The sequence below is a fragment of the Neolamprologus brichardi genome, chromosome 14 (assembly GCF_056152115.1).
Source record: "Neolamprologus brichardi isolate AB-2024 chromosome 14, ASM5615211v1, whole genome shotgun sequence".
NCBI classification, from domain to species: Eukaryota; Metazoa; Chordata; class Actinopteri; order Cichliformes; family Cichlidae; genus Neolamprologus; species Neolamprologus brichardi.
Window position 1 is genome coordinate 29,282,767 of NC_142117.1, and position 58,444 is coordinate 29,341,210.

At 41.9% G+C, this 58,444-nt stretch overlaps 7 pseudogenes; 1 reads left to right on the top strand and 6 right to left on the bottom strand.

Annotated features, from left to right (window-relative positions):
* Positions 1 to 1,720: 1,720 nt before the first annotated feature.
* Positions 1,721 to 2,842, bottom strand: LOC148098959 (odorant receptor 131-2 pseudogene; annotated as a pseudogene).
* Positions 2,843 to 3,255: 413 nt separating this feature from the next.
* Positions 3,256 to 4,181, bottom strand: LOC148098960 (odorant receptor 131-2 pseudogene; annotated as a pseudogene).
* A 16,075-nt stretch (positions 4,182 to 20,256) lies between these two features.
* On the top strand, positions 20,257 to 21,667 carry LOC148098961 (uncharacterized; annotated as a pseudogene).
* Positions 21,668 to 27,648: 5,981 nt separating this feature from the next.
* Positions 27,649 to 28,639, bottom strand: LOC148098962 (odorant receptor 131-2 pseudogene; annotated as a pseudogene).
* A 530-nt stretch (positions 28,640 to 29,169) lies between these two features.
* On the bottom strand, positions 29,170 to 30,092 carry LOC102791247 (odorant receptor 131-2 pseudogene; annotated as a pseudogene).
* Positions 30,093 to 39,173: 9,081 nt separating this feature from the next.
* LOC102791809 (odorant receptor 131-2 pseudogene) lies at positions 39,174 to 40,804 on the bottom strand (annotated as a pseudogene).
* A 432-nt stretch (positions 40,805 to 41,236) lies between these two features.
* LOC148098963 (odorant receptor 131-2 pseudogene) lies at positions 41,237 to 42,169 on the bottom strand (annotated as a pseudogene).
* Positions 42,170 to 58,444: the final 16,275 nt, after the last annotated feature.

Sequence of the window (58,444 nt, forward strand, 5' to 3'; positions counted from 1 at the left end):
AGTCATATTTCGGGGGGTTTAATAAATTTGTCCATATTTCTAGAAATGAGAGCTGCTCCATCCAAAGTGGGATGGATGCCGTCTCTCCTAACAAGACCAGGTTTCCTCCAGTTAGTGTGGTGATACCTGAAGCTGTTCTAAGCTGTTGGGAAGAATAAACCTTCCTGTTGTGAAACTGACATCAGCTCAACGTGTGTCCCTTTTTCTATTCTTTATCACATCACCACACATTATTGAACAGGAAACCAGTTGCCCCTCTGGTCATCATCTTAGAGAGGCAACACTGCCAACAGAGAACTGAAACACACAGGTATATTTTGATGGTACAACGCGACACCGAGCAAGAGCAAACACGGGGCTAATATACACAAGGAAGTAATCAGGGAATGGAAAACAGGAGGGAGACACAGCTGGGAGAGATAAGGGCTAACGAGACAGGGGGAGCAAAGATGGACACACTGACATAAGACACAATCCTTCAAAATAAAAAAGGAAACAATACACAAGGACGCAGACTAAGAAACAGACTTTACACGGGCAGAACTAAACCTAAACCAGAATAAGCTGGAATATACTAAATAATCATCATCATCTTCATCATACCATAGATCAAGAAAATAACCAAAAATACAAAATCAAACCAAAACGTCCATCCATCCATCCATCCATCCATCTTCATCCGCTTTATCCGAGGCCGGGTCGCGGGGGCAGCAGCCTAAGCAGAGAGGCCCAGACCTCCCTCTCCCCAGCCACCTCCTCCAGCTTATCCGGGGGAACACCAAGGTGTTCCCAGGCCAGCTGAGAGATATAATCTCTCCAGCATGTCCTGGGTCTGCCCCAGGGCCTCCTCCCAGGCCTCCTCCCGGTGGGACATGCCCGCACCACCTCACCCAGGAGGCATCCTTGTCAGATGCCCAAACCATCACATCTTTCGATTTGGAGCAGCAGCGGCTCTACTCTGAGCCCCTCCCGGATGGCCGAACTTCTCACCCTATCTCTAAGGGAGAGGCCAGCCACCCTTCGGAGGAAGTTCATTTCTGCCGCGTGCTAACCACCGTGCCACCATGCTGCCTTCAGTCAAAACCAAAATCAGTTTTATTTTATTTTTAAACTCAGGTTATTACATACCACAAGTAAATAAATACTTTACTGAATAATTAATGAAAAACATAAATGATAATTGGTTAATTAATAAAAAAGCTGGCTTAAGGGAAAGAACCACCACAGAGGCTATAGCTATCTGAGCATCTAATCGCAGTTTTGAACATATTGAGCGATAAATCTGATTTTCCTTTCTGTAACTGAAAATCAATAATTATATGATAAAATGGTAAATTAAAAGATAAATATTTATTTTAAAAACTGTGCATTGTTATGAACATAGATCTGGGCATTGTGTGTTACTGATTCAACTGGAATATGGCTATATAGTTAGAAAAGACTACCAGATCACATCCTTATTTAGATAGTTTTAAATTCATTCATTTATTTAAAAGGGTAAATTGTCCCTGACAAATAGTTTCTGATTGAAAAGTCAAATGCATAAAGGTTTCCTCTTGTTACAGTAAAACAACACATGACATACACAACAGCTAAACACAAAACCACCTCTTCAAATAGTGGAAGGATAAAGACTAATAAATAATCAATATAATGAAAATGAATGAATGCTTTGCTTAACAATGAATGTCAACATTATAATTATAATTGATATAGCATGTCAAATTAGGTTTCTTTTGAACATGATGAAGTAAGCAAAAGATTTTAAGTGCAAAAAAGAATTTTTCATCCCTGAGTCCATAAATGAGAGGACACCTTGGAACAATACTAAATAATAAATAATTAAAATATCTGAAATTTCAAAATAAATTAAAATGAATCTGAAGGACTGTGTTTTCTATAAATGGGGTAGGCAGCTAGATGAGACAGAGGAGCAGCTAGAAAGTATGAAGGACCACTGTTTTGAGGCCTTTGTGTAATGACTTCTTATCCTCTCCTGATGCAGCTTTGGCCACTTTCATTATTTGAACGTATGAGAAAATAATAATAATCCTCATAATCAAGAAATAAAACTGATGTATTGCTGATTGAACATGATCCTCCCACCTGTAAAGAATAAACAACTCAACAGTGCAAATCACATATTTTCTGTAGAAGTTAAGTGAGAGAGTAGCAAAGAACATGGACGGAATAATTATGCATGGTCCAGAGCTGAGAACATGAATGATCAGGATACAGTACATAGTGCTGCGTGTGGAGCACAGCTGTCCATGACGCAAGGGCATACAAATGGCCACATAGCGCTCCAGATTCATTGCTGTCAGAGTAACTGGTGTGACAATAGTATACAGAAGCGTAAAAATAGTGATGATTATACACAACCACACTTGTATTGCAAAATGAAAATAGGTTAAGATTACCAGGATATAACTCACAAATAACAAAATGCTGTCCAACAGAAATGTTATAGAAAATAATATGTAGATGTGTGAAAAGATTCTTATTTTTTTTTTATAAAAGTCAGGATGAGCAACATGTTGATACAAACACAAATTATTAGCAGAATCTGCACAAAGTTTTTGCGAGATCTCGCAAAAAGATCTTGCAAAAGTTCATCTTAGTTTTTTTTTCTCCCATGTCCCTTGTGGGGCTCCGTAGGATTATGATCAGTACCAAAGAAGTTTTTCAAATTAACGTTATTCCATCTTCATCATTCTTCCCCATTCACATAACAGCAATAAAATAAAAGTAGTATTTGTTTTCATATATCATTTGTTTGTCACATAATCCTGACTTTCAATGATATTTTTTAGGTCTTGTCATGTTGCACATACTCAATCATTTGGAAATTTCAGTTAAATTATGTTGCAACAATTCATAACAGATAAAGCTAAATCAATCAAGCTGCAACATCATAAAAACTCTACAATTCATTCTGAGAAAGTGAATCATCTTCTATCAGGAAAAAAAATCCCTGGGACAAATTGTGTAGATACACTTAACATTTATTTAAATTTTATTTTCTCATTTTAAATGTATGTGTAAACTGCACCTGAAAAGTGACATGTAACTGCAGAGTTTTGTTTAAATGCATAACAATATAGCATCACTGAACATATACAGGAAAGCAAGTTGCAAAACTACTAATAATTTAAAATTAATTATTTACATGAAATTATTCTTGCATATTTAACCAGTCATTTCCTGTATGGTCTGAGGAAATATGAATGGCAACATTTACATTTCTGATGTAACTCAAATTATGTTTATTTTGAACAGGAGGAAGTAGGCATAAGACTTTTTAGTATAAGAAAAAAATTTTCATCCCTGAGGCCATAGATAAGAGGACTCAGGCATCTTGGAGCAATACTAAACATAATGTAGTTAGAATATCTGACATCTATAAATAACCTGAAATCAATCTGAAGTACTGCAGTGTCAATGAATGGGGTCCACAGCTGAATGAGACAGAGCAACAACTGGAAAGCATGAAGGATCACTGTTTTGAGTCCTTTATGTGTCAACTTCTTTTTATCTCCTGATGCAGCTTTGGCCACTTTCATTATTTGAACATATGAGTATGCAATAGTGGTGCCCATAATCAAGAAATAAAATTGAAACACAGCTGATCGAACATGATCCTGCCATCTGTAAAGAGTAAATGTCACTACACTACATATCATGGATTGCTTGTAGAACTTAAGTGAGGCAGAAGCAAAGAACATGGACAGAATAATTATACAAGGGGCAGAGCTGACACCATGAATGATCAGGATACAGTACATAGTGCTGTGTGTGGAGCAGAGCTGTCCATGACGCAGGGGCATACAAATGGCCACATAGCGCTCCAGAGTCATTGCTGTCAGAGTAACTGGTGTGACAAAAGTATACATAAGCACAAAAATAGTGATGATTATACACAACCACACTTGTATTGTAATTTCAAAATAGGTCAATATAAGCAAAACATCTGACAGCAATAACAAAACACTGTCTGACAGCAGTGTTACAAAAAACAAGATGTAACGTGCAGATGTGTGAAAGGATTCCTTTTTAACAAAGATCACAATGAGCAACATGTTGATGCAAAGAAAAATTATTACCAGGATCTGTACAATAATGACCCGGTCATTAACTGGTCGTTGCAAAAAAACATCATTCACTGAGTTGTTACCTGCCATAGAGAAGAAACATGTGTTTGAAGTACTTCTAAGAGTTAAATAAAGTTTTGTTAATAAATGTAAGATCTTCCTTTTAAAAATCAAAGTTCAAAATCAAATCCAGTGGAGAAACCTTCCATTCTGTTCCAGAGCCAAACGTCTTCTCCTGCGTTCCCTGCAGTTTTCTGAAAAATGACTGTGCATCATTAATTTGAAGCTTACAGCAACTAAGAATAATAATTACACATGTAACTTCCTTCTACTGTGTTGTCATCATCCCCTAGCACCCATTCTCCTCAGCATCGATGCTTCTAAATAGGTAATTGATGGTATACTCAGGAGACTTTGTAGTAAACTCAACATAACTGACCTAAAAGAATTGAAAAGTTGTTGTTTGCTGAGGAGGTAATCACCTGTAGTTAGTGCAACAAGTGAGACTACATCCCATTATTTTGGCTCTATGTCTTAAAACCTAAAGTGATGTGACTGTGACAGGTACTAGGTCTGTTTGTGAGGTATTCAGTTAAGTGAAAACTGTCCTTTCTGTACGAAGCATTGTCTCTTAATTTTCCATAAATGACAAAGTTTAAAATAGCAGAGTTTTGTATATTTTTCTGCCTTTGATTATATTAAACTGTATAGAGACAAGTGCATAACACATGTAAGAAAGACTTGAAAAACATCAGACATTTATATCCTAAAACTGATGACACATAAATTGACCAGTTGGTAGGTTTACTGATGCTAGGTGTATTTTAAAGATATGTGGCTACTTCAGCTCATCTGTAACCCACCCAGCAGAGACTTCATGGTCCCATTTGTGGATAATATAGGTAAAAGAATTTGCTAATACCTTACAATTCAAAACGGAGAAGACAAGTCAGATGCAAAATGTATTGTTTTTTCTTCAGGCATTTTTCCTCACTATTCCCTCTTTTAAGTGCACATATCAATTTTTGTTGTATTTTGTCTTGCTAAAGCAGTTAATGAAAAGTGGATAACTGTTACAGCTGGAAGCCAGAATGTGGAGTGGACCCAAAAACAAATTCAAACCAAGAAACAGAACTTTGACGTGAACAAGGGTTTTATTTACAGTGGCATGAAGGTACAAGAGGATAAGAACATGAACTGTGAAATACAGTGAATGTGAACTAAGAGCAAACTGTGACATACTAGGAAATATGAATGAAGTGGAGACTAGGAAGACAAGCTTTGAGTAAACTGTGAGATGCTATGAACTAGCATGGTGTTACTGGGGTTATTAAATATGTGTATATGGAGATAGATAGATAGATAGTTGTAGATTGTTTTGCTTTGTTTGTCTGTCTCTTTTTTATTTCAATGTGGTTGTATTTTTTCAACATGTTCAAAATAAGATTCAATTCAATTCAATTTAACTATGAACTAAGAAGGTGACGTGAAACACTATGTACTTGAGCTCAGGGACTTTAAACTAGATCGTCCAGAATATGAATGGTGGTTGACAGGACTTGGCGAGGGGAACAGTGGTACAGAAGACAGAGTCAGGTTGGCCCTTGGGGAAATGACTGAATTAATCCAAAATAGATGGGGACCGACTGACCAGATTCAGCATAGATCCAGTTCACCTCTGTTTTTTTTGTCAGCTCATCCCACCGGAACAAATTTTGGATGCATCTGTAGTGGCTCATTTTTTCTTAACACAATATGTATTCCGTGTTTTAAATATCTAAAATGTAGCTACATAGAACTATGAAAGCATTTGCCTCTGATCACATGCCTTAAATTTTTTTTTTTTTTTTGCCTGTCCCGTTTGGCTCTTTTGCCATCAGAATTATTGTCAAAAAGCAAATAAAGATGCCCAACGGATTTACTTTACCAAATCGACCAACCCAGCCTTGCCGTATTGATCTATTTGATTAGCCTTTTATTGTTTATTTTATTTTAACCTGCTAAAAACGGGACAGACTTGACTGGGGAAAAGAAAGGGGAGAAAGAAATAGGGAAAGAAAAACAGTGGGGAAGAGGAATTGTGATAAAGGGCAAAAAAAACAAAAACCAACAAAATAAGCAGACAAAAAATACATATATCTATCACCTGTTGAGAAAGAAAAAAGATAAAACAAGCAGAACAAAAAAGAGCAATATAATAAACAACATCATGACGATGATCTATGGGAATATAACAGTAAATACTAAATATTAAATGTTATTGTGCAGCACGTAAGATCGACAGCACACAGTGTGCTTTGAGGTAGAAGTCAAAAAGGGTGTAGTTTGTAGCTGTGTCCCAATTCAGGGTCTGCACGCTTGAAGTACGCATTTTAAGTGTGATTACGTCACCACCACGCAACGACGGCTGTCCCAATTCGAAGTGTACTTGAAATGCATACTCCAAATGCGCTGTCGATTTCCCCAAATATCAAGCGTGGTCCGGTGCACGCTTCGTGGTCCCATATATCCCATAATTCATAGCGCGGCGGCAGTAGAGGTTTTAGATACGGGCGACACGGGCGGTTGCCCAGGGCGGCATCTCGGTGGGGGGCGGTATCACGGGCATCGGCAAAAAAAATAAAAAATGCTCGTACTCATGCTGCCCCGACGTCATGCCAGCGCATATTGGGAATGTCACAGGCACCGATCGGCTTTCTATCGCCCATTTGCTGGGAGTAAGGACGCCCTTCGTTTGCGAGGTGCGCCTGCTGCTTGCGGCGCAGAGAGGAGAGGGCGGGGCGGCGGGGGATTCTCTGACCGGCTGGAGCAGCATCTAATAACCAACTCGCAAAGTAAAACAAAATAAAAACAAACCAATAAACACGAAAACACCAGACATTATAATACAGACTTATAATTTGCACCGATGTTTTTTCGAAATTCTATACACGAAAAGTGAGCGCGAGAGCCCTCGGTGCGCCTGCTCGCTGCTGAAGTCAAAGTAAACTTTGTCATCTCCGCTACATACAGTCCAGTATATAGAGAGACGAGACGACGAGGCTCCAGTTAAGCAGTGCAAATAAACAAACAATAAATATAAGAAGAGTAAGAAAATAAATATACACTTTAGGACTCGGGGTAAAGGGATCAATAACAATTTAAAATTTATAATTTACAGTTTGATGATTTAAAGTCTCACACACAACCCGTCAAAAGCAGGAGGCCCCTGCTGCTTCCAAATAGAGCACATTTCATTCATAATGTTGTAAATCCAAGCCCATTATGTATTCATGATTTGAATCCAGGGTTGTGTGAAATCCCAGAAATAAACCCTAGACAAAGTGATTCTGTGAACTAAGGTGTAGGTCTGTTAGGTTATGTTGTGCTGATCCTCGGGTTGGGGGATTTGTGTTCATACTGGAGTGCAACATTAAAACCAATGGAAGATGGACAAGAAAAGTTCAAAGCCATCAGGTCCTCAGTTTAGAAAAAAGAGAAAAGAAGAGGAGGAGAAACGAGCAAAAGATACAGGTAAGCAGATGTGTGATTGGATAATGGCAGGTCATCCTGAAACAATCAGAATCAGAATACTTTATTAATCCCTAACAAAATTATGTGGGTTACAGTTGCTCCAAGAAGAAATGGTAAAAGTAGTAACAGACTAAACTCCAAACAATACATTATGTTACAGATTTTAATATTAATTAGTCATTGTCAATTGTTGATTTGTCCTGTTCTCATTGTATGACGAATTATGATGGCTGTTTGGTAGCCGTTTGCATACAATGCATACTCTCTCTCTCTTCGTGTGTGTGTGTGTGTACAACAGTTTTATGTTAATGTACAATCCTTAATATGTTTTGTGTGTGTGTTTGTGTGTGGGGGGGGGCGCCAGAGGGAGTGTTCGCCCAGGGCGCCAAACAGGCTAGGACCGCCACTGCGCGGCGGTGGGTGTGGATAATTTTGCCACAAAATACGGCAGAAGGGAGCGGCCGAAGAGTGAACTGTCAAAAGTACATACTGAATATGACTTCACTTATTTATGTGCGAATGTTTAATAACGAAGAACAATAAAACATTGCTGTTGGCCACATGCCGGCAAAGTTGTGTGACATTAGTGATGTTTGTACTTTCAGCGTTAACTTAGTTTAAAGCCATATATATATATATATATCTCATAATAATCTGACAATAACTATAATATTGGCCATATTATATTTACATTACCACAGTGAGATGATTTTAGTCTCATGAACAACATGAGCTAATTGTTATTTACTAACTACTCTTGAAATAACTGTTTGGTACAGAAATGAAGCCCAACAATCATGTTTTACAGTCCTGTGGTCTCAGCCTCAGATACTCAACTAATCAAAGTGATGTCATGACAAAAATGAATGACCAACAAAACATTTTTCTCCTTCATTTCTGTCAAACAAAGCTGTATGTAACGTTTCTCGCGATAGTATCATGGTTGCATGATACTGTGCAACCATGATACTAACCATGACAGTGCCCCCCCTCTAAGGGCTGACTCCCGACAGCCCTAAACAAAAAAAGCACAAAGCACCAGGCCAGGGTGGGCGGAGAGGGTCCAGGACAAGGGATAGAGACCAAACAAAAAACAGGGAGCACCAGAGTCCAAATACGCAGGAAAGCACATCGAAAACAAAATGAAACCAGAGCTCAAGAGTCCATGAAAAGTTAAGGGGGCCGACGGGCAATCAGTTCTGGGGGCCGACCGTGCATACGGCAACGGCGCAGGCAAAACCAATCAGGAGGCCGACCACTTGGAAGGCAGTGGCGGCCACTGAGCAGGTCCGGAGGTCGGCCGCGACGCCAGCGGCAGCGACGAACTCTTTCTGGGGGCCGTCCCCGAAGGCCATGATGCCAACTTAGAGGCCTGGAAAACGGCCGGCAGAGGCGAACAGGTCAAGCTGGCTCTGACGGCAGTGTGGCAACCGCAGGACCAGACGAGGCAGGACCAGACGAAGGCGGAGACGAGGCAGGACCAGACGAAGGCGGAGACGAGGCAGGACCAGACGAAGACGACGTCACGGAGGCTGGCCCAGGCGGCAGCGGGATGGCTGCGGAACCTGACGGCGGCGATGCTGCAGGCGGCGTGGATGTTGAGGTTGCAGGCGGTGGAGCCAGTGGTGGCTGAACGGTCTCACCAGAACCATCAGCAGACATGAGGATGTGCTGGCTGGGTCCTCCCGGACCCCCAGCTGAAGAGGCAAGAGGCTGGTTGGGTCCTCCCGGACCCCCAGCTGAAGAGGCAAGAGGCTGGACGGGCCCCTCGGACCCTCCAGCGGAGACAGGAGGCTGGACGGGCGACTCGGGCCCTCCAGCTGGAGCAGATGCAGGGCCAGAGGCAATTGGGGCCCCCGACTGAGGGTGAAGATGAGTGGCTGACTGAGCAGATGACAAAGCTAATGATTCTTCTACTAACTGGGCTATGGACTGTAACAAGGTTTGCAGAAAGTCTGGTTGTGGTAGTGACAGATCTATGGGTAGCGGGGGTGAAGACTGAGCTACGGGTGACTGAATTTGAGATGAAAGTGGCGGTGGAGTTGGTGACTGGGCGGCTAACTGGGCTACAGGCGGCTGCTGAGCAGGAAACACTGGACACTGAGCTACAGGCAGCTGCTGAGCAGGAAACACTGGACACTGGGCTACAGGCGGCTGCTGAGCAGGAAACACTGGACACTGGGCTACAGGCGGCTGCTGGGCAGGAAACACTGGACTACAGGCGGCTGCTGGGCAGCTAACTGAACTGAAGGTGGCTGCTGGGCAGCTAACTGAACTGAAGGTGGCTGCTGGGCAGCTAACTGAGCTGAAGGTGTGGAAATGAAAACTGCACCAGTCCGTACTACAGGAGAGAATGGAAGTGTGGTTGGGTGATGATGGCGAGGGTTGCATTTCTTCTTCAAGGATGGATCAAACGATTTGGCGATAAACCTTGGCAAAAAATGCTGCTGTCGTTGAGAGTACCAAGTGGCGAGGGCCTCCAGACCCTCCAACAGTAATCCCAAAGGAGCGCGAGATTCTCTCCCTCAGAGGCGAAGCGTGAGTCCGCTGGATCCATTACTGGTCGCGTCGTTCTGTCAGGGCTCTGTGTGCGGGCAGGCGGAGAGGAGGATCCAAACACAGAATTCAGACACCAACTTGAAACTCAAAAACCTCAGCTTTATTGCTGGTACGAAAACAAAACAGGACGTGAACACTGAATGCGGAGAACAGAAACACACAGACATAATCTGATGGTACGACGCGACACCGAGCACGGGAAAACACAGGGTAGTAATGAGGGAATGGGCAACAGGAGGGAGACACAGCTGGGAGAGATCAGGGCTAACGAGACAGGGGGAACAAAGCTGCACACACTAACTTAAGACAAAGACTTTCACAATAAAACAGGAAACATGAAACACTAAAAGACACGGACTCGACACAGAGGGGCGGACAGAAAATAATACATGAAACCACAATTCCTAAAACATGGATAAACAGAAACATGAAACTCTAATAATAAACATCATCACAACAAGAGAATGAGAAAACAATCCAAAACACCAAGATAACTGAAACACAAAGTACCAGAGAAAGATAAAGAATAATCCAAATCCAAAAGTAAACCAAAACATAATAAACTCAAATTACTGGGTCCAACGGACTTCTGCTTATCCTTTTTCAATTCAATTCAATTTTATTTATATAGTGCCAAATCACAACAAAGTACAATAATAGATACAGAGAAAAACCCAACAATCATATGACCCCCTATGAGCAAGCACTTTGGCGACAGTGGGAAGGAAGAAACCTCCGGCAGAACCAGGCTCAGGGAGGGCCGGCCATCTGCCGCGACTGGTTGGGGTGAGAGAAGGAAGACAGGATAAAGACATGATGTGGAAGAGAGACAGAGATTAATAACAGGTATGATTCAATGCAGAGAGGTCTATTAACACTGAAGGCTTTTCAGGGAGGTTTTAGGACATCCTGATAAAAATGAATTACAGTAGTCCAGCCTGGAAGTAATAAATGCATCAACTAGTTTTTCAGCATCACTCTGAGACTGTCACGATTGGGGCAGCAGCCGTGTGATGTGTGGAAGGAGGACTCAAATGCAGCACTTATTCAGATGTGAGGGTGATTTATTAAGAATACCAAACATAAAGTGGGGACGGCAAAACAGAACTACGGATGAACTAAACTGGGAGAAACTAAACCAAAGAGTAGCAAACCTGAACATGAAGGGAGGACAGCAGGGAGAGCACGCAGGGGATTCACAGAGTAATACAGAGTAATGCGGAGTACGCAGGGTAACACAGAGGATGAACACAGACGACGCGACGAGGAGCACAGGCAGACACGCAGTATAAATACACACACACCAGGTAATTAGGAAATGGCAGACAGGCGGGGACACAGCTGGAACTAATGGACATAACAAGACACAAACCTACAAAGTAAATATAGGAAACTCACAGACTGTTTTACACTACCAACTGGGGACACGAACAGAACACAGAGGGGAGGCACAGGTAGGGATGATAGAAACACACAACTCAAACCCTAGGAATAAGTACAAAATCAGAATAAACTAGAAAAATGATAATAAACTTAAAGCGCTGGGTCACCGACCCAGGACCATGACAGTACCCCCGCCCCCTCAAGGGCTGGCTCCCGAAAGCCCCACCAAGCCCAGGACGGAGGGTTCGGACCAGGACCAAAATGGAGGCCCCAGAGTCCCAAACAAAAGGTCCCAAACCTTCATAGGGGAGCAGAGTCCAAAACATAGTTCAGGGGGCCGGCCCGGGGGCCGAAAGCACAGAAGGCCGGGCTGAGACAGTTCGGGAGGCCGGCCACGAAGAAGGTGGTGGCGGCGCGCAAACAGTTCAGGAGACCGTCCACAAAGGAGGCGGTGGCGGCGCACAAACAGTTCAGGAGGCTGTCCACGAAGAAGGCCGTGGCGGCGCGCAAACAGTTCAGGAGGCCATCCACGCGGAAGGCGGTGGCGGCGACAACCTCGTTTCAGGAGGGCGTCCACGATGGCGATGACGACCAGCCAGCGGCGTAGAAAACGGCCGGTGATGATGAAGTGCTAGACGTGGACCGGCTGGCGGCGTGCCAGCAGCAAAACCAGGCAAGGATGAGGAGAAGGATGAGGCAGAAGCTGCTGCTGAAGCCCAACCAGGCGGGGCTGGAGCTGGAGCTGATGCAGAGGCCGGGCCAGGCGAAGCTGAAGCAGAGGCCGGGTCAGGCTGGACCAGACGAGGATGCAAACACGGAGGCTGGACCAGACGTGGATGCAAACACGGAGGCTGGACCAGACGTGGATGAAGCTGATGCCGACGCTGGACCAGGCGTAGATGAAACTGAAGCTGAAGCTGGACCGGGCGAAGCTGAGGCTGAAGCTGGACCAGGCGAGGCTGTCGCTGCGGGCGGCGGCGTGGAAGCCGCAGATGGTGGTGGTGCATGCGATGGCGACAGCTGGATGGGCTCCTCGGTCCCCCCAGCGAAAGCAGCAGGCCGAAGCGGTTCCTGAGACCCCTCAGCAGAAGCTGCTGACGATGGCGAAGGCTGGACGAGCCCCTCGGCCCCCCAGCAAAAACAGGCTCAAAACCAATAGGCATGGGCGCCTCTGGCACACATAAAACAAAACCAGCAGGCTCGTGGGCCTCTGGCACACACGAGGAGGGCTGTAGCTGCACAGAGCCCCAACCCTGCTCAGGCAGTGACAGCCAGGTGCAGTCCATAGCTGGCATCTTGGCCTCCAGGGGACCAGAGTAAGCTGAGGGCTGTAACCCAGCCTCTGGGGAAGCCCTGGAGTGAGTAGTAGTCTCTAATGTTGCCAGCTTTTGAGGAACAGGTCCATTGTGAAACAGTTTGTCTCCCTGCTCAGAAACAGCGGTGGAAAAACAGTCCTTTAAGGGGTGTATGGGCATAGCTTCCTGTAGAGGGGCGAATGAAAATTGTGACTCAGCCATTAACTGAACCATTGTAGTGATGCTAGTGGTGATGGTGGCTGAGTGGCTGACTGAAGTGGTGGCAGAACAGGTAATTGTGCTCCTAGGGAGGCAAACGGTTGAGCTACACACTGGGAAGCCAGTGGCTGGACACAAAACTGAGCCGGTGAATGGCGATCAAGTCCTGGCTCGGAAGGAGCGGCAGAGACACAGTCTTTCGGTTTTGCAGAGGGTTTATAGATACCCACTTGGGAAGGGTCCGTTACCACGAAGGTAGGTAAGTTACCCATACTGTCTCTCATCCCACTCTGAATAGCCCCAGAAAACAAAGTCCCGGAATCTGGGGAAGCCAAAGTATCCCGCTCACTCACCGCATCTGGCTACTCGAAAGTGAATGCAGATGGGGGGTGAAGTCCAAGATCAAAAAGGAGAAATTCCTGCTCCCACGGATATAGCGAGCCCAGAAGCCATGGGAGACCGGTCACCAGACGCTGTAGCTGCCTCTCTATAGCGCGCTGGGACTTGTCATCCGGGTTTTCCAGCCACAGGTCAATGAGCTCTTGTGTGGCATCGATGAGATTCTCCCGTAGCTCCTTAGACGGATTAAGTGCTGCTGGGTCCATCTTGTGGTCGCGTCGTACTGTCACGACTGGGGCAGCAGCCGTGTAATGTGTGGAAGGAGGACTCAAATGCAGCACTTATTCAGATGTGAGGTGATTTATTAAGAATACCAAACAAAGTGGGGATGGCAAAACAGAACTACGGATGAACTAAACTGGGAGAAACTAAACCAAAGAGTAGCAAACCTGAACATGAAGGGAGGACAGCAGGGAGAGCACGCAGGGGATTCACAGAGTAATGCGGAGTATGCAGGGTAACACAGAGGATGAACACAGACGACGCGACGAGGAGCACAGGCAGACACGCAGTATAAATACACACACCAGGTAATTAGGAAATGGCAGACAGGCGGGGACACAGCTGGAACTAATGGACATAACGAGACAAACCTACAAAATAAAACAGGAAACTCAGACTGTTTTACACTACCAACTGGGGACACGAACAGAACACAGAGGGGAGGCACAGGTAGGGATGATAGAAACACACAACTCAAACCCTAAGAACAAATACAAAATCAGAATAAAGTAGAAAAATGATAATGTCAGGAGATTTTTATTATTAAGACATTTTATTAATCATTATTGCTGAAATACTAAAGCTAAAAGTGTTCATATTTCTGTTTGCACTCAACCAGCTGCACAACTAACTGTCTACACTTTGCCTTAAAAAGACTTGTTTGCTCTCACATTATCTAACTTTAACAGGAAACCGCCACCCAAGAGTAAGAAACGACCTTTTAAGAACATGACCTTTTAAGAACATAACGAGAAGTCGCACCTGCCTGTTTGACTAGATAAGAATGTTACTTCCTTTCTTGTATGCTTCATGCTGTGTATAAATAAAAGGCAGAGAGCTGCTGCAGGGGTGTGAGTCTCCTTTGAGCTCTCACCCGTGCACGTTGAACTGTTACAAGTGTCTGAGTGTTATTTCATTATACCTGATTGCTTGTTAAAGAATATCTCTAACATTGTTAATGGTCCTTCGAGCCGGATTGGACATTGATTTTTTTTTTTCATGCTCCAATAGGAAACCTTCATCAAGTCCTGACGTCGTGAGAAGCCCGCGCTGAAGTCTGTCGACAGCTCCTCTCCAGGCAGAGGAAAAAGCCCAAAAACGCTATAATTCGGGTTCTGGCCAGCGTTCTTATAAAATGGTCCACAACGTTGGGGGTTGATGGAGCAGACCTAAACAACCACGAAATAAATCAGGTGAATATTTAACACTCACCCACATCTTGCGAAAAATTCGAATAAGAGTTGACGCTATTCCTACATGTAACTGCTCGTCCTAAGAGAGGACTGGTAGCTATTATAGGAAACTCTAAAAGTAAATGCTCGCCTGAAAGAGGGTTGGTAGCTATTTTAGAGGGAAAGTGTCATAATAAAAACCTTTAAATGCGCAAAATATTTCTGTTTTATTGTTTTGTTGGTGGAATAAGTTACATTTACAGCACAATAGGGAGGCTGAACTATTCCACCGTATTGTTTGCCGACTGGTTGCTCACGTACTGGTGGGACGAGGAAAAGGTTGTGCTTCATCACATAAAATTAACACCGCTTTCAAGGATAGCTTGAAAGTAGAAGGCTGTGTTAATAACCTCCCTCATCCCTCGTGCCAGAGAAAGCACCACGGCTGTCTGTGTGTGTAAAAGTTAAAAAGCTGTAATTTTCAAGGTACCTAAACATAAAACATTTAAAACAAATTAGTGAAAATGGGTAATAAATCAACAAAACTCACTGCTGACGAGCAGTGGCTAGAGAAAAAATGTCCAGGCGCCGGACAAATTAGTGCAAACAGATGGAGGAATCCAAAAAAGTTTAAATGCCCTGCGTGGGAGGGAAAATGTAATCCCTCTGCAGTGACAACTTTAAAAGAGACCCTCCAAGCAGAATTAAACAATGTAAAAAGTCCTAAAAAGAAAGCTAAACGTACTCAAGAGTTAAAATATTTCAAAGCATGGAAAGAGGAGGAAGACAGACGTAGTGAAAATAGACAAAAAGGAAATAACATTACAAAGCCTACAGCCGCCACTTTATGTATCAACACCGTCAGCACCAGAGCCACAATCAAAAAATCCCTTCACTAGTCGACCTAATCCTAATCCTTATGCCCAAGCCCGAAGTGCATTAAACTGTATGACAACAAAGCCACAGGAAGACATAGGGAAAGACCCGTCAGGCAGGGACATGGGAGGTATTGTAGATCCTCCAGGACCCCCCGGAATTTTTCCAATGATAGCTGCACCTAATCCCAGATATGGACAGTTGATAGGTGGTGAGAACGAAGAAAGAGATATAAACCCATTTGTGTATGCTTTTAGACCATGGACCCAAGCCGACAGACAAAATGTAGAAAAGGATGTTCCACCTTTAAATGAAGGCTTCCAACAGTGGAGAGACGCAGTGGAGCTAATTAGAACTCAATGGGGCCTAAACGGTCATGAAATGCTTCAAGTAGTACAAGACCTGTTAGGATTGAGAATGGGGACAGTGAAAGACGGTTTTACAGGTGCAGATGACAAAGACCGACCTCTTGGCCCAGATTCCCTAGATTTAGTGAACACTTTGACAGACTTATATGAACGAATTAGGGTTCGTTTAGCCCCCAGAGCAGATTATTCCAAAATAGGAGAAGTAAAACAAAAGGAAGCCGAAACAGCATCAGACTTCCTCGATCGGCTACGCCCGGTTTTCCGACAACATTCAGGCCTAGATTATGAAGACCGCCCAGAAAGACCTTACCAACAGCAGTTAAAAAATGCATTTCTAAATGGTCTACGTCCCGCAGTCAGAGCCCATGTCGAAAAGCACTGGGTGACAATAAACACAGGAAATCTAGCAGATGCCCTACAATATGCAGAGCACGCAACTAGAGTGCTAAAAAAGAAGGAAAAAGGAGGTGTTTTCACTGTACACAGGTGACACACAGGTGTCATAGCATTTTCTGGTGGATACAGAGGACAGAGACAAAATCAACACAGAGGAAAGGGACAGAAAAGCGGAGGTTACAAAGGTAACAGGAAGCAAAGAAATGAAAGAGACAACCGTTGTTATAATTGCGGAAAAGAAGGACATTTTGCACGAGACTGCAGAAACAAAAAAGAGAATCATAGTGACAGAGAAAGTATGTGACTAGAGCAAAATACTGAAGCTGAACAAAACACTGAGGATGAAACTGAAATCTATAACATACAACAATTACTTTTAGGCTCTGAACATAAACCCACAGTAATTATTCATGTAAACGACCAACCCATGAATATGCTGTGCGACACCGGAGCATGCAAAACGGTGTTAAATCAAAAACCACCGAATCTGAAATACTCCAGTAACACCATGATAGTGAAATCAGCATCAGGGCACACCAGCATTAAGTCTTTAACAGAGAGCCTACTGTTAGTACATACAGACAGTGGACGCAGCTGCAAAAATCCATGTATATATGACCCATCCTGCCCAGTTAACCTTCTAGGGAGAGACTCCTTAGGAAAACTGCAAATAGGTGTATTGCCAGGGCCAGAAGGCATGTATGCTAAGCTAATGTTGAATGAAGAGCAAAACCTCACTGACTGTCAGATTAATGTATGTGAAGGACAGGGAGAGCCCCACTACTACTGGACATTAGACCTGCCCTCACTAGAACCTTTGCAACACATAGCAAATCGATATCTGCCAACCCACTCAACACGGCAGGGCTACACAGAGTATCACAACACACTGAGGTTCAAACAAAGCCCAGGTCATGACCCCATGTATGACTTACAGGTGCATAAACTAGGCCCACAAATGCTCACATTGCAGCACCTATATGTCACTCAAAGTGGTAATGCAGTCTGCTCTGTACTTCAGCCAGAAATAGTGCAACGAGTGAACAGGATGCCAAAACCACATGTATCAGTAGCACACAATGACAGCACTGAGTGGAAAGATTTAGGCCGCGTTCTCGTTCAAGTTGAAAGGGACAGATATGAAAAAACTGAAGAAACACATGAGGGGTGGCTTCAAGGTCACAGAACAGGATGCATGAGATACACATTAGGGTGGGTACTGACTACCCACCCAGCCACCCACATGATTGACAGCACTGATGTACACGTGCAGGAAGATAGTGAGAACTGACATGAACTCTCATTAGAGTTACACCCAGAACTGCAACAACTGCCCACAAAGCTGTGGTCCACAGGATCGACAGATGTAGGATTAATTAAAGGAGCAGATCCCGTTGTAGTAAAAACCACCACAACCTACAGGCCAGTCAAACCACAATATCCCTTAACAGCAGAAGCAAAGGCAGGTATCAGGCCAGTAATTGCAGATATGGAGAAAGCAGGCATTTCAGTAAAAACAACCGAAGTGACCTGTAACACTCCAATCTTTCCAGTGAAAAAAGCAAACACAGGAAAGTATCGCCTAGTACATGACCTCAGAGCAATAAATGACGTAACAGAACAAATCCCACCTGTGGTAGCAAATCCACACACAATCCTAAATCAAGTAACACCAAAAGAGCAATGGTTTTCGGTTATAGACCTATCAAATGCATTCTTCTCTGTACCGCTACATTCTGACTCACAGGCTCTGTTCGGTTTCACCTTTGATAATCAGAAGTACACATATACAAGGTTACCCTCGGAGTTTCCAGAACAGCCCCACCCTGTATGCAGAAGCTTTAAGGAAATCCATGTCACTTTGCACTCTCCCTGCCCCAGGACAGTTTCTCCTGTATGTAGATGACATACTGATCACGGGAAACACACAGGCAGACTGCAAAGTGAACACAATGACAGTATTACAACATTTAGCTGAGCAGGGCCACAAAGTCTCACAGCACAAATTACAACTGTGGAGCTCAGAGGTCACATACCTTGGACACAAGCTCACAGGGGAAGGGAGAACACTGTTAGACAGCAGAAAACTAGCAGTACAGAATGCTCCAAAACCGCTCACAAAACAACAAATGATAAGTTATTTATTTAGGTCTCTGCAACTTTTGCAGATGCTGGATACCTGAATATGCTCTGTTAGCTCAACCTTTGCAAAACTTAATTTATGGAAAAAATCTAGCACTGAAAGATGAAATAGAATGGACACCAGAAGCAGAAAAAGCATTTAATGATTTGAAACGTGCCCTACAAACATGCACAGTCTTAGCCTTGCCAGACTATGACAAACTATTTTATTTGCATGTAGACGGAGGAGCAGGCTATATGAAGGCCGTACTCACTCAGGCTTTCGGGGAAAAACAACGGCCACTCGCCTTTTACTCATGTAAATTAGATTCTGTAGCCTCGGGACTGCCCACGTGCGTACAGGCCTGCGCAGCAGCTGCAGAAGCAGTAAAAAAGTCTGCAGACATTGTTCTAGGACACACATTGATTGTCAAAGTTCCCCATGCTGTAACCTCCATCTTACTGCAAGCAAACTTGTCTTATCTCACACATGCAAGACAGCTCTCATATGTAGGCATTCTGCTATCACAGTCACACATTACAATTGAGAAGTGTGGACAGCTAAACCCAAGCACACTTCTCCCCACTTCAGCAGACGGAGAAAAACACTGTTGCATGCAAAAATTAGATGAGGAAACGAAACCACGAGCTGACATTCATAGCACACCGCAACTGACCTTCACTGACATTTTTGTAGATGGCTCAGCATCCAAAAATAGTCTGGGGAGAAACTGTGTGGGCTATGCAGTAACCACAGCTGACAAGGTTTTAGAAGCTAAACCACTAACTTCCTCACACTCTGCTCAGAGCGCAGAACTGACTGCTGTCATCAGAGCCTGTCAACTGCATGAGGGACAAAAAATAAACATACACACAGACAGCCAATATATTTTTGCAGCAGTACATCATTTTGCAAAAATCTGGCAAAACAGAGGTATGGTTACTTCTACCGGTAACCCTGTGCAACACGGAAATCTTTTAAAACAACTATTGGAAGTGATAACACTGCCAAAACAGCTGGCGTTGTGTGTGACTAGTGGAAAGAACTAACGGTACAATAAAACAAAGATTAAGAAAATGCATGGAAGAAACAGGAAGGCCATGGCCCGAGTGTGTAGGCCTAGTAAAAATGTGGATGAGATTAACACAAAATTCTCAAAAACCTCACACCTTTTGAAATCATCCATGGTAGACCATTTCCACTACCAATCACGAGTGAACCCATAGATAAATCAGTAAGGGAAACCACCCTAGCTGAATGGATGACTAAACTGCTTGAAAACAAAGAGATTGTGCTAAACAACCAACTGCCGAGTGATATCTCTCCAGTGTTTTGCAGGTTGAAACCAGGTGATTGGATCCTGATCAAAGTACTCCAAAGGAAAAATTGGAGTTCACCAAGGTGGGAGGGCCCTTACCAAGTCCTTCTTACCACACCTACCGCCTGCAAAATAGCAGAGAGACCCTCGTGGATCCACCAAAGCCACTGTAAAAAGGTACAGGACGCATCAGGCTAAGACGCCAGCTCCCTAGAATCTCACCGGTGCTCTAGTGGTGGAGAGAGGGCCGATTGGGCAAAAAGCCCGCCCTTGTTCTTCTCGCCCTAGTCTACGCACCTGAGGTTTTAGTGTGCTTGGTCACCATGAAGACACTGTTCCTGCTATCAGCGATCCTCCTATCACTGGTGGCTCTCTATGCAATATTCACACTGCAAGGCAGCTACAAAAGAAATCTGCAAAAAAAAAAAAGAGCATGGTCACATGACAATTCACATTTAACTGACATAACGCAAGATCACATCCACCCATGGATGAACAACGCATGGTACTGGTATGTTCATGACGTCACCAAGGCAGGTGACAAGGACGGTGAATGCTACATCTGTTCCCACATGCCCACAACAACACAACATGCTACACTGCATGGTAAACCTATGAACATGACTCAAGTAAAATGTGCAGCAAGCTTCGCTAGTATTGGCCACCAATATTCTGGAATTATCCTAAACCACAGCAACCCCCTTGCCATAGGACTCCGCAAAGGCACATGTGACAAGCTGTTTTGGATCAACTTCAATGTCACAAACAAGAGCGCCTCAATGCATTTCCCTGTGTTCTTGGACAACCCAACAAAGTGGAACCATAACATTTGCTATCAACAGACAAACGGAACCAGAGCCCTTGGAACCACCAAACTGTGAAGGGACAGTTACACACGGAGACGGAGCTCCCGTAAAAAACAACTGTCCGTCTAACGGCACATACTGGGTACAAGGAATGGCCTGGTTATGTGGACAACGCGCATATTTCGTACTACCACCTGGCTGGACAGGTACGTGCGCTCCTATATTTAATTTCAGACCACACCTTCAAGATCACAGCAGAGACACACGCACGCACATCAAGAGCAAAGCATGAAGTCGCTGAAGTGTTGCCACATGACTCAATTTATGGATCAGATGTGCCTAAGAACTTCAAGTTATGGACCACCGGTCAAAAAGTTCTCCACTCCCTGTTCCCTTGGGTGGGAACTGGAAAAAACATGCTCAGGATTGAGACACTTGACTACCGATTTGGATTGTTCCTAAATGCCTAAGTAAAGATCAACAAGGCACAAAATGAAGAAATCGACGCAATACGCATTGTAGTGATGCAACACAGAGTCGCACTGGACATGATTTTAGCTGAAAAAGGAGGAGGTTTGTGTGTACTGTTTAACACCACATGCTGTACATACATCCCAGACAATGTGCATTCACAAAACATGACCGACGCTCTGAATGCCTTGAGAAAGATTAAGGACGCTCAGCAACAAGACTGTCACAAGCACTGAAGATTAGCTCACATGGTTGCTAAGTGGTTCTTGGAAGTCCCTACTGATTAAAGGACTTGTTTTTATTGGAATTTTACTTTTGTGTTTTCACAACATGTGTAATACCCTGTCTGAAGAAAATGGTATCAAACATGGTGATGACCTCTATCAACGCTTATGTAACACTGCCTCAAATGGAAGATGTTTTGGAAAATGATTCATGTGATAATGTTGAAGTTTAATTCAAACTCAAGACTGTTAAAAATGACGTTCAAACCGAAAATGCTTAGACAAGAGGTTATGAATTGAAAAATATAGCAGTATTGTTATTATGGAAATCTGAACAACAGGAGGGAATGTCAGGAGATTTTTATTATTAAGACATTTTATTAATCATTATTGCTGAAATACTAAAGCTAAAAGTGTTCATATTTCTGTTTGCACTCAACCAGCTGCACAACTAACTGTCTACACTTTGCCTTAAAAAGACTTGTTTGCTCTCACATTATCTAACTTTAACAGGAAACCGCCACCCAAGAGTAAGAAACGACCTTTTAAGAACATGACCTTTTAAGAACATAACGAGAAGTCGCACCTGCCTGTTTGACTAGATAAGAATGTTACTTCCTTTCTTGTATGTTTCATGCTGTGTATAAATAAAGGCAGAAAGCTGCTGCAGGGGTGTGAGTCTCCTTTGAGCTCTCACCCGTGCACGTTGAACTGTTACAAGTGTCTGAGTGTTATTTCATTATACCTGATTGCTTGTTAAAGAATATCTCTAACAGATAATAAACTTAAAGCGCTGGGTCACCGACCCAGGACCATGACAGAGACAGGATATTTCTAATTTTAGAGATGTTGTGCAGATGGGAGAAAGCAGTCTTACATGTTTGTTTAATATGTGCATTGAAGGACATGTCCTGGTCAAAAATTGCTCCAAGGTTCCTCACATTGTGTTACTGGAGGCCAAGGTAATGCCATCCAGAGTAAGAATTTGGTTAGATACCATAATTCTAAAGGTTTTCAGGGCTGAGTACAATAACCTCAGTTTTATCTGAATTAAGAAGCAGAAAGTTAGCGGCAATCCAGGTCTTTATGTCTTTAAGACATTCCTGCAGTTTATCTAATCTGTGTTATCTGGCTTCATGGACAGATAGAGCTGGGTGTCATCTGCATAGCAGTGAAAATGTATGCTTTGTCTTTTAATGATACTGCCTAAGGGAAGCATGTATAATGTAAACAGAATTGGTCCTAGCACTGAACCCTGTGGAACTCCATAATTAACCTCAGTGTGTGAAGAGGACTCTCCATTTACATGCACAAATTGGAGTCTATTAGATTGATATGATACAAACCACTGCAGCGCAGTACCTGAAATACCTACAGCATGTTCTAATCACGCTAATAGAATATTATGGCCAACAGTATCGAACGCTGCACTAAGGTCTAGCAGGACAAGCACACAAATAAGTACACTGTCAGAGGCCATAAGAAGATCATTTGTAACCTTCACTAAAGCTGTTTCTGTGCTGTAATGAGCTCTGAAACCTGACTGAAACTCTTCAATTAAGCCATTCCTCTGCAGATGATCTGTTAGCTGTTTAACAGCTACCCTTTCAAGGATTTTTGATATGAAAGGAAGGTTGGAGATTGGCCTATAATTGGTGATGGGAATCGTTTAGGTTTTATCAGATACCAGTGCCAAACGGGTACTTTTGAAACGGTGCCGGTGCTTAAACGGTGCTTGAACCGGTGCTTAAAGAATGGAGAACACAAAATTGGTCCAAAAACCTCTCATTTTCAGCTGTTTTTTTTTGTAAAAAGATAACAGTGTTAGTCTTTTCTGCAGATATAGGGGATTTATGGTATCACTCTTGGCTGGAAGCAGTGCTTAAACAATGGAAAAAATAAACTTTGTCTAAAAACCTCTCATGTTTAGCTGTTTTCCATTTTTTCTTTGGTCATTTTAGCCTTTTTGGCCAGGGTGAAGGGAGTACCTGCCATCAAACAAGAAGACAGCCGCATATAACTTCAACTGTGTTTACTAGTTCACCTTACATGCATTAATGTAATAACGTGGTTAGCCTACTCAACATAAATTACACATGAACAACATTAGGCTACTCACGCAGAGAAGAACGGCTGCTGCTGCCATCATCATCCGTCATCATTTCTGCTACACTGGTAGGGCTAGGGGCCAGGACTCTTCTTCGGGCTTTGGGGGGGATGTTGCTAACTCCGGGTCATATAACAGGCACCACACCCGCAGTAGATATGCACGATGTGAGGTCTTGCAGCAAGCTATTAAATACGGCGCATTTCTCGGCTTTTAACAAAATGCTATACATCGTCAGGTGTTTCATCAGATTCGAGGAGTTACCTCCTTTGCACAGTATCACCTTAAAGCACTTGTTACAGGCTGCTGAGTTTGCATCTTTTGCTGTGAAGTAAAGCCAGACTTTTGACCACTTCGCCTTGGGCATTTTTAATCTGTAGCTTTGCTCTAAAAGAACGTACATACCTGGGCCCGCCTACTACACTCGCAAAGGTAAAATGATTGGCTGAAATCCAAAGTGTATGACATCTCAGGGAGGAAAAAAGCACCGAAATGTGCGCTGCTTTTCGGTCTGGTTACTACCGTTTATGTCAGAACGGCACCGGATACCGGTACCCATCCCTACCTATAATTAGCTGAGACAATTAAGTCAAGACATGGCTTTTTAGGCAACGGCTTAACTACTGCCAGCTTGAAGGCCTGTGTTACATAGCTGATTATTAGAGATAAGTTGATCATATGGTAAATGGCCTGTATTTGTATAGCACTTTACTAGTCCCTAGGGACCCCAAAGCGCTTTACACATCCAGTCACACACACACACACACACACACACACACACACACACACACACACACACACACACACACACACACACACACACACACACACACACACACACACACACCAACAACAAGCAGGCTCGTGGGCCTCTGGGCTACATTGTAGCCACAGCCACCCTGGGGCGCACTGACAGAGGCGAGGCTGCCGGACACTGGCGCCACCGGGCCTTCTGACCACCACCAGTAGGCAACGGGTGAAGTGTCTTGCCCAAGGACACAACGACCGAGACTGTCCAAGCCGGGGCTTGAACCCCGTTAATGGTTTGGCGGAAGCAGTTACTGAAGTTAAGTAAATAAAACTTTATTTATATAGCACCTTTCTAGATAAAACATCACAAGGTGCTGGAGGAAGTAATTATTGAAGTTAACTCAGAAAGATCAATTGGAGAAAAAGAGTCTAAAGGAATATCAATGGTACTGAAAGCAGCTGTAGATAATGTTACATCTGTGGGATGATTATTGGTAATTTTTTCTCTAATGATTAAAATTTTATCTGTCAAGACGTTCATGAAGTCATTACTAGTTAACGTTAAAGGGATGGTTGGCTCAACAGCAGACGTTTTGTCAGCGTGGCTACAGTGCTGAAGAGAAACCTAGGGTTCTTATTTTCTTCAGTGATGAATAGTAAGATGTTCTGGCTTTGCGGGGGACTTTCTTAAAAATCAGCAAACTATTTCTCCAGGCTAAATGATGATCTTCTAAATTTGTGACACGCGATTTCCTCTTCAGCTTACAAGTTATCTGGTTTAAGCTGTGTGTCTGAGAATTAGACCACGGAGTCAGGTACTTCTGATTTCAGGCCTTTGTTTTCACCGGAGCTACAGTAACCAGAGTCGTACGTAGTGAGGAGAAAAAATTATTAACAAGATGGTCAACCTCTGTTGGCGTAGCGTTCAGGTAGGTGCTCTGCTCTGTGTTGGTACAGGGCATTGAAGATGATAACAGTGGGTGGATTATATTCTTAAACTTAGTTACAGCGTTTTCAGAAAGACATCTACTGTGATGAAGTCTACTCCCCACTGCTGTGTAATCAATTATCGTAAATGTTATTAGGAAATGATCACACAGGAGAGGGTTTTCAGGAAATATTGTTGAATGTTCAGTTTCTATGCCATCTGTTAAAACAAGATCAAGAGTGTGATTAAAGTGATGGGTGGGTTCTTTTACATTTTGAGAGAAGCCAATGAGTCTAATAACAGATTAAATGCCATGTTGATGCTGTCATTTTTTGCATCTACATGGATGTTAAAATCACCAACAATAATTATTTTATCTGAGCTGAGAACTAAATCAGATAAAAAGTCTGAGAAATCAGACAGAAACTCTGTGTAAGGCCCAGGTGGACGATAGATGATAACAAATAAGACTGGGTTTTGAGTTTTACATCTGGGGTGGGCAAGGCTAAGCATCAGGCTTTCAAATGAAGTCTGTCTTGGTCTTTCGTTGATTAATAGGCTGGTGTGAAAAAAAAATTGCTGCCACACTGCCCCCTCGGCCTGTGCTTCAAGATTTCTGGTAGTTAGAATGACTTGGGGGTGTTGATTCATTTAAACTAACATAATCATCCTGCTGCAACCAGGTTTCTGTAAGGCAGAGTAAATCAATTTGTTGATCAATTGTTAAGTGATGTACTAACAGAGACCTGGAGGAGAGAAACCTAATATTTAATAATCCACATTTCACTGTTTTACTCTTTGGTTCAGATGTGGATACTGTATTGTTCTTTCTTTGTGATTTTTTATGTTGTTTAAGTTGTTTGTTGCTGGTTTTTAGTTTATTTTGTGTCTGTTTGGGAGCTGACACATTCTCTATGGAGATGGGGGGTTTTTTTTCTTTTGGAGGGGGGGGGGGGGGGGGGGGGGTAACAGGAGGAGAGAAGCTGCAGAGAGGCTTGTAACACCGCAACTCTGCTTCCTGGTCCCAACTCTACATAGTCATATTTCGGGGGGGTTTAATAAATTTGTCCATATTTCTAGAAATGACAGCTGCTCCATCCAAAGTGGGATGGATGCCGTCTCTCCTAACAAGACCAGGTTTCCTCCAGTTAGTGTGGTGATACCTGAAGCTGTTCTAAGCTGTTGGGAAGAATAAACCTTCCTGTTGTGAAACTGACATCAGCTCAATGTGTGTCCCTTTTTCTATTCTTTATCACATCACCACACATTGTTGAACAGGAAACCAGTTGCCCCTCTGGTCATCATCTTAGAGAGGCAACACTGCAAACAGAGAACTGAAACACACAGGCATATTTTTTGATGGTACAACGCGACACTGAGCAAGGGTAAACACGGGGCTAATATACACAGGAAAGTAATCAGGGAATGGAAAACAGGAGGGAGACACAGCTGGGAGAGATAAAGGCTAACGAGACAGGGGGAGCAAAGATGGACACACTGACATAAGACACAATCCTTCAAAATAAAAAAGGGAACAATACACAAGGACGCAGTCTAAGAAACAGACTTTACACGGGCAGAACTAAACCTAAACCAGAATAAGCTGGAAAATACTAAATAATGATAATCATCATCATCATACCATAGATCAAGAAAATAACCAAAAACACAAAATCAAACCAAAGCGTGAGAACTGAAAATACTGGGTCAAACTGACCCAGAACCGTGATACTTCTTGCTGTGAGGCGACAGTGCTAACCACCATGCCACCATGCTGCCTTCAGTCAAAACCAAAATCAGTTTTCTTTTATTTTTAAACTCAGGTTAATACATACCACAAGCAAACTAATACTTTACTGAATAATTAATGAAAAACATAAATGATAATTGGTTAATTAATAAAAAAAAGCTGGCTTAAGGGAAAGAACCACCACAGAGGCTATAGCTATCTGAGCATCTAATCGCAGTTGTGAACATATTGAGCGATAAATCTGATTTTCCTTTCTGTAACTGAAAATTAATAATTATATCATAAAATGGTAAATTAAAAGATAAATATTTATTTTAAAAAGTGTGCATTGTTATGAACATAGATGTGGGCATTGTGTGTTACCGATTCAACTGGAATATGGCTATATAGTTAGAAAAGACTACCAGATCACATCCTTATTTAGATAGTTTTAAATTCATTCATTTATTTAAAAGGGTAAATTGTCCCTGACAAATAGTTTCTGATTGAAAAGTCAAATGCATAAAGGTTTCCTCTTTTTACAGTAAAACAACACATGACATACACAACAGCTAAACACAAAACCAACTCTTCAAATAGTGGAAAGATAAAGACTAATAAATAATCAATATGATGAAAATGAATGAATGCTTTGCTTAACAATGAATGTCAACATTATAATAATAATTTATATATCATGTCAAATTAGGTTTCTTTTGAACATGCTCAAGTAAGCAAAAGATTTTTAAGTGCAAAAAAGAATTTTTCATCCCTGAGTCCATAAATGAGAGGACACCTTGGAACAATACTAAATAATAAATAATTAAAATATCTGAAATTTCAAAATAAATTAAAATGAATCTGAAGGACTGTGTTTTCTATAAATGGGTTAGGCAGCTAGATGAGACAGAGGAGCAGCTAGAAAATATGAAGGACCACTGTTTTGAGGCCTTTGTGTATTGACTTCTTATCCTCTCCTGATGCAGCTTTGGCCACTTTCATTATTTGAACGTATGAGAAAATAATAATAATCCTCATAATCAAGAAATAAAATTGATGTATTGCTGATTGAACATGATCCTGCCACCTGTAAAGAATAAACAACTCAACAGTGCAAATCACATGTTTTCTGTAGAACTTAAGTGAGGCAAAAGCAAAGAACATGGACAGAATAATTATACAAGGACCAGAGCTGACACCATGAATGATCAGGATACAGTACATAGTGCTGCGTGTGGAGCACAGCTGTCCATGACGCAGGGGCATACAAATGGCGACATAGCGCTCCAGAGTCATTGTTGTCAGAGTAACTGGTGTGACAAAATTATACATAACCACAAAAATAGTGATGATTATACACAACCACACTTGTATTGCAAAATGAAAATAGGTTAAGATTAACAGGATATCACTCACAAATAACAAAATGCTGTCTGACAGTAACGTTATAGAAAATAAGATGTAGCGTGCAGATGTGTGAAAGGATTCTTTTTTTTTTTTTTATAAAAGTCAGGATGAGCAACATGTTGATACAAAGACAAATTATTAGCACAAAGTTTTTGCGAGATCTTGCAAAAGTTCATCTTAGTTTTTTTTTCTCCCATGTTCCTTGTGGGTCTCCGTAGGATTATGATCAGTACCAAAGAAGTTTTTCAAATTAACATTATTCCATCTTCATCATTCTTCCCCATTCACATAACAGCAATAAAATAAAAGTAGTATTTGTTTTCATATATCATTTGTTTGTCACATAATCCTGACTTTCAATGATATTTTTTAGGTCTTGTCATGTTGCACATACTCAATCATTTGGAAATTTCAGTTAAATTATGTTGCAACAATTCATAACAGATAAAGCTAAATCAATCAAGCTGCAACATCATAAAAACTCTACAATTCATTCTGAGAAAGTGAACAATCTTCTATCAGGAAAAAAATCCCTGGGACAAATTGTGTAGATACACTTAACATTTAGTTAAATTTTATTTTCTCATTTTAAACGTATGTGTAAACTGCACCTGAAAAGTGACATGTAACTGCAGAGTTTTGTTTAAATGCATAACAATATAGCATCACTGAACATATACAGGAAAGCAAGTTGCAAAACTACTAATAATTTAAAATTAATTATTTACATGAAATTACTCTTGCATATTTAAACAGTCATTTCCTGTATGGTCTGAGGAAATATGAATGGCAGCATTTATATTTCTGATGTAACTCAAATTATGTGTATTTTGAACAGGATGAAGTAGGCATAAGACTTTTCAATACAAGAAAAAAATTTTCATCCCTGAGGCCATAGATCAGAGGACTCAGGCACCTTGGAGCAATATTAAACATAATGTAGTTAGAATATCTGACATCTATAAATAACCTGAAATCAATCTGAAGCACTGCAGTTTCAATGAATGGGCACCACAGCTGAATGAGACAGAGCAACAACTGGAAAGCATGAAGGATCACTGTTTTGAGTCCTTTATGTGTCAACTTCTTTTTCTCTCCTGATGCAGCTTTGGCCACTTTCATTATTTGAACATATGAGTATGCAATAGTGATGCCCATAATCAAGAAATAAAATTGAAACACAGCTGATCGAACATGATCCTGCCATCTGTAAAGAGCAAATGCCTCTACACTACATATCATGGATTGCTTGTAGAACTTAAGTGAGGCAAAAGCAAAGAACATGGACAGAATAATTATACAAGGACCAGAGCTGACACCATGAATGATCAGGATACAGTACATAGTGCTGCGTGCGGAGCACAGCTGTCCATGACGCAGGGGCATACAAATGGCCACATAGCGCTCCAGAGTCATTGCTGTCAGAGTAACTGGTGTGACAAAATTATACATAACCACAAAAATAGTGATGATTATACACAACCACACTTGTATTGTAAATTGAAAATAGGTTAAGATTACCAGGATATCACTCACAAATAACAAAATGCTGTCCGACAGTAATGTTACAGAAAATAAGATGTAGCGTGCAGATGTGTGAAACGATTCTTTTTTTATAAAAGTCAGGATGAGCAACATGTTAATACAAAGAAATATTATTACCAGAATCTGCACAATAATCATCCGGTCATTAGGTCGCTGCAAAAAAACATTATTCACTGAGTTGTTATCTGCCATATAGAACTGAAGCACTTCTCAGAGTTGAGAAAGTCTCATTATTAAATGAATTAAAAAAAAAACAAAAATTAAGTGCAGTAAAGAAATCTTCTACTGTCTTCTGTAGCCAAATATCTTCTGCTGGACTGCTGAAGTTATCTGACAGATGACTGTGCATCATTATTTTAAAGGTTGCAGCCTTCGAGAATAACGATCACACAAAACCTTGCTACGCAGTCTCGTCATCTTCCTTTTACACCCATTCCCCTCGACGCCACAAAACTATTGATAGATGGAGAGTTTTTTTTCTTGTTGCCTGTCCCGTTCCATACTTTAGCAATCAGAATTGTTTTCTGAAGGCCAGGAAAGATGCCCGACGGATTTATTTTTTCAAGTGGAGAAAATATGGCAATGCCATATTGGTCCACTTGATTGATCTATATTATTATTTTATATTATTATTGTTTATTTTCTTTTATGTTATTACAAATTGGACAGACATTTAGACAGTAAAGGAGAAAGAGAAAGAAAGAAAGGGAGAAAGAAAAACGGGTGGAAAGCGGGACCGTAGGAGAAGACTGAGAAAATCTGTTGTATCACCTGTTAAAAGAAGAAAAAAGAAAACAAACAACCAGAGAACAACACAATACCGAGATCAAAGCAACAACCTAGATACATGTAAGTAACACTAAATACTAAATATTAAATGTTAGTGAGCAGCATGCAAGACTGACAGCGCACAGTATGCGCACGACATGCTAGCAGTGTCCAAGAATGCTTGGACACTGCTAGCATAATGAACATGTTTTTGGACTGGGCTCCCACACAAACACAAAGCAGAGGTTGAAGTATCGCCAAATATGCTTCCAAACAAACTTTCTTGCCAGCCAAAAACTAGAACACATAATGAAGCATATCTTGCCTTTGGCTTCACCTGCACAACATCTGTTGTGCCAAGGTTTGTATCCCCGACACGATTAGTTTCCTCTTTGTCCTTGGAAAAAACAAAGGGGGGCGTAGCAACAAAATTTTGGGAACCACTGTGCTAGAAAGCGTAGGGAGCCATCTCCCTGCACCCCAGAGCATGAAGCAGACATGGAGGAGACCCAGGACCGGACATCCACAGGCCCCCCAGAGTGCGAAAGCCTAAGGAGGACCACCGGAGAGGCAACCGCGCCACCTTCCCGGAAAGAGCTGAGGAGAGCACCAGATGTGGGGTCACCCTGCAGCCACAGTGCAGAAGCCACAGGGATCTATGGTGATGAGCCCACAGGCTCTGCCAGCAGCCAGTCGTGCCAGAGCGGACCGAACCCCGGTCCCAGAGGCACTAGGTCTGAGGGTATCCAACCTCCTGGAAGGGGCCCGACCCAGCCACGGGTGCCAGGCCCCGCCAAGCTGCCACCGGGAGTGCATCAAGTACATACCTGAGCGCGCAGCCCCGGACACTGAGAACCACCAACATACCGATAGCTGAGGATATCAGCCACCAGTAGGGAGTGTGGTGGGTGGAGACAGGCCTCCACACCTAGGGGGGCCTGAGATGTTCCCAGAGAGGCGGCGTCATGATGCTGCTTGCTGTTCTAAAGTGCATTTAAAACACGCGAGGGGCATGGTGCTTCCTGCCAGAAAGCAGTAGGTGTCAGCACGTCCCCTCCCGAGAACCCTAAATTTCTACATGTATTTAAAATTTCGAAGTGGGCACCGGCCCCAGAGGTTAGGTTGGATATACAAACCGTACTCTGGATACCGTACTCCCAAAGCCCTATATGTATGTGTTATGAGACTATGAGTAATGTGGATGTCTAAGTTGCGCAATAAAATGAGGCACAGGTGTCCAGAAGAGGACAGAGGAGGAATGCCTCCCCTGTACCTCAGTGACACGCCTGTACCACAAGGCCCTGCATGTGTGTGTGGGTGTGATGGAGCGGAAGAGGTAGGCAGATGAGGATGGTGTCAGCCGGTGATCAGCTGATCACCAGCTGATCACGGGGCCGGGTTTAATAGAGAGACGCCACCCACCTTTTCGCCACTCAGACATCGTTCTCTTTATGTCAGAAGCTCCGAAACTTTGCCGACGTCAGTTTCCGTCTGATTCAGCAACCGTGAGTGTTTTTCCTCTCGATTCTTTCTCTCATCCCGGCTCCGCTCGCTCTCCGTCTGTAACGCCAGTTCCGAAGCCACGCTTCGTGCACTGATCGTTACTAGAATAACTGCGTGTCTGTTCCAACCCATCGCTAGCCTTCGCCGTGTTTGAGTCTAGCCAGCACGCCACACGGGCACGCCGAATTACCGTGTGTAATTCGCCCGATCGTGACAGGATGTCTGAGCCGCATATAGACCCAGCGGAATTCGAACGGCTGAAAGCCGAAGTAATATATCTTCGCGGTGTGGTAGATCGGATGAGCACAAAAATGGAGTTCCTCACCGAAACTGTCCTCCAACTTTCCACTTCCGTCACCTCGCTGCAACGTCAGCCAGCGCCGGTGAGCGCGGAGCCCCGGATCGGACTACCAGATAAGTGGAACAGAGTTGATGGCCGGCCTGATGGGTTGCTTGCCACTTTAGACATGCTGTTTGAATGTCAGCCCACTAAATACGCCACCGCCCATGCAAAAGTTGCAATGTTGACCTCTCTCTTGTCTGGCCAGGCTCAGGAATGGGCCGCGGCCCTCTACAACAATAAATCCGCAGCTTGCAATGACTATGCCCTGTTCGTGGAGGAATTAAAAAAGACATTTGTTCCCCCGAGCAGTGAAGTGGAAGTGGAGTCACAGCTGCTTCATTTACGCCAAGGCAGTCGACCCGTCTGTCACTTTGCCTCCCAATTCCGTACCCTGGCCGCTAAGCTGAAGTGGGGAGATGCTTCTCTTCGCTCCATTTTTCTGGAGGGACTGGCTGGTTACATCCGAGATGAGATGACCGGCTGTGAGGCCCCCAAGACTCTGGATGAGGCCGTGGACCTCACCCTGAAGATCGACCAACGAGTGATGTCGTGGCCTCGCCACACCCCTCGGGCCTTTAAACCCTTCCAGCCTCAGAGGGCCACGTCTTCGCAGCCTCCTTCCCCCTCTGAAGGAGCCGCTGCTAGCCCAAGCAGTGCATCCAGCGAGGAGCCCATGCAGCTGGGTAGACTCTCTAAGGAGGAGAGAGAGAGAGACGCTGGCGTGAGGGCCTCTGCGCCTACTGTGGATCAGCTCGACACCGTTGTCAACAGTGCCCGCTACGTCCGGGAAACGACGACGCCAGCTAGACTGCAGTCCCACCTGGCCCTTCACACTTCTCTGACCCCTCTCGTTTTCTGTCACCAGTAATATTCCACCTGAAACACCGACAGTTCTCTTCTTAAGCCCTCCTGGACACCGGAGCCGCTGAGAACTTCATCGACCAAACACTAGCCTCCCGACTTTGCATTCCGTTAACTCCTGTTGATCGATTTCTCCCGGTGACCTCAGTAGATGGGCGACCCCTCCAACCCTACCCGATCCAGTTCCAGACCCAGCCGGTTCGCATGTCTATTGGGGATCATCAGGAGGAGATCCGGTTTCTTGTAGTCTCGGCCACTACCTCTCCTCTCATCCTTGGATACCCCTGGTTCCGTCAACACGACCCCCACATCTCCTGGGCTGGCTACGGTCCTGAGGAGCGCTCCTGGGTGCCGTCCCGCTTCGTCTTGGATCCCTCCCTCATCTCGGATTTCCGTCGCCGCCGTCCTGGACCGTCGGGTGCCGGTCTTCGGGGGGGGGTCCTGTCAGCCGGTGATCAGCTGAACACCAGCTGATCACGGGGCCGGGTTTAAAAGAGAGACGCCACCCACCTGTTCGCCGCTCAGACATCGTTCTCTTCATGTCAGAAACTCCGAAACTTTGCCGACGTCAGTTTCCGTCTGATTCAGCAACCGTGAGTGTTTTTCCTCTCGATTCTTTCTCTCATCCCGGCTCCGCTCGCTCTCCGTCTGTAACGCCAGTTCCAAAGCCACGCTTCGTGCACTGATCGTTACTAGAATAACTGCGTGTCTGTTCCAACCCATCGCTAGCCTTCGCCGCGTTTGGGTCTAGCCAGCACGCCACACGGGCACGCCGAATTACCGTGTGTAATTCGCCCGATCGTGACAGATGGGGAGGAAAGGAATGGGGGGGGCCCTCCCTGTGGCCAGCTCCCCTGCTGACCCCCGCTCCCCGAAATCCACCAAGGGGCAAGGGGCTCAGGCCCATCTGGACGGGGGCCCACAGCAGCACCACCACCAAGCCCTGCAGAGCCCAGGACGACCCACCCAACCCCACCAGAGAGGAAATTACACCTACCCCATCATCCAATCAGCTACCAGACTACATAAGACAATAGATACCCAGATTGAGTTCATTCTCCACCTCTCCTTTACCTCTCCCCCACCTGCAGGGTGGACTCCTGGAGAGCAGAGACCTCCTGGAATGATGGAACAACCTCCCCGCCAGTTGAAGGGGCCCCCATTTCTGCTGGTGCACCAGAGGCCCCCTGCTCCAGGGCTAGGCCCCCGTGCATGCACCCACCAACAACCCCGGCGACACACCAATCGGGACCTGAGCCCCAGGGCCCAGGCAGAGCCCCAGCCTGAAGGTGGAGCACCCCCAGAATCCCAAGCCCGCCCTGGACCACCCAGGGGCAGCTAGGCTACCAGGCCAGTGACCCACGTATGCCAGTACAAACCCTCCCCCAGCCCTGCTGCATGCAGCCACCAGGAAAACACCCAAGAGCCACGAGAGCCCCAACTAGGACATGACCACAGGCCCCAGGCAGTGCCCTTCAGGGAAAACGTCCCAAGCCCACACCCTCCCCAATACTAGAGAAGGCAGGACAAAACCACGACCCCCCACCCCCAGTAGGTGATGGAGCCGATCAAAGGAGCCCAGAGGGATTGATCTAATGTGGTGGTAGAGGCTGTATCAAGATGTGATCTATCAGACGGTCTCTATAATGGTTAGGATTTAGATTTGTTTTTTTTTTCCTGTTTATGAGGACCATTTTCTTGGCAATGCATAGGGAATGCATAGGAATGTGGGCTGTATTAATCTCTGTAGTGACATCATTCAAGTTGCCCAACAAGCAAACTAGAAGAGAGGCTGGAATGTGTACATTTCAGACACTTTGATAAGACTTCACATATCCTGCGCCAAAACCTTTGAACAGGTGGACAGAACCAGAGATTGTCGATGTAGTTGTCAGGTCTATTGCCTTGACAGTGTGAGCAGTTGTTAGAATACGTAAAGCCCATCTTGAACATTTGATGACCTTTATAGTGCACTCTATGCAGTATTTTGTATTGTATTAATTGCAGACTGGGATTTCTAATCAGTTGAAAGGTTTTTAAGCATACCTGAGACCAGAGGTTTTGGATAAACTGACTGATAAATCTGCTTCCCATTTTGCAATAAGAAGGGATATTGATTCATCTATTTTAGAAAGTGTTCTGTACATTTTAGACAATAATTTAGCGGTTTTAAGAGTATGAAATTGAACCACACTTGGTGGTGTTTGTAATTCAACTTGACTGGGTTTAAATTTTTGTTTACAATGGATTTAATTTGTTGATATTCTAAAAAACTTTTCTTGTTGATTCCATATTGTACAGGGTGGGCCATTTATATGGATACACCGTAATAAAATGGGAATGGTTGGTGATATTAAAGTCCTGTTTGTGGCACATTAGTATATGTGAGGGGGCAAACTCCTCAAGATGGGTGGTGACCATGGTGGCCATTTAGAAGTCGGCCATCTTGGATACAACTTTTGTTTTTTCAATAGGAAGAGGGCCATGTGACACATCAAACTTATTGGTAATGTCACAAGAAAAACAATGGTGTGCTTGGATTCAACGTAACTAAACTGCATGCCATGAAAGAGTTTGGGTCCCAGGAGGTTAAATCTTTAAATACACAGTATGTAACTAAATTATGAGAAGATTATGTGGTACTTCCAGCTCTAACTATAAGCTTTATAAAAATGGAGACTTTTGAGCCTAACCTTGAAAGTAGGGGGGGGGGGGGTCTCTCTCCCAAATCTAAACTGGTCCTGATTTTGCAGAAGAGGGGCCTGAGAGTTTAAGGCTTTGTCTCTCATATTACTTTTGAATATCCTAGGAGCCACAAGTAAGCCAGCAGTATATGGGAAGAGCAGTGTGCTCTTTTGGGATGATGTGGTACTGTCATGGTCAGGCATGCCTTCCCAGGGTTCATCAGCTGGACTATTGTTTTTGTTGTTGTTCTCTCTCTCTTGCTCTCCCACCCCTCTCTGCCTGGGTGGAACTTGTTATGGGTTCTAGTTGGGAGAGACCTAGACCCACTGTAGTTTGCCTACCAGCCGAACATTGGAGTGCATGATGCTGTCATCTACCTGCTGCTTCTCTCATCTGGAGAGTGCCAGGTGCACTGTGAGAATGATGGGGGTTTTTTTATTTCTCCGGTGCCTTCAACACAATCCAACCCTCAGTTCTAAGGGGGAAGCTGCAGGGAGCGGGAATGGACCATCAGCTGCCCTCATGGATAATAATAATAATAATAATAATAATGGAATGCATTTATATAGCGCTTTTCGAGGCACCCAAAGCGCTTTACAATTCCACTATTCATTCACTCTCACATTCACACACTGATGGAGGCAAGCCACAGCTGCCCTGGGGCAGACTGACAGAAGCAAGGCTGCCATATCGCGCCATCGGCCCCTCTGGCCAGCACCAGTAGGAGGTAGGGTAAAAAGTGTCTTGCCCAAGGACACAACGACTAGGACAGAGAGAGCAGGAGGATCTAACCGGCAACCTTCTGGTTACAGATGAGCTTCCCAATCCCCTGAGCCACGGTCGCCCCCGATTGTTGATTACTTACCAGTTGACCCCAGTATGTGAGGCTGAGGGACTGTGTGTCTGAGGTGGTAGTCTGTAGCATTGAGGTCTCACAAGGAACAGTACTAGCACCTTTCCTCTTCACCCTTTTATCCTTATAACATGGACACTTGCCATCTCCAGAAGTTCTCAGACAACACCGCCATTGTGAGTCAGGTGTCGTGGGAAACGAAGTGGAATACAGGGGGGTCACGAATGACTTTTTTAGCTAGTGCGAATAGAACTATCTTCGCATCAATGCCAGCAAGACGGAGCTGGTGATTGATTTCAGCAAGAAGCCACCCCCTATTACACCAGTGAACATCCAGGGTTTGGACACTGAAACAGTAGAGGAGTACAAATACCTGGGTGTTCACCTTGGTAACAAACTGGACTGGTCCACAAACAAAAATGCACTATACAAAAAGGGTCTAAGTCAGGGGTCGGCAACCTGTAGCTCCGGAGCCGCATGCGGCTCTTTAGTCCTCATAGTGCAGCTCCACGTGGTTTGGGAAAATAAATTAGAAGTATTTAGCTGAAGTGTATTTTATTTATGTTAGTTCTTTTTTTTTTAACTTGTAGTTCTAAATTGGAAGATTATTGTGATATTGAAATATAAAAATTAAATTCTATTTTATTATTTTTTCATCGCTCAAAATAAGCATCACACTCGCGGAAGCCGGTATACCCGCCGAAACTCCATATATTTCTCGAGACTTTCAACCCCAGGTCGGCCAATTATGGATCTTCGGATCCACATTATGTCAGCAGCTATTCTCCACCGTGAACTATGTTAAAAACAAACACCACTCACGCCTCACAGATGACAGCTTACAGTCCTGCGTAAAGATGAAAGTGACTTTGTACAGCCCTAATTTGCAGACGCTGTGCGCAGAGGTTCAGGAGCAGAAGTCGCATTGTAAACATATCACGGCAGACCCGACGATGTTTGCATGAACATGCTTTTCAGCATCTCTTTATTGACCGCTTTTCACACACGGTTGCTGTACGCATACAGCCGGCTGAAGCTTTTCAGCTCACAGCCCGACATACACCAACAACAGCATAGATAGCACAGACGTTAAGGTGGCGAGGCGTGATTGCAGGTGCCGCTCAGGTGCGTCCGCCTCCCCTGCAGCGGCACTGCAGACAACGCCCCTCCACACACCTTAACCTGGCAAAATACATATTTAGGCAGAATTTTGCAAATATCTATTTTTCATTTTTTAGCAGCATGCTTTTTTTCCAATTATTTTTTTAAAAGCCAGGTCAAGGCTCCAAAAGCCCAAAGGCGATATAAGGCGGGCGGCTCACAACAGTTTTTGTTTGCTACATGGATCATTTTAGTTCAGCTGGGTGTCTTTCCTTTTGTTATACTTCTTTACGAGTTCAAAATGTGTTAATTACATAAATAAAATGTAATTTTCTCATTAGCACTTCATGGATTTCATAAGCAACACATCTTAGTTGTTCACACAAAGCATAAAGGTAAAAAAACAATATATACAGTGTTATCTTCATTTTAGATGTCAAAAAGTATTTGCAGCTCCCAGTGTTTGCTTTTGCGTGGAAACCAGGTGAAAATGGCTCTTTGGGTCTTAAAGGTTGCTGACCCCTGGTCTAAGTCACTAATACCTCCCATCCCCTGCATGAACCTTTATGAGCACTGAGCAGCTCGTTCAGCAGTAGACTTTTACACCCACAGTGTAGGAAGGAGTGCTACTGCAGGTCATTCTTACCAGCAGCTGTCAGACTCTATAACAAAGTTTAATCTCTGTACAATTTTTATACATATTTCTGTACATTGTTACGTGCATATATGAACTTCAGTTGCTTATATATATAGGACCGCATTGTGTCTTCCTTCTACATTTTATATTCCCTTTGCTATAAGATCTGTGTACCAACTTTCTCATTCGTGGGATAATAAAGGTTGATTCTATTCTAAAAAATTTTTTATTGTTTAAAGAAGCTAAAATCACAAGTACAACATGTTTTGTTTACAAACAAATGTTATTATCTGAACTGCATTTTCAATTCAGTCCAGTTGTATTTATATAGTGCAAAATCACCACAAAAGACTCTACAATAACACAAAGCAAGCTGCCTGTTATCGAAATAATTTTAAATAAGAACAATAGAAAGGTGAAAAGGGTCATATTATGCACCAGTTTAATATAAGACCAGCAAAGTGAACAGAATGTCTGTTTTTATCAGTAAAACTCTGACCATCCCTGGAAATCTGTGAAACATTAGAACCTAATGAATGAACAAGCTGTTGAATGTTTCTTATATAATCCACAGAGAGCGTAGTATTTCAGTGCATTAACAAACATCTCATCCCTGAGGCCATAAATTTGACGACTCAAACATCTTGGAGCAAGAATAAAGGTTATGTAATTAAAGTACCTCACATTGATAAATAACATAAAATCAATCTGCAGAACAGCATCCTCTATAAATGGACATCAGAGCTGATTAAGACACAGCAGCAGCTGGAAACCATGAAGAACCACTGTACTCAGCCCCTTTGACTTTGACACTTTGACTTCTTATTCTCTCTTGATGCAGCTTTGGCCACTTTCATTATTTGCACATATGAGAAAACAATAGTGATGGACATAATCAAGAAAAACAGCTGACTTATAGCTGACCTAAGATGATCCTGCCATCTGTGAAAAATGAACATTTCAACAGAACAAATTCTGCTCTGGATATAGAAGCTGGTGATTGTTGATGCAAAGAAAATAGAAAGAATAACAGTGCAGGGAACAGAGCTCAGACCATGAATGATCAGGATGAAACAGAAATGAACATTGCACTATTAATCATTCTGACACACATTCAATATGAGCAGCAGGAATTATTTTTTTGGACATTTTTTGATTGTAACAACTAAATGGGTTTTTTGTTTGTTTGTTTACAGAAGTTAGAAACCTAAGTACAATATGTTTTATTTGCACACAAATGTTGCTCAATCAAAGGAAGAAAAAGGTCAGTTAATATGCACCATTTTAATATAAGGCCAGCAAATTGAACTGAATGCCCAGTTTTATCAGTACAACTCCGCGCATCCCTATAAATGTCTTAATATGTCTATTACAATATATTAACCAGAATGAACAAGCTGTTGAATGTTTCTTATATAAGCCACAGAGAGCATAGTATTTCAGTGCATTAACAAACATCTCATCCCTGAGGCCGTAAATTAGACAACTCACACATCTTGGAGCAAGAGTAAAAGTTATGTAATTAAAGTACTTCACATTGGCAAATAACATAAAATCAATCTGGAGGACGGCTGCCTCTATAAATGGATACCATAGCCCTTTCCATGTTGACCTCTTCACTGATTCAACTAACCAGATGGGCTGAAGGAACAAGTGCATTTTTTTTCAAGGTTTGAGCTAAAACCTAAAAAGTGTGGTCACCCGCAGATTTAAAATAATTTAACAGTTAACAGATCCTGAGCTGATGACTGCACAGGCCTGCTGCGGATCTGAGCAGGTCTGCTATGTACACAAGAGCCTGCCCATGTAAAGCTTCGTATGTCATTAATAAAATGTTAAAATCTATTCTGACTTTGATGGAACCCTAGTGATAGGAAGTAAGAATAATGCCTAGCTGCTTCCCTTTGGGCCAGTTGTAGATAGGCTAAAGAGGACAGAGAAAGGCATGTAAAAAATGAGATACAATAATCAACACTGAAGAAATGAATTGATTTATTTTTAATAAACAGGACTGGTAGAACTGGGTGAAAGCTAAATGCTTGTTCTTAGTTGAACCTGCCACAGTAATGACTGACCTCCTCACAGAAGCTGACAGTGTCAATCACAAGAAGTTCAGCTTTGCCAGGATTGAGATTGAGAGAATTTGAAGACATTTCAGTATTGCCTGTTAGTCAGAAATGTAAAGTCACTTTAAGTGCATTAGACTGATGCTACACGGAGTTAAATAAAGCAATGGACAGTGGACATGTATGGCAATAATTTATTTTCAGTACATTTTTTACTGTAACAATTAAATACATGTAACAATTAAATGTCTTTTGTTCGAAGCAGTTACAATTATGAGTACAATAAGTTTTACAATAAGTAAATAATTAAAAAAAAATTTTTTTTACAACAACTTAACTGCTCGTAGTCCACACTGTTGCCAAACTAAAAACAATTTAAGGATAAAAAGGGTCAGATACTATACATCAGTTTAAGTATAAGACCAGCAGAGTGAATGGAATAGCCAGCTTTATCAGTACCACTTTCAAACACTGGAAATCTATGAGTATTTCTATTGGAATACATTATAACATAATAAATCAAAAAGCTGTTGAATATTTCTTATATAAGCCACAGAGAGCGTAATATTTCAGTGCATTAACAAACATCTCATCCCTGAGGCCGTAAATTAGAGGACTCAAACATCTTGGAGCAAGAATAAAGGTTATATAATTAAAGTACCTCACATTGATAAATAACATAAAATCAATCTGCAGAACAGCAGCCTCTATAAATGGACACCAGAGCTGAATAAAACACAGCAGCAGCTGGAAACCATGAAGAACCACTGTACTCAGCCCCTTCCACTTTGACTTCTTATTCTCTCCTGATGCAGCTTTGGCCACTTTCATTATTTGCACATATGAGAAAACAATAGTGATGGACATAATCAAGAAATAAAGCTGACTTATAGCTGACCTAAGATGTCCCTGCCATCTGTGAAAAATGAACATTTCAACAGAACAAATTCTGCTCTGGGTATAGAAGCTGGTGATTGTTGATGCAAAGAAAATAGAAAGAATAACAATGCAGGGAACAGAGCTCAGACCATGAATGACCAGGATGAAGTGCAGAGCTCTCTGTGTTCGGCACAGTTCTGCATGACGGAGGGGAACGCAAATGGCCACGTAACGCTCCAGGGTCATTGCTGTCAGAGTAATTGGTGTGACAAATGTGTACACAGACAAAACAATATATATAATAACACACAACCACACTTGTATGGTGAAACTAAAATAATTCAAAATGAGCAAGACATTAGTTATTAGCAAATAAAGTGAATCAGACAACAGTGCAATGGCAAATAAGATGTAACGCATAGTTGTGTAAAAAATATCCTTCATAAAAAATGTTGTGATTAGCAAAAAGTTGATGCAAAGAAACACAGAGATAAATACCTGGACTATGATGACCCGATTATTGATGTTGTTTATTGCCAACTGACCACCAATCACTGAGTTATTTGTTGCCATGTATTTCTCACTTTTAGGCAAATATTATTTTGATTTATATCTTCAAATGTGGAGAGGCCCAAAATTCTAAGAACTTATCTACATATATTATTATATATCTGGTTATAGATTCTAAAACCAAATTCCCCACACACACTATCTAAACCAAAGTTTAAATGATGTCAACCTAAACAGCCTCACAGCTACAAGTGGAATATCTATTGAGTTAAGTATTCACGGTGCTTGTTGATAATATAATGACATATATCTATAATACCTAAAGATTTAAAATACTTTTAAATCTTCATATATGGAGAGATCTTAAGAACTTACCTACATATATGAATGCATGTCTGGTTTCTAGATTCTAACATAAAATCTCACACAAAGTATCTGATCCAAAGTTAAAATAAATTCAAATTTAACAGCCTCACAGTAAAAATAAGTGGAATATATATTGAGTTAAACATTCACAGTGCATGTTGATATGACATGACATATATCTATAATACCTAAAGATAACAAGTCACAAGACATCAGAGAGTCATTTTACCAAACCATCCCTGCGGTAAGTAAAACACATCTGAGGTGTGTGCTGTCACAAGCTGATTTTTATAGCTGAAACTGTAACACAAACGGGAATGTCACAACAGGAAGATGTCACCAAAGGAAAAGCATTTGGGAGTCATTTTGTACAACAGATCGATTCAAGTACTAAAATATAAAACTACTGCACATATCAGGTGTCCAGGTTTGACCATCAACTCTTATCTGTCAACACAAATTATTATTATTGTTTGGCAACACAACACCTCACACATAAAATTGAAGAGAACAATGCTACCTGAATGTGCAAAGCATTTCTTTTGTGTGTCCTGTGTGAATCCATTCTTCGAATAGATTTAGTCAAAAATAATTTACTTCTTAAATTGTTCAGCACCTGACTGCAGCGGCTTTTAATTACATTTAGTCCAAATATTTTCCTCAATGAATAGTTAATTCTCTGATTTACTTAACACTAACCTATCAGTCACAAAAGTAACTAATGGAGCATAAGATTGATAACATTGTGGAGAAGCTCACGGCTCTCCAACAGGAGATCAAGAGACCAGTGTCAGACTGCTAGAACAGCTTTGAAATTCATATGAGTTGTTCGCACTAAAGTAAAAACCACCATCATTTCATGCGGCTACCACTTTGGCATCAGCTGTGGTCTCAAGGCTGGAGCTGAACAAAAACACCCTGATAACAGACTGTGCATAGACTGTTCTTCCTATCCTACACAAGGCCACCGGGATTGGCTGGAAGACTGTTTACTTAGCCTGGCAGGGCGAAGGACACTGTCTCAGCTAAACTCTGGACACACATACACACACATATACATACATATGCAGATATCCTTCCCTGGATCCAACGCCTCCTGCCATGCTTACCTCCCTGCCAATGGAGACAGCGGTTCAGCTGGAAGCACAAAATTGCAGCGTCTGCGAGCACTGTGTGCATTGGCGTCATAGAGGTCCCTTTGCTACGGTTCGGAGCCGCGGACCTGTTTTATATATGCGTGGAATAGTTTTCTATACGAGATCACTACGAAAAGTGCAGCCTTACCTAATGTCCACCCTACTGTTAATCATTTTATATTAAGATTTTAAAACCTAGTTGGTATTGGTATGGCGAGTAGCCTTCAGTAATAGTAATAAATCACACAGCAACAGTACATTCATGTAGTTGTAAAAAGCATGATAATATATTAAGTGATCCAAAGTATTCAGAATACGTTACTCTCATTAGGTAACGTAATGGAATACGTTACAAAATACATTATGGGGCATGTATTCTGTAATCTGTAGTGGAATACATTTTAAAAGTAACCTTCCCAACACTGGTTATGATGCACTGAGCGTCACTTTGCATTTAATTGTTTTAGTTTTTGGTGCAGTGGTTAGCACTATTGCCTCACAGCAAGAAGGTACTGTGTATTTCTATGTGGATTTTGTGTGTTCTCCCAGTGTTTGTGTGGGTTCATACTCTGGGTACCACAGTCCAATGTCTGGCAACTTGTCCAAGGTGTACCCAGCCTCTGTTCCCCACTGGGTCCTTATCAGGGTTGCAAGGGGCTGATAAGGATAAGTGGAATGGATGAACTGAATTACAATCAGCCAATTTCAGTTAGTGGCACAGTCTGAGGAATGAATAAATGGTAAAGTGCAAGCTGCATCCAGGACAGAGACAGTTGCATTACGATGCTAGAACCCAAAGTGACTTTAGTTTTGTGAATGTCGACCCCAGCCCAGCAGACAGACCCTGAACTTCAACATATAACAAACTGATGAGTAGCCAGGCTGCAGCCTATATTTCTACCTTTTCATGTTTCTGAAGTAGACTCACCGCAACGATCGCTTTAAATTCTCTTTGTGCTGGTTTTTATCTTTTCTTTGTGCTGTTGGCTTTGTGTTCAGACCTAAATACTAAGAAAAAGCTCATGTTTGTCCTCATTAGGATGGTGTTGGTGTTGGTGTGTGGGAGTAAATAAATAAATAAAACATTTTTTATTTATATAGCACCTTTCTAGACAGAGTCACGAAGTGCTCCACATAGGACAACAAGTCATAAAACATAAAACAGACAGCATAACACATAACACAAGGCAAAATCTAACCAAAAGCAATTTTAAAAAGGTGAGTTCTGAGTTGTTTTTTTAAAGCGACTACTGAGTCCACTGTTCTTAAGCTTAGAGGGAGAGAGTTCAAGTTTAGTAGTTCCAGTAGAGTTTCAGTCTAGGGGCCACAGTGGCAAAAGCTCGATCACCCTTAATTCTCGTCTTCATGTGTTGTATAGCGTTTTCATGTGTTTTATTACAGCAATTAAAGCATGTTGCAGATATTAAAAGTATTGCGCTACAGTGCTTTGAATCATATAGATTCAATTCCATCCATCCATCTGTTCAGGTCCCAGAGGCAGCAGTCTAAGTAGAGATCCCCAGACTTCCTTCTCCTCAACATCATCAAGACATGTAAGTTGACTGCTACATCTCTGCAACATCTCTCTGTATCCAGAAGTTTCCTGTGCAATCCTTTTAGTTTGCTGTACTTTCTGGTCTTTGCACTTAGAGAGTAGCAGGTAACACAGATGCCAGGGGACTGTTGCACACTTTGTTTTTCTCCATAAGGATTTAGACTGAAAACAAAACATTGATGCTCATTAGCTGATTTTCACTGTTCTCTTATGGCTAATCAGCTTCTGTGGTTAATTGGTTCATTAATTATTTATGCTATTCCTTGCTGATTTTGACTAAATTTGATGGTAAAACAGATAAAGAAAAGTAGCAGTTGGAGAACTATTGATTTATTTTTGAGTTTTTGTAAGACATCACCTTTGTAATCAAAACAATGATCGACATAAGACTTTTATTTTATCTTTATCTTTTTATCTTTATATGGTTTTAGTGTACACTGAGGGCCATGGGAGCATTGCAGTTTCAAATTCCTTTGTATGACCTGCACATATGGTTTTTGACAATAAAGCTGACTTTGACTTTAAACATGTTTGTAGTAATTTAACAATTTGATAGTTTGATCATTTGTTTTTTTTCCCCCAATACAATAGACATTTAGCAAAGGAAAGAAAGGTAAAGAAAAATATATTTCAATATTCACCTGTTCTGATTCAGTTACATATCGAAAAGCAACTGGAAGAAGTGCACACTTATTTATTCCCACCCGTTCACCATAAGTTATTAGGCAACATTTATTCAGCTTCTTTACAGATATAATCTGCAGTAATTGGTCAAATTAAATGCTGATTACACCAGTCAGCATCAGCAGCAAATTGACTGATTCATTGTTTTTAACGCATTCAATTCACCTCTTTATGAACCAGTTACATCACTTGTACTAAAAACTAAATCTGTTCTCTGAAACAAGACCTTGCTTGTTTTTGCTGCCAAAATTCACAAATGTCATAAACTGAGAAATAATAAAACACATTCAACAACCAGGATATTGAATCAGAGATCTTGGATGTCATTCCTGGGATCTCCTGGAGCCACTCGCCCAGTTTCAGGACCCTGAGTGCTCTGATTATCAAAGGAACCACTGTTGCCTTCGCACTCTACATCTTCGTTATCACGTCTCTCAGCACTTGTTATTTCTCAAGTTCTTGTGTTTCTCCTTCCTGATGTAGCTATGATAGCAACATCTGTCACTATGGTCATCATCCTCTGCTTGTCAACCGCTACAATGTCCAGTTGGTTTGCCATCATCAGTTTGTCCTTATCTGGAAGTCCCACAGGATCTTAGCTCAGTCCTTGTCAACCACACTTCCAGGACATACTCAGCACAGATATTCCAGTATACCAAGGGTCAGCAACCTCTCTGATGATGAGTGCCGCCTAAAATTTCCTGAGAAGTCAATGTGCCATATCATCCCTTGCATTAACAATAAATTTGATAACGCTGCATATTAACAGTTACACACTATATAGAACAACTTTATAGAACTATATTTGTTGACAAATGTTGGCAAAGTGCAGATCAGCTAGTTTCAAAAAACTGTTTTTTTTATCCATAACAAGAACACCTTAACAGCAAAAGAACAATACAACAGAAAATGCAAATGCTATTTATGGTATCATCATAACAATGATAAGAAAAAATAAACTGGGCCAATATGACATGTTTGTTAATATGTTAGTATTTCTTTTCTGGGGATATACATGCTAATGTGATTCTACCCCTGCTTTGTATTTGCCAGTTCTGTTATCTGAGGATCATACTTAGCACTGAAGGTCTGCCAAACAACACTCTGAAGGCAAACGGGGCATACATGATCTTTCTGTTGCAATAAAAAAAACCCAGGCTTCCATACAAATCGTCATAAAGACTGAGAATTACATTTTTAAGTTTGCTTTGAGGACATATTTCACAAGATTGACTGGCTAGCAATGTTGCTGGTAGGCTAAGTGATTTTTAGCCAATTACAAGTTGAACCCAGTAGTTGGGGTTGTTAGCTAAGATGCCGTCACAAGCTAATATGCGATGTGCACTGGTGGCCCTTAAATTGCAATTAAATTACTTGATATTTTTACTGAACCATTTAAACATTGTATATGATAAACAGTGCATAAATATAACAGAGGCCTTGATGTTGGTCAAGATCAAGCTAATAACCCTTATCTAGTTATAAGCTAAAACACAAAATGATCAGTCATTCATCATGTTGTCAGACAGATGTCACAGTTAGGATCTTGTTGGAGATCATGTGAATATAAGCGCAAAGATGAGGCTAAAATGATTCTAAACAGGATGAAATATAGTTTAATGTGCCTTTTTAAATGCAGGCTGCAAACAGTCTGAATGTGTTCCAAATGCTGAAATATGTATCTTGAAATCACCATTTAATGATGCTGGGCAACATTTTAAAACTGTAATGCCTGCACCCTCTGTCTGTCTTTGGCTGTGCTGCAGAGGAGTGGTAGTGCAGCTGGCTCAATGGGCAATGCCAGGGAGGTGGATGGAGTAGGTGGAGAGGTTCGCTAATCAACATTTTCCCTTTTTAGTGACTCCAGGACTGTAGAAAAGAGAGGAGTCAGCTGGAGACTTGAGTGGGTGCCAAAAGAAAGCACTGTGTACACTACAATAAACGAAAACACAATATGAATCTAGTGTGGGTCCTCATGTGTTACATACTGCATGTTAAAATACTGTTTTTGTTGGCAAATGTTTATTATATATGCACCTCTCAATGATCATTTATTATGTAAGTCTTTCACAAACATCAGCTCTGGCAGTTTGTTTCATTTCAGCAATGGCATTTAAATGACTTCACTTTTACAATAACATGTTATTGAACCATACAAAACATTGTATATGACAAGTAGTGCATAAAGATACCAGAGGCCTTGATGTTACCAAAGCTCCAATGAATAAATCACTTCTGTAACCACAGTGAACTACAGTTATATGTTAATAGCTAAACACTGTATTCAGCATAGAACTATTAGTGTGTGTCATGATCCTCAGGTCCAAACGGGGAGACTAAATGATAGAAGATACTGTTTACTTACTTCCAGTGTTGGGTAAGTTACTTTAAAATAGTAACTTAGTTACATTACTAGTTACTTCTATCAAAAGTAACTCAGTTACTTCAAGTTACTCGTTACTTTCAAAGTAACTAGTTACTAGGGAAAGTAACTTTGGTTTTACTCAGAATTCTCTTGTTAATGTGTTGCTTCCACAACTTTGCCAGTCTTCTAGCTTGCTTACTTGCCACAAGTGCACTGTGCCACCTACCAATAGAAAGGAAAAGATAATGTGCATATTTCCACGAGAGAAATCCCACGCCTGGACCGTCATTGACTGCTGCCATGATTCTAGCCTACGTCACAGCGTCATGTGCGCCTTTTACATCCAACACAAAAACTGCAGTCGTGGTGCTTTGATTGTACTCAGAACTCAGAAATTCTGCCTTCTGAATAGGAAGATGTAGGTAACACCAGACTGCAGATGAGCTGCATACAGGGCTGGACTGGGACAAAAAATCGGCCCGGGCATTTTGACTAGAGACTGGCCCACCATTATAGGAAAAATCATAAAGCCTTTGAATGAAAACAAACGCTGTTGTGACAGTGATGTACACTGTTTTGATGGTATATATGCATCAATCTATCAATCCTTTGTTGTAAGATTCAGATAATTATTTTTTAAAAGCTAGACATTTTAAATGAGAATAAGAAAGAAAAGTATTTCTTTGTGCCCCCCTCTCCTTGTTAATGGCCCCCCTGGCAAAACTTTGCTAGATCCGCACCTGCACAGTTACCAGCTGTCAGCTACCTAAAAAGGATCCTGGGGTTATCTGTCTCTCAGATACAGTTCATAACTTCCCTTCAACTCATTTATGTCACCTAAAAGGTAAATCTGTTTCTCCATCACCTGTTCAGCTCTGATGATTCATAAGGACATCTCCTGGTTTCATCTTCATGTTTCCCTCTCACCAGATAACCAAACCGATATCATGACCAGCAGCTTTTTTGCAGCTGTGGCTCCAGCAAACATCAGCTGATACTAGAAATTAATATTAAATAAATTCTAACAACAGCTGATCAAGCTTAAACGTGCTGCTGTTGTTTAACGCGAAATAGGCTGGTTTCTTTCTGGCGCAAAGTGGGTGATAAACAAACAAGAGAGCCGATCAGCTGATCATTGATCAGTTTCATGATTGAAGTAGAAACGGGAGAGGGAGGGGGGAGAATGAGATAAGAAGAGGCAGCTGTGCAGCAAAGACGCAGAATAACTCCAGCTTTGTGTCTTTTTCATTGTAGCTGAAGTCCGGGACAAACTGTTCCTTTTCACCTCAATAAGAAACGCGTAATATTTTCTCTGAATACCAGACGGGACGGTTGGCAACTCTAATAACTGATGAACAAAATAAAGTTCAACATCTTTAACTTCATAGCACCCACCCAGCTGTATAGAAACTCCGTCATGCTAGCTAGTACGCAGTACGGAAAAAGTCAGAATAACGAAAATAAACTCCACCTAAACTTGGTTTATATATCTATATATATATATATATATATATATATATATACACGTGTGTGTGTGTGTGTATATATATATATATATATATATATATATATATATATATATATATATATATATATATATACAGTGGATCTGCGCTCGACAGTGCAGCCTAGGCGGAGTAGTCGAACGCAGATTCACTGAGCGCAGGGCAAGCTAGCGAGACAGAAGTTAAGCTCTCCTTGCAACATGGCAAATTGAACCTCCCCCACCCTCATTCAGAATAGAATAGCCTTTATTGTCATTGTACAAAGTACAACGAAATTGGAGTGCCACTCCCTTGGTGCAAAATGCAAAATAAATATAAATGTAAAATATAAAAAGTACAATAAAACAACCATAGTACTCAGACAATAATAAGTACAATATATACAGGATAGCAGCATAATATAATGATAGTATGAATAGCAGCATAATGTAATGATAGTATGAATAGCAGCATAATATAGTGACAATGGCAAGTATAGTTAAGCAGGTTTAATTGTTTTGTGCTCATTTACTACGGTGATAGCTCTGGGAAAGAAGCTATCCCTGAATCTGTTTGTCCTGGTTTTATGTGACCTGTACCGTCGGCCTGACGGTAATAGTTCGAACAGTTGATTACTGGGGTGAGAGTAGTCCTTAATGATGTTGCCAGCTCTGCTGAGGTATCAGGAGTTTGCAATGGCCTCCAGACTGGGCAGAGAGCAGCCAGTGATCTTCTGGGCTGTGTTGATGACCCTCTGCAGTCCTTTCCTGTCTGCAACTGAGCACCCTGCATACCATGTTGTTATGCCGTACGTTAGGATGCTCTCTATGGTGGCTCTATAGAAGCCGTTGTGATCTGGCGTTTGGAACTATTTTGGTTTTCATGTGATGTATGACCCTGAAGGTAAGCGTGTTATGGACTAAAGTAAAACAGTATGTTGGATGTGCCACGCAATGCTCAATTACATGGGTGGGAACTAGTGTGTTAGCGCAGTTAGCTCGTTAACGTGTTGGCTGTCCAGCCCCACACACGGGGCAATCCGCGGTAGCTCGTTAACGGAGATTTGCCGTGTTGTGGCGTTAACCTCATTTCAGATTAACGCTGAAAGCACTAGTGGGAACACAACGAATATGACTGCACATTTACGCCGACATCATCCTAGTGCAAAGACAAGTGGAAGCAGAGAAAAACAACAAGCAGGCATGCTACAAACTTTACCGGAGTCAGCGGTTAGCACATGATTCTCCTTATGGGGACCTGATATGTTTAATATGCTGCTGAGAATATAGCCCAGAAGAAGCGTATATTATAGCTTTTATTTTGGAAAGAGCCATTCCTCTGTAATAAACTCTCTTTTCCAAAGATGAGTGATTCCTCAATCAGATACAGGGCTCGCAAAATCGCTAGCCCGACGTCCCGGGGCTAGCGATTTTTCCAGTCAGGCTGCCCTGCCCTGCCCGTCGGCCTATCGTAGGAAGGAAAAATATATGTCAATGCTTTTGCATTCTTTCAGAAATGTAGCTGGGTAATTATGTCATTGGCATCGGTGAGCTACTGTGAATATGTGACATATTGAAATCGCGTTTGAATTTGCGCTTGTTTTTTGCTTTCACTTTGCAATCGCGCGAACTGTGTATAGAGAGCAACAGCACTGATTGGTGAGTGATGATAATTTGCGCACCAATTCCTCTGACATCATCTTATCAATCGTTAGCTTACTATGCAAACATGACAAGTGAAATCTCCCGCAGCAAGCTTAAACATGTGAGAGGTTGATCGCGCAGAGAATCGCTGAGCGTTATGTGAGTGCGTGTGTAAAAGCAGCAGGATATATATTTTAGTTCTGCTGAGCCAAATAAGACAGGTCAGGGTGAAGAAGTGACAGCCAAAGAAAAGCTTACCACAAAACGGAAACGTTATGACAAATCAGACTATAAGGCAAAAAGAAAGTGCAGCTTTATGATTTCATGGACAAAAGAATTTCTGTGGCTGCAATATGACGAGCTAAATAACCAGGGCTGCACATAAGTGGTCTGCAGGTGCGTATTCGCTGTCAAAATAAAAAACACGCACAAGATAAGAAGTTGCAACGCCTGTTTGCATACATAAGATTTTCTGGAGGAGGACAGACATTTGTTTAGAACTCTTAAAGATGTCGAAGAAGCTCCTTTAAGCAGTTACTTTGGTGTTCCTCCACCTCCAAAGAAATGTCAGAAGGAGTCCAAACCACAAAAGAAGCGCGTATTCTCGGACAAGTGGTTGCAGGAGGTGAGCTGGCTTCAAACAAATGATGAACGCACAGAGATGTGGTGCAGAATGTGCTGTGAAAATTTAATAAATGACAAATTAATAAAAAGGCATGAACATTTTTTTTGTATCGAAAAAATATCGAACCGTGACACCAAAGTATCGAACCGAACCGAACCGTGAATTTTGTGTATCGTTGCACCCCTAATATATATATATATATATATATATATATATATATATATATATATATATATATTAAAATAATTTTTTTTTAAAAAGTTCATTTACCTGTTACTACCACACACCAAATCCGGTCGTTGGTACTTCTTGGCTTGTGTAGCAACTAGATAACAAAGCTCAACGCTGCCCCTAGCGTACTGGAGCACTTCCGTTGTGTTTTGGAGTTTGTGCATGCTTGAGTTTGTACGTGTTTTGTCTTTACTTTTATTTATTCAGTCCACATAAAATGTAATAAATAAATCATATAATGCCGTGAAGCGGAAAAAAAGTGCGAGAGAAAGGGCTCGCGTTGTTCACTTCAAAGATCCGGCTCTAAGAGCCATTTCGTTCACAACCAACACATCACTAGAAGAGGGTGCTCTGGTCAGATGAGACCAAAATGGAACTTTTTGGCCAAAATGCAAAATGCTATGTGTGGCGGAAAACTAACACTGCACATCACTCTGAACACACCATCCCCACTATCAAATATGGTGGTGGCAGCATCATGCTCTGGGGGTGCTTCTCTTCAGCAGGGACAGGGAAGCTGGTAAGAGTTGATGGGAAGATGGATGGAGCCAAATACAGGGCAATCTTGGAAGAAAACCTCTTGGAGTTACAAAAGACTTGAGACTGGGGCTGAGGTTCACCTTCCAGTCGGACAACGACACTAAACATGAAGCCAGAGCAACAATGAAATGGTTTAAAACAAAACATATCCATGTGTTAGAATGGCCCAGTCAAAGTCCAGATCTAAATCCAATCGAGAATCTGAGGCAAGATCTGAAAACTGCTGTTCACAAACGCTGTCCATCTAATCTGACTGAGCTGGAGCTGTTTTGCAAAGAAGAATGGGCAAGGATTTCAGTCTCTGGTTGTGCAAAGCTGGTAGAGACATACCCTAAAAGACTGGCAGCTGTAATTGCAGCAAAAGGTGGTTCTACAAAGTATTGACTCAGGGGGCTGAATAATTACGCACACCCCACTTTTCAGTTATTTATTTGTAAAAAATGTTTGGAATCATGTATGATTTCCGTTCCACTTCTCACGTGTACACCACTTTATATTGGTCTTTCACGTGGAATGTCACGATCCTGGGTCTTTTGACCCAGCGCTTTAAGTTTTAGTTTATTTTTGATGTTTATGGTTTATGTTTAAGTTCATTAGGTTATCTAAGTTCATTTGTTTATTAGATTCCCCTTGTGTTTTCAACCCCTATTAAGTCACCCTTGTCCTTCATGTGTTTCATGTCTGTGTTTCTTATGTTGTCAAGTTCATGTAGTCATGTCTGTGTTTCATTATATTTCCTGTTTTATTTTGAAAGAGATCCTGTGTTCCTGCGTTTTGTTTTACTCTTCCCCTGTGGCGTCGTTATGTTTATGTTGTGTCTACTGTGCCTTTCTGTCCCATGTTTCAGGTCCCTATGTTCTGTCTCCTCAGTCTGTTAAGTTTACATGTCTTGAGTTCAGTCAGTGTGCTTCCAGTTTTACTTTCACAGTCTATGTCCTATGTTAATGTTTCTAGTTTTGCTTCCCTTGTCTCGTCCTGCCTAATTACTCCCAGCTGTGCTCTCCTCCTGTGGCTCATTCCCCCTCGTTATCTCTCAGTGTATTTAAGCCCCATGTTTCTCTTTGTCAGTGTCGCGTCTTTCATCTTAGCTGTGTGATTCTCCCTGTGTTTCCATGTATAATTTAGTATTGGTTTTCCCATTTTGGTTTTGTTCCCCTTCCACGCCAGCAATAAAGCTGTGTTTTTTGAGTTTACTTTTCATCTCTGCGAGTTTGCGTTTGGGTCCTACTCTTGCCTGCACACAGCCGCATTGGGACATGGAATTCCAATAAAATCGATTCATGTTTGTGGCTGTAATGTGACAAAATGTGGAAAAGTTCAAGGGGGCCCAAATACTTTTGCAAGCCAATGTAATCTAGGTGTAACTTTAAGCTTTATCAAAAGTGTAATTTTTAAGCCTAATTATAAAATTGGAGAAAGCATTTGTCTTCTAAAGCCAGACTTATGAACTGGGGAGAAGTCTGATAGCTGAAGCCTCTGCCTCCCATTCTACTTTTGGAAATGTGCCTTCTTTGGGGTAACTAACTGATATCGCAAAAAAAAACAACATTCTGTTCATCTGGATATTGTGTTTTTGGTGGGGAAAAACGTTTAATCACTCCTCCAAGTCACTTCCTCTGTGTCAGCTGACTCCAGGTTTCCCCAAACCTGCAATTATCAGGGCATCGCAGTGTGAAGAGATGGAAGAGGTGACCCAACCGCAGGATGGGTTGCTGAAGGTTGAGGATGGTGTTTATTATATAGGCAGGATGAACAGAACATGACTGACTGGAAAAACATGTGGAATCAATGATGACAAGATGAACTGAGAGAGAGAAACTAAGGACTTAAATACACAAGAGTGATAATAATGAGAGACATGAGAACACAGCTGAACTGAATCTGACTAATCACACACAAGGAGTGGAACAGAACATATTGCACACAGACCGAGGCCAACATAATAAAACAGGGAACATAAACAAACTGAAAACACTGAGTCAACCCAGGAACCCTGACCCTGACAGCAATTTTGGGGGGATTTCATTACCTGGATGATTAAGCATGCATTTTAACTAACTCATATTACTTGTAAAGGGGTTTTAAGTTCAATTCTGGATTTAACATGGAGCTAATGAAGTGAAACCTTAACTCAATTTGATTTTATTTATATGCCACCACAACAGTCAGCTTGAAGCACTTTATGAGCGATTGTGGCTCAAGAGTTGGCAGTTCATCTTGTAATAGGAAGGTTGCCGGTTCGAGCCCTGGCTCAAACAGTATCGGTCGTTGTGTCCTTGGGCAAGACACCTCACCCGTTGGTGGTGGTCGGAGGGCCCGGTGGCGCCAGTGTTCGGCAGCCTAGCTTGCCCCAGGGCAGCTGTGGCTACAATGTAGCTTGCCAGTACTGGTGTGTGTGGATGGGTGGATGACTGAGCGTGTAAAGCGCTTTGGAGTCCTTAGGGACTATGTAAAGCGCTATACAAATACAGGCCATTTACCATGTTTCAAAGGAAAAAAAAAAAAAAAAAAACTGTATTACTACAAGGAAAACCCCAATAATCAGATGAGCAAGCACTTGACAGTGTCAAGAAAAAACTCCCTTTTAACAGGAAGAAACCTCTGGCAGAACAAGGCTGAAGAAATGGTAGCCATCTGCCATAGGGTTGGGAAAGGGACAAAAGACATAATGTGGAAGAGAGGCAGATATGAAAATAACTATGACTGAATGCAAAGCAGTCTACATAGAGAGTGAAAAGTTGTGAATGAAAAGCAACATTGGAAAGCCCCCCAACAGCCTAGGCCTATTGCAGAGTAGCTAAATGTGGGTACATGTTCACCTGATCAATCCCTAACTATAAGCTTTATCAAAAGAAAAGTTTTAAGCCTAAACCTTAAGAGTGTGTCTTTTCTCCCAAATCCAAACTGGAAGCTCATTCCACAGAAGAGGGGCCTGAGAGCTGAAGGCTCCCATTCTACTTTTTAATAGCCTAGGAACCAAAAGTAAACCAGCAGTCTCAGAGCAAAGTGCTCTATTCAGGGGCTAGTGCACTATGATGTCTTTAAGAAAAGATGGGGCATAATTTATTTTTGACCCTACATGAGAGTAGAAGGATTTTAAATATGATTCTGGATATACCAGCAAGCCAATAAAGAAAAGCCAATATAGGATAAATATGCCCTCTCTTTCTGTTCACTGTCATTATTCTCACTGCAGCATTTTGGATAATGGATTTTTAGGGAGATTTTAGGACAACCTAATGATAGAAAATTCCAATAGTCTAGCCTAGAAGTCATAAACGTATGAACTAGTTACTATGAGCATCACACTAATACAGGATGTTTCTAATTTTAGAAATATTGTGCAAATGCAATAAAGATGTTGTACATATTTGTTTAATATGTGCACTGAAGGACATATCCTGCTCAAACAGGTTATGTCAACTAAAGTGAGTATCTGATTAGACACCATGTTGTTAAGATTTTTAGGACAGAGTACAATAAAATCAGTTTTATCTGAATCTAGAGGGAGGAAAATATAGGTCATCCAGGCCTTTATGTCTTTAACACACAAGTAAAAGACAAAGTAATTGGTGAGTGTCATCTGGCTTCATGGATAGATAAAGCTCTATACGGGGGCGACCGTGGCTCAGGGGGTTGGGAAGCGTATCTGTAACTGGAAGGTCGCCGGTTCGATCCCCGGACTCTCTGTCCTGGTCGTTGTGTCCTTGGGCAAGACACTTTACCCTACCGCCTACTGGTGTTGGCCAGAGGGGCTGATGGCGCGATATGGCAGCCTCGCTTCTGTCAGTCTGCCCCAGGGCAGCTGTGGCTACAACCATAGCTTGCCTCCACCAGTGTGTGAATGTGAGAGTGAATGAATAGTGGCATTGTAAAGCGCTATATAAATCCAATCCATTATTATTATCATCTGCATAGCAATGAAAATGTATGTTTTGCCTTCTTATATTACTGGCTAAAGGAAGCATGTACGATGTAAATGGAATTTGTGCTGGCCTCTGCCTGCACTCACATGAAATTATTTTTCTTTTTTTCAGCCAATTTATTATTCAGTATGACTTGCAGATTCTCCTTGTCACAAACAGTGGGTTTGTGACAAGGAGAATTTTCACCCTAAGTATGTTAATATGGCGTTATTTTTGTGCCACTATTCTGAGTACACGTAAAAAAAATTTGAGCGCTCGTAAAAAGAATTTGCAGGTGCAAGTGTTGCATTTTGAGGAGAAATTTATTTTGAGCGAAGAAAAGCTAAATTTGAGTGAACAAAATTCATTGGTGCGTGCAAAAAATGTATTTCAGTGTTTGCTATTATATACACACACACACACACACACACACAATAGCAGCCCCTCTCGCTCAGTTTTTACATTTGCGCTTGCTTGCAATGAATGAATGCTTAGGGTTATGGTTAGCCTAACCCTGGACTTCATTTTTACCTGCTGGTTTTGGGGTCCTGTATTATCATTCCTGACATCATCACAGATTACAAAGACATGAAAATGCAAAAGTCTTTTAAAAAAAATTAAATGCACAATAAATCCAATCAATTACTCATTTCTGTTTATTGAAAATGTAATCATTTAGAATGACCATTCACTAGTACATTTATTAGTTGATGTATCTCTTTCTCAGTGTGTCTCATGGCTCGACATGAAAAAAGACCAGAAGATGAATTGAAAAATTCAAATGAGGGACTTGAGTAAAATATCTAGAATACATGGTAATAGTGCACTCAGCTCATAAACCGTAAAGGAAATACAGGGTTCCCAGTTTTAGGAAATACAGAAAAAAATCCTTGTATACCAGTATCATTTTCTAAATGTTCTGCTACCTTTAAATAAAGGTAGCAGAACTTGAACATAGTTTTAAAGACAAAAGACATTTTATAAAAGTGTGACCACGTGAAAGTTTGACCTTATTTAACCACGAAGAAGAGCTCAAAGGTCCAAAATAGTGAGATATTATCCCCAGCTATAATTCCTATGTCCTTTTATGTTGTAAATACAAACAATGGCAGTAAGAAACATTGTTTTAAATAGCTCTATAGCATTATTATCATTTGACCTTCAGATTTTAAATCTTTATACAGTACTTTCTTTATGTTGACAATACATACAACACTTGTAACAATCATAGTTTCTAAGTTATAAGGCTTTTTTTTTTTTTTTTTCCAAATGTTGACCAAGATATCATTAAGTTGACATTGAAGACCTTGTTGGATTTGGTCCAAATTTTATTGAATTGTTAACATGATCCCACTCTACACGCTTCAAAGTTAAATCAAGGTTCACTCAAAAGTTTTCAAGCTACCATAATTACAGGCAGAATGACATGCACACATGCAAATGCTACTAAAAACATAACTTACTGCAAGATTGATAAGAATGTAAAGAAATTATTTGTTTCATTCTGGTTGAACAACTACAGTGAACTTAATTTTATTGGTACAATCTTCTAAGAGTCTCAAATTAATAAACTATAACGTGCATGCCAATAATAGTTTTAAAAACTATGTTGACATCTTAAGAAAATATAAAAATGAAGCAATAGTTTAATAGTATAACTTCTAGAACCCAACACAGGGGAATTGTATAAATAATTGATGAACCACTTAATCATCACACGATCAGCTAATTATCAACACATTTCTGTTTTGAGTCTAAATCCCTTTAGAGAAAAACAAACTGTGCTATAACCCCTTGTGAAATA